This window comes from Arvicanthis niloticus, chromosome 3 (assembly GCF_011762505.2).
Source record: "Arvicanthis niloticus isolate mArvNil1 chromosome 3, mArvNil1.pat.X, whole genome shotgun sequence".
Taxonomy (NCBI): Eukaryota; Metazoa; Chordata; class Mammalia; order Rodentia; family Muridae; genus Arvicanthis; species Arvicanthis niloticus.
In genome coordinates this window covers 121,884,893-121,956,981 of record NC_047660.1, presented here as the reverse complement: position 1 = coordinate 121,956,981, position 72,089 = coordinate 121,884,893, and the positions used below count along the sequence as shown (strand labels likewise).

The 72,089-nt window shown below is 41.5% G+C and overlaps 1 long non-coding RNA gene across 1 annotated transcript; it reads left to right on the top strand.

The window, feature by feature from the left end:
- The first annotated feature begins 17,379 nt into the window (after positions 1 to 17,379).
- Positions 17,380 to 40,559, top strand: LOC143441820 (uncharacterized). The gene is made up of 3 exons (XR_013109516.1): positions 17,380 to 17,528; positions 28,319 to 28,375; positions 40,068 to 40,559. It is a non-coding gene; the product is annotated as an uncharacterized LOC143441820 (long non-coding RNA).
- Positions 40,560 to 72,089: the final 31,530 nt, after the last annotated feature.

The window sequence follows — 72,089 nt, the reverse complement described above, 5'->3', positions numbered from 1 at the left end:
GAGATGAGAGAGAGGGGAACATGGAGGCGGATGTTCATGTGTCTCCTGCAGTCAAAGGTAGTTGGTATATCTAGGTTGGGTATTGGGTTACACCTCTGATTGAGTGGGCATCTTGTTATTGATCATGACCAAATATATAAGCCTTTGGATAATCTAAGCATTTAGAGTCTCATTTGCACCAAGCCCGTGTGGTTGGCGGGATGGTCTGGGCAATGCCCAGCATTGTGGAGACAGCATGGAAGATTGGCAGAGCCATCTCCCACGCTGGTGTCTCATGGGTGGCAGGTTGGTGTTTCTGGCTGGCCATTTCTAGCTGTGGTGTGCACGTGGTCTCTGGCCATGGAACATGGTAGCTGAGCTAGGCAGAGCCGCCACAGCTTAGATAGTTGGCTTGACCCGTGGCTGTTTTTAAATAATTACTTCAACAGACATTGTCTCTGCCTTTTAAGTTGTTGAGAGCCCCCAGACCCATGGCTTGTGCTAATTATTCTGTAATAGTCAGTGTTAATTGTCAAGTTGACAGAATGCAGAGTCACATGGGAGTCAGGCCTCTGCCATGGCTGTGAGGGATTTTTAATTTTATCTATCTGTCTGTCTATCTGTCTGTCTACCATCTATCTATTCATTCATTCACTTATGTTATTCTTTATTTAATATATTATTCATATTATATTAACTATAATATTAATAAATGTTTAATATAATATGTATATATTAATATATAACATTAATTTATGCATATATAGTGTGTGTGTGTGTGTGTGTGTGTGTGTATGTGTGTGATGTGTCCATGTATGTGTGTGCCTGTAGATACCAGAAGAAGGCATCCTCTGGAACAGAACAATTGTGTGTCAACTGATGTGAGTGCTGGGACCCCAAACTCTAATTTTCTGCAAGAGCAGCAAATTCTCTTAAGCAGTGAGCCATCTTGCTAGCCCTGTGTGAGGAATTATTTTCATTGGCTTAATTGAGGTGGGAAGATCCAGTCTGAAAGTGTGTAAGCCCACTCTCTGGGCCTGGAGTCCTAGACTGAACTATCAAGGAAATGCAGATTGAAACTTATGTTAAGCTTCCTTCTCACTCCAGTCAGAATGATCATCATCAGGAATACAAATGACAGCAAATGCTGGTCTGGAGGTGTAGAAAGGGAATGCTTATGTTGGTGAAAGTGTGAACTGGCATAGTCTGGAAACCCATCTGGAGTATTCTCAAAAAAACTAGAGATGATCCAGCTATACTACTCTTCTGCATATACACAAAGGGCTCCATATCCTACTACAGGGGTATTCATATGTCCCTGTTCATTGATGCTCTGTTCACAATAGCTAGGACATGTAATCAAGGGTCACAGATGAATGGATAATGAAAATATGGTGCACATACACAATGGGATATTACTCAGCTGTAATGAAAAATTAAGCTTTCAGGTAAATGAATGGACCTGAAAAGTGTACACTGAATGAGGTCATTCAGGCCTCTAAAGAAAAACTTCACATGTTCTCTTTCATATATGGTTTCTATCTTATTATATTTTGCTTTGTAAATTTAGCCTAGAAACATGTGCAAGCTAGGAAATTAGTAATGGGCTGTTGGTGCTGAGTGGTGTGTTTGGGGAGGGGAAGGGGTAGACTATAGGAGACATGAAAGCAGAGGGGGGGATATAAGGGGCATAGCAGTGTTTAAGCAGGTAGTGGAGTGGCTGGATGGGTATGTGAGGGGCCAGGGCAAGGCCTAACCAAGTGTGCCCAAAGAAGCTACTGGGAACCTCAGATCTTGCAATCCAAATAGGGAAGAATTCTAAGGGAGAATCTGTTGATGTTGTTTTCTAAATGGTTATATCAACAAACTGCCTTTGAAACATTTGTGGTTATATCCATAGATTTATGCTGTTTCCATCCTTGGCCAGAGAACTTTATTGCAATGGGTAGTGGTGAATGCAGAGACACATTGCTATTCGAAGTGCAGAGAACAGGTAAGCACAAGTGTACAGTCGTAGATGGGAAATCTATACTAACCACACTCTCCCAAGGCTTGGGTACCACTGTAGCTGAGAGGATGGAAAGGAAGGAAGATCCAGAGGGTGGGACTACTAGGAAATGCTGTCCTTTCGATATGACTTGGCTTGCACATGTGAATGCCGGCAGTCGTGGCTACCTGTTAAAGTTTTCAGTGTAGAAGTTGACAGTCTGGGGGGCTGCTAGAAGAAGAACAGTGGTTTTCTTTAAGGTTGTGGCCTCTGGTGGCTTGACCATGCTTTAACAGATGACCCAGACTCATGAAAATATGGGCAGCACAGACTGGACTGGTTGGTTATTTATTTATTTATTTATTTATAAAAAAAACATGAATTTGGGAGGAGGTTGAGGATGGGAGGTGAATCAGGAAGGGGTTAGAGGTACTAATGGAGGATGAACATGATCAAATTACATTGTATATGTGTGTGAAATGTTCAAAAAATAACAAAAAAAATTTAAAATAAGAGGAGCTTATTAATTAAAATAAAGCTTATTAAAATAAAGCTCCTTTTCTCAAAGGAGCTGAGGACACTCATCACTCTGTTTCTCAATGTGAATGTGATGTGGCCAGCTCTGCTTCAAGCTCCTGCACCATGAATTCCCACTGTGGTGGATTACGCCTTAAATTTTGTGGCCTGCAACTGTTCTCCATTAAACTGTTGTTAGAGTATGTTATCAGAGCAACAGGGAAAGAAACAAAGATACATATGAATCTAAAGTGTTGTTTTCCTATGAAGTCTGACTATAGAGAGGACTAACTTAGAGAATAAGCCATGTGACTACTATGCCACGGTCACTGTCTCTTCCTTGTGAAACAGTTTCTGTAGACCAGGCAATTTCTGGTTCTTTGTGTCTGTGTATATGTGGGGAGCACAAGTTGGTGTCTGGTGTCTTCTATCTTTCTACATTGTTTTCTGAGACAGGGTTTCTCACTGAAGATACATTTTGCTGACTCAGACTGGCTGGCCTCGAGTCCAAGGGATCCTCCTATTTCCGCCCATTCAGTGCTGGTTGTAACTACAGGTATACTGGGATCACAGGCATACTAGGACTACAGGCACACTGGGACTATAGGTATACTGAGGCCACAGGGGTTAGGCACAGGTCTTCATGCTTGAGCAGCAAGCACTTTATTAACTAAGCCATCTCCACAGCTCTTCTGCAGTAATGTTTATGAGCGGAGCATAGGGGCACAGGCCTTTAATCCCAGCAGAGATAGAGGCAGAGGCAGGCAGATCTCTGCGAGTTCAAGGCCAGCCTGGTCTACAGAGTGAGTTCCAGGACAGCCAGAGGAACATAGGAAACTCTGTCCTAAAAAACAAACAAAAAATAAATATTTGTTCCTTACTAAGAAGTAACTTAAAAATGAAGGCACTAACTAGAGACAGTTCTGAAAACAAGGAGGCAGGGCCCAGCACCTTGGATAGGAAGGGGTCAGTATAACCAGGGCTGGAATGCCTTTAGGGCTGTTCCCACCTCTGGTGTCTGCTTCCTTCTAAAACCCCAGCCTGCTCTCATCTTCCCCTTTCTCAGTAGGATTCACCATGGTTGGTAGGTTCACAACTGTTGGAATCACATATTCTCTGGAGAATGATCAAAGAGGAATATGCATGTAATTCTCCCAGATTCAGCCTGAAGAATATCAGGAATTATTTTGAGCTGCTCAGCTTGGATGAGTGCCAGTGACCAGTGGGAAGAAAGCTTGCTGGAGGGAAAGCAGAGAATGAGCATGGTTTCTGGAGATGCCAGGTTGACTGGGCTGCCATCTTTTGCTTGCCCAACAAAAGTTTAGGAAATGCTCATTTTAAGAAAACAGATTTGGACTTGTAATTTTGTCTCACCCGCTGGCAAAGTTTTAAGAGTGCCACTTTATATTTTTCATATAATCTATACTATGAGCTTTTTGTATTCCAGATATTTTACACCAGATTCGAGTATTCATATTTTTTTTTGAGCCCAGACCTTTTAGGAATCTTAAAAGTCATGAAATTTCTTCCCAGGAAGAAAGCACATATACACTCTTTCCTCTTCATATGATTTATTATGGTTCAAAGCCCTGTGGATAAATACCCTTGAGTAAACTGATGCAGAAGATTCATTTAAAAAAAAGAAAAGTAGATGTTAGTGTGTAGTGAATTTGGACATGTTAACATGTCAAGAGATCTTCCGTTACTTGCTATAGGAACATGCTTTTCCCCTTTAACTATTCTATCACAACCACAGTTTGTCCTCCTTCCTCTCTTCCCAGCCTCCCCATTCTATCCATTCCTCTTCCATTTCCCTTCAGGAAAGGGCAACCAAATATGTCATATCAAATTGCAATAAGACTAGGCACTCCCCTTCATATTAAGGCTAGGTAGGTGATCCAGTAAGAGGAAAGGGGTCCCAAAAGCAGGCAAAAGAGTCAGAGACAGCCCCTGCTACTGTTATTAGGAGTCCCATAAGAAGACCAAGCTACACAACCATAGCACATATGCAGAGGGCTTAGGTCAGTCCTATTCAGGCTCCCTGATTGTCAGTTCAGTGTCTGTGAGTCCCTATGAGCTCTGGTTAGTTGATTCTGTGGGTTTTCTTGTTGTATCCCATCCCCTCTGGCTACTACAATCCTTCCTTCCTCTCTTCTGCAAAATTCCCCAACTCTACCCAATGTTTGGCTAGGAATACATTTTTTTTTTTGTTTTTTTTTGAAATGTTTATTTTTATCGGATATTTTATTTATTTACAATACAGATATCATCCCCTTTCCCCATTTCCCCATTTCCCCTCCCTAGAACCCCCTATCCTATACCCCTCTTCCTTTATGCTTTTACACTATCTTGATTACATGCATGTGTTAAGGTTAGTTCTAGGTTGAGGGTCTAGCAATACAATAGATGCGAATAGTTGAGGAACAAGCAATACAATAAACACAAATACTCAAAAAAAAAAAAAAAAAAAAGCAAGGCATTAAACCCAGTTACATGAACACTCCCATGATCTTGATTACTGTTTCTGAAGGCTTATCAGGATGATCAAAGTATCTGAGCCTACTTTCCTATCCTAGCCCATGGTCATTTACATGTCTGAAGCCTACTTCTTTGTTCTTGCCTAAAATTTAGATTCCTGTCTGAAATTACTTCTTTGTTCTGGCCTAATATTTAGATTCCTGCCTGAGATTGCTTTTTTGTTGTAGCCTATGATTTATTTTCCTACCTGAAATTACTTTTTTGTTCTAGTCTAATGCCAGATTCCTGCTTGAAGCCTACTTCCTTGTCCTTGGCCAATGTCAGCTTCTTGCCAAGCAGCCCCAAAGGCTCTTCACCTCTCCCCCTTTTTATTTCATTAACAAGACTGAGCTTGTCTTATGTCATTCTGACAAGAATGCCTACCTTACCCATCATGGAATATTCATTATCAAACGCAATGCACTTATGTCTTAGTTTGGTAAGGCTCTGGGCAGAATCTTACCCAGTCTTGGCTTGCCAGCCTATTAATTTAATAACTGTGTCTGGGGGTCCATTTTCAGTTTTGAGCCATGTACTTTGGCTGCCAACATGTTGATGTTGTTAAAGATAAGCTTTAACATGATGGGCAGAAATAAAAGTATTCCCAGGACAAGAAGGGCTAGCCTGATCAAGCTATATATGCCATTCCTGAGGTTTGTCCAAAATGGAAATGCTGAGCTCAAGCCATGGATAATTTTATCGGCATTATCTGCAGCATCAAAGGTCAACAGAGCAGCATTCTTTAAATTCATAATCTCACTATGCAAAGTTAACACACCCAGAGAGGTGTTAGGATTATGCCCAATATCCTACAGGTATCTTTAAACTTTTTCTAGTTATAATGACAATCGTTGTGAATTTCAAAAGCAACACTACTCCAATGATACTTGTCATGACACTTGGGATGGCTCCTAACTCTTGAACCCTGAACCTCCTTCAGATAATTTGAGTGGGTTATAGAGCATCATTTGCTGTTCCAGATACTCATATGAATCCTTTTGTATACTCAATACATTAGTAACATTTTTTTTTGCTAGATGGTTAACAAAAATACTTGTCTTAACTCCTTGTGTCAATGCTATTGCAGAAGCAGTGGTGCTAGCTATTAATAGAATTAAAGCTGTTATACCACCAATAATCAAGCCTGCTACCCTCTTGCTTCTGCTTAAATCCTAACTCACTTATTCCAGTACTTTCAAGCTTTTTTCAGAAAAGGTTTTCTAATACTCAGGGCAGTGAGACAAAAGCTGGTTGATAGACCCTCATAACAGACATGCCAGGTTTCAACACACTAACATAATTAGAAATTGTACAGTCAGTGCAACTTACAATAAATGCTGTAGAAGAGTCAAAACCAATTTTAGCTTGACAATTAAAAGAGTCTTAAAACATACACTAACTCTTGTTTGAAATCTAGATCCTGTCCCAACATTGTCTCTTGCAATCCTAAAATCATAGCAAGCTACAGCTAGCTTCCAAATATGTTTCTGACAAAGTCCAGATCTAGTCTTCCAAAAGTAGACTGTTGTTTCCCATATTGGATTGATTTCTAGACCAGTACATGATTGAGTCTTAATAGCTGGGCTATTAAGCTTAATAGTCTTAATTCTTTAAGAAGAATACAAAAGACATAATTTCTCTTTTCAATTCTCTATCCCACAAGGTCAAAAAACTTGAGGCAAAGTGGCTTGTCCCATCTGGGATATAGTCAAGTAAAGGTGGGTCAAAAACCATACGTCCAATACAGCTCCCCAGTCATCCTTGTCAGGGCACTCAGCAAGCTCACAGGTCTGCATCATTCTTTGTCTCAGCAACAGTATGTCTCACCAATCTTTTTAAAATTCCAAGGGCCTCTTCTACAATACCTTGTCCTTGAGGATTATATGAAATCCCTATAATAAGTTGTTGACAAAAAGTCTTGATTGATTAACTATAATTGCCAGACCCATTATCTGTTTTTTTTTTAAATTGGATATTTTATTTATTTACCTTTCAATGTTATCTCCTCTCCCCATCCTCCCAAAACCCCTTATCCCATTCCCCCTCCTCCTATTTCTATGAGGGTGTGCTCCCACCATCCTCCCATCCCCACCTCTCTGCTCTCGAATTCCCCAACACTAGGGAATCCAAACTTTCAGAGACAAAGGCCCTCCACTTCCACTGATGTCTGACAAGGCCACCCTCAACTACCTATACAGGTGGAGCTATGAATCCCTCCCTTTGTGTTCTCAGGCTGGAGGTTTTAGAATGGCTATTCCAGCTTGTTTCTTAGGACCATTTGCTTGAAAAATTGTTTTCCAGCCTTTTACTCTAAGGTAGTGTCTGTCTTTGTCACTGAGGTGGGTTTCCTGTATGCAGCAAAATGCTGGGTCCTGTTTATGTATCCAGTCCATTAGCCTATGTCTTTTTATTGGGGGAATTGAGTCCGTTGACATTAAGAGATATTAAGGAACAGTGATTGTTGCTTCCTGTTATTTTTGTTATTAGCTGTGGCATTGTTTGTGTGGCTATCTTCTTTTGGACTTGTTGAAAGAGGGTTACTTTCTTGCTCTTTCTAGGGTATAATTTTCCACCTTGTATTGGAGCTTTCCCACTATTATTTTTTCGTAGTGCTGGGTTTATGGAAAGATATTGTGTAAATTTGATTTTGTCGTGGAATATTTTGGTTTCTCCATTTATGGTAATTGAGAGTTTTGCTGGGTATAGTAGCCTGGACTGGCATTTGTGGTCTCTTAAGGTCTGTATGACATTTGTCCAGCATCTTCTAGCTTTTATAGTATCTGGTGAGAAGTCTGGTGTAATTCTGATAGGTCTGCCTTTATATGTTGCTTGGCCTCTTTCTCTTACTGCATTTAATATTCTTTCTTTGTTTTGTGCATTTGGTGTTTTGATTATTATGTGACAGGAGGTATTTCTTTTCTGGTCTAGTCTATTTGGCGTTCTATAGGCTTCTTGTATGTTTATGGGCATCTTGTTCTTTAGATTAGGGAAGTTTTCTTCTATAATTTTGTTGAAGATATTTATTATCCCTTAAAGTTGGAAATCTTCACTCTCATCTATACCTATTATTCTTAGATTTGGTCTTCTCATTGTGTCCTGGATTTCCTGGATGTTTTGTGTTAAGAACCTTTTGCATTTTGCATTTTCTTTGATAGTTGTGTTAATATTTTCTATGGTATCTTCTGCACCTGAGATTCTCTCTTCTATCTCTTGTATTCTGTTGGTGATGCTTATGTCTATGACTCCTGATTTCTTTCCTAGGTTTTCTATCTCCAGGGTAGTCTCTCTTTTGATTTCTTGATTGTTTCTACTTCCATTTTTATGTCCTGGATGGTTTTGTTCAATTCCTTCACCTGTTTGGTTGTGTTCTCTTGTAATTCTTTAAGAAATTTTTGTGTTTCCTCTTTAAGGGCTTCTACCTGTTTACATGTGTTCTCCTCAAATTCTTTGAGAATCTGAATCTTGCTTTCCTGGTGATATGGGGGAATTCAGGACTTTCTAGCGTGGGAGAACTAGGTTCTGATGATGCCAAGTACCCTGGGTTGCTGATGCTTATGTTCTTGCATTTGCCTTTCGCCATCTGGATCTCCTTAGTGCTACCTACCCTGTCTCTGACTGGAGCCTGTCTTTCCTATTATCTTGGTTGTATCAGAACTGTGTGGGGTGGGTGTTGCTACTGGGGTTAGAGCTGAGGCCCCAAATCTGCTCAGTGCTCGGGCTCAGACTGGAAGGAACCAGTGCTTGTTGCCAGGAGTGAATTCCTGGGTTCCTGTGGGTCCCAGTTACTCCCTGTTTGGGGCTGTTGTTGCTGTCTCCTTACCTAAGATAGCTGCCATGTGTTAGATGAGCCTTGAAACTATGGCCCTGAGGGCTGGCCAATTGGAGTTAAGAGCAGCCCCAGTGAAAAACATACTAAGTAATAACTTGAGGTTATCAATAGGAAAGTAAATTCTAATAACATAGAGGATAGATATCTGCCCAGTTCTAGTGCTAATTAAGGCTTATTGTAAATATAAATGTTGTGTGTGTGTTTTAACCAGGAACTACATGGTCAAAGGTGGGCTAGAAACCCTAGATTTGGGAATTAAATATTTCAACAACAGTATAAGGCTAGTGAGATGGCTCAGTGGGTAAAAGTTCTTTCTATGAAAACCTAATGACCAAGGTTCTACCCTAAAACCCACAGTGTGGAAGGATGAAACTGACTCCTGAAAGTTGTTCTCTGACCTCCACATGCTTGCTTTGAGTCAAGCGACTTCTCTTATTTGCACAGGAAAAGCACATATCTCAGGAGCTTCCTTCTTAAATCCTATGATGAAATAATTGTTCTTGCCGTACTGTAAAACTGTAGTTGGAATCATAGTTAACTATGTGCCCCACACATCTCTTACACGTCACTTCAAATCTTTTCAGCTCTGCCCATCACTTTTCCTTGCCTTTGTTGAGGCAAACATGCAGTTTCAACCTGACAGGACTGCCTCTCAAGGCCCTTGAGTGTCTCTCATCTGCCATAGGGCTTCTGGGTAGACCTCTCACAAGCACACTTGAAGCTTGCATTGTTAGATTAGATTATGGCTCTCAGTCTCACTGCCTTCCTGTGGTACTCACTGTCAAGTAGTTTTATGCTTTGTGCCTCCTAGTAGATTAGATGGTCATTTTATCTCTTTCCTTGACTTTGGCTTTATAACTTGCTGTGTCCTGTGGAATTTGAGTGCATACAATGTAAAAAAGGGCCTTAAATGTGTTTCTGTGCTTTGAATCAGCCTAGTGTTTCCCTAGTCATCACGAGAAGCATGTGCCAGGCACATTTTAGTCCAAAGATAGGCATGTAGACTAGAAAGAAACCTAACCCCCTCACAGAGTCTGAAGCAGAGCATGGCCAGCTGACTCTTACGAAGATCCTTAAGTAAAAGAGTGTTGTGCGCACCTCTTCTGTGTCCCCTTCGCCCGCGAATAAGGACACGGAGGCAGTAATCGGGTATCACTACAGACGAGGCTTTAATTCTTGTAACAGCAAAAGCGGAAAAGACCCCAAGCCTGGGAAAGGCACTGCTATATATACCCTAGAGTGGCGTGTTCACTTCTGATTGGCTGTTCACTCATCACCCCATATTACGCCCCGGGATGGGCAGTGACTTTGGCGAGCCTTTTGCCTTTTGCACCTGCGCAGTCAGTTGTTTACAAGTGGGAGGACAGGATGTCCGCGCCATCTTGGCACTGCGGCTCCCAACAAAAGAGTGAGTGGTTTGTAAGTCTGCAAAACCTGATAGTTATCATATATTGTTTTCATCAACAGTTGGCTAACATGCATGTGTAGCCTGTAAATGTGAAGCCTTTGTGTCCTGTTTGAATGGAAGACAGTGGTTAACTTGTTCACTCTTTTCATTCCTACACTTCACACACATTCCATATGGTTCTGAGGCATTGAGCAACGCAGCATTTTCATCAGCGGCTGACTCAATAAGCCTTCCTTGAACTGGTTCTCCTCTTCCTAGTTTTCCATTTACAGACCACGGCTATTGGTCCTTGAACTCCACTTCCCAATAAAATATTCATATTGAAATCCTTGTGTCATACTTTGCTCTCTGGAACCCAAGTGAAGATATTCTACATTTACTTCTAATTTTTATTAACTACAGGTTTACATACGTTGTCCAGATACTGGAGGTCTCAACATGCTCACTGTCTCTGATCTGTCACACTTTTGCTAGCAACTGGACAGTAGTCAAATTAGCTCATTCTTTTTGGGTGTTTTTAGGGCAGTGTTTCCCAACCTTCCTAATGCTGTGTTCCTTTAATACAGTTCCTCAGATTGGGTGACCCCTCCCAACCATAAACTTATTTTCATTACTATTTCATAACTGTAATTTTGCTATTGTTATGAAATTTCATGTAAACATCTAACATGCAGGATATCTGATATGTGATCCTGTGAAAGGGTTATATGACCCCCCCACAGGGGGTCACAACCCACAGGTTGAGAACCACTTTTCTAGAGGGGAATGAAAGAAATGGTGTGCATATGCAGAAGGGGGAGGACCAAATGGGGAGCTGACTGAGCATGGAATTTTGCTTTCCCTTAATGTTTGTCTGATTCTATGGCTCCTCTGTTGGCATAAATACAGCTCTTGTTATAGCCCGGCTCTATCCAGCCTCTCCTTCCTTGAACAGCTGACAAGCATAACATCAAATATAGACTTTGGAGGCTTTCCCAAGGACTGACTGGGAAAACAGTGGAGGCTTAAAGTTGCTGGATGATCATTATCAAATATATGGGACTTAGTTGGGATAATAAGCAGTATCATATTTCCCACTACTTGACCTTAGGCATAGCATCTTAACTATGTTACCTCACCAAGATAACCCACATGCTGTCTATTTTCATTGCTTTTTAGATGAGGAAATTGAAGTTCAGGCAAGAAAAGTTGTTCAAGGCCATGTGGATGGGAAATGGCAAAGACAACTTAGTTTGTCCTGATTCAAAGTACATTCTCTTTTCAGGAATACACATTTCTCTTTATGAGTTAGATGTTGTTAGGGCTTCTACTGCTACAGTGAAACGTAATGACTAAAAAGGCAAGTTGGGGAGGAAAGGATTTATTTGGCTTATACTTCCACATTACTGTTCATCACAAAAGGAAATCAGAAAAGGAACTCAAATAGGGAAGGAACCTGGAGGCAGGAGCTGATGCAGAGCGGGGAGGTGTGCTGCTTGCTGGCTTGCTCCTCATGGCTTGCTCAGCCTGATTCCTTATAGAACCCAGGATCACCAGCCCAGGGATAACACTACCCACCATGAACTGGACCCCCCGCCCCCACACTGATCATTAAATAAGAAAATGCCTTACAGCTGGATCTCGTGGAAGCATTTTCTCAACTGAGGCTTCTTTCTCTCTGATGACTCTAGCTTGTGTCAGGTTGACATAAAACCAGCTAGTGCAGATGCTAGGCTGACCTGACAACCTAACTCAGACATTCTTAAGTCTTTGAGGTTTTGTAACAAGGCATGGAAGCAAAGGGAATGAATTAAGTGTATGAGATTTCCTCCCTACTTGTTTTTCTTTTCTTCATGTTTTTTTTTTTTTTTTTTTTTTTTTTTTTTGGGCCAAGGGGTCTAGAAACTGAAAAGAGCCATGCATGGTAACTGTTTTAGCAAACAAAGGAACACAGTGGTTTTCACATTCAAATCAAGCCCAAGGTTGTTTTTCTGACTCTAGACTGGCCTCTGTGGAAGGTAGTCATTTATAGATGGGGGAGCTTGTGCCTGGCAGCTATGGCTGGAGTGGAGCAGATGAGCCATGAAGTCTTGTGGGAGCATGGGGGGGGTCACACTGAGGAAGGTGTAGGTGATGTTTAGAGAGACAACCATTAAAGTTAAAGGTAGCCTCTGGGTGTTTGAGAAAGATTGTATGTGCTAAATATGATACAAAAAGGGGAAATAAGGGCAAAGGAGTCAGGTTTGGCCCAAGAACTTATGATCTGAGTCATAGAGATGAGAAAACATTTGACAGAAGGGAAGAGGGTGTGTGTGTGTGTGTGTGTGTGTGTGTGTGTTAGGAAGATATGAGTGCACAAACAGAAGATAGCAAATCTGCGAGTTTGAGGGAGTATTGGGAGATTTTTCATACCCTGAGTAAGAAAAGGATTGAAAGGTAGGCCTGGAATGTGCCAAGGGAAAAGCTGTGTTCCACTTTTCTACCTCACTATGCATACCAGTGACAGCTGAGTCCTGTATTACACAGACTGCCTACACTTAAAACTTTTGTGTAATTTGAAAACATGTTATGAGCAAACTGTATTTTTTAAAGATTCTGTAGTAGCAGGATGGGTGACACATGCCTGTGTTATGCCCAGGTCTCAGGGTCTCCAAGAGATCTCAAAGAATTGTCGTATCTGATGTAGAGAAACAAAGAGCCTTTAATTCAAACCCAGGTTTGGATCGCAAACTGCACGGAACAAAGTAGTTGCGATGCCGAGTCTAGGGAGCAAAGTTTCGATGCTGCGTCTTGGGGTTTAGGAAATTTATTCAAGCAAGTTTCCGGGCTTCAGGGTTACATGGTGGATAAGGAAAGCTATAATTTCACCTGTTTGGGCGGTAGACAGGGTCAGCGGGCAGGGTCGCACAATTGGGGAGGGTGTTCTTTTGGCTTTTATGGTGTTATCAGGGTTAAGTGTTTTTACAAACAAGTCACAGCTGCCTGGGAATGCTTACTTGGCTTGATTTCTCTCTAAGGATGTGTAGTTTTTGCTTTTCCCAAGGCCATAAGGCACCTATGTTGGGGAGTGTTTGGCTATCCATCGGAGAGGGTGCCAGCTTCGGCGGTATAGAGGTTGAAAGCTGCATCTGCTTATCTGTTCTCGGGCTGATATTCCCGGAAGGGGGACATTCATACTTAGGGAGTTGTTATTGGAATGAGGATTTGTGGGCCGTCTGCGCCAGCTATGTCCTTTTGGGAGAGTCAAGTAGCGGGAAGGAGCAGGGGGGCTTCTGTGTGCACGAGGGCGAGGGGGAAGTGCTGAAGCCAGCGCTAGTTACTCAGCTTCTTCACCTGTAAGGATTATCCTACCACTTGGGAAGTTGAGGCAGGGAATTTGTGAATTTAAACTTCCTCACCAAAAAGCAAACAAACAAGCAAACATATAAAAGATAAAAAATGTAAAAATTAATGTAAAATTAATAAAAAATGTAAAAATGTAAAAAAGATAAAAGATGTAAAATAACCTACAGTAAAGAGAATTGTGATTAAGACACTTCATGGCACCAATAGAGTTGACTGTTGAATTATTTTTTATGAAAATCTGACCTATAGTTTGGGAAGGTGATCTGTCCACACAGTGTAGTTCATATTTCTAGCGACTTGCTTGGATTCTTGAAAATAGTTTTGAAAGGACCAGGGTTGACACAGGACACTCCAAGACCAAGTTTTCAGCACAAAGGAAGTTTATTTGCCCCAGAGGAATAAAGGACCAAGAATAAGAGGTAGAGACAAGAGACAGAGGACCAAAGAGAAGGGAAAAGAAGGGAAAGGTATATTTGCTCCAAAAGGACAAAGGGCTGCCTCTGGATAGAGCAGGGACAGACATGGACACTAGGCAAGTGGCAGTTTATAAAAGGAAAAGGGGAAACCCCATGTTAGGATGAGTTGCTTTGTTTTGATTAGGCTTGCTAATTAGGTGAGCCAAAAGGGAGCTTTTGATTGCTGGACTCCAATGCTTTGATAGCTGGACCTTGGTGGTCAGCCTCAGGAGGAAGAAGTGGCCAAATAAGGGAATAAACCTTGGTGGCTAGCTTTAAGGATGTAATCTAATGTTTTTTAGCAAGGGAAGAGAGGTAAAAGGTAAAACCTGTCAGTGCCGTGTTTGCTGTGCTCAGGCCTGTGTTTGCCATAGTTAGACCTTCTAGAGCCCTTCAAGTTTCTTTCCCAGTTTCTATATACTGTACTCTATTATATTTGGCGGGATCAGTTGTGGACCTTTGCTCCAATGAAACATTTTTGGAGCATTTGTTATTCTGTTTGTTAACAGAAATCCAGTGTAGCCAAAATTACAGAATGCATATTAAGAGTTAAGTATCATGATTCAAGAATATAGAAACCAAAAGGGAATTATTGAATGCTTGGCCATAGGGAGTGGTAAAGTATTAATTAATAAATTAATAAAACCTGATAGTGGGTTCACTACCTGTTTCAATGGTTTATGTTCCCAAATGAAAGACACACACAGCCTTTAAATTTTGATATGCTTTAAACAGCTCAATAGCTGGGCCACTGCCTAGCCTCTACACAGCTAATGCACCTCCTGCCAATAATCCCAAATTATTACTTACTAAACTCTATATTTTATCTTGGCTGCCCTAGACCCAGTCCAATTAAAAAGGATCTTTTCTCTTAGATATAAATTGAACACAATTATAACAATTATGTAAATTGTGAGGTAAGTTATACATTTATAATGTCCAGTCCATCATATTTGTCAATTTAGATAAAGTATTTTATCATCTAGCCTAACCTAAAGAGTTTACAACTCTGTATTTGAATTATGTTTGATTTTAACTTGTAATATCATCTGAAAACTGTCTTTTTAAATGTAGAATATCTTCTTTAATGTTAAATAATTTAAGTTAAACTAGGAGGCTATAACTAGTCTTCAACCCCATTAGAGATCTGAAAAGGAATTAAGTATTATCTGAATATGTAGGAAGCATAAAGACAGCTTCCAAAACTTATATCATTTGTAGAAACAGTTAGTTGACTGCTCGGACAGTCCCCAGTATTTCTCATAATGTTGGAGCATCTGTCTTCAGCCTTTTGGCCCAGAAACATCTGACAGACCTTAAGTTATCTTAAGCAAGAATTGTGAAGAACTAGCTTACCCTGTCTTGACAGAGCTTCGTAATCGACTACTCTGCATCCATGTGTCCTTTTTGGACAATAATTGTCTGTAGAATGAAATTAGGATTTTTTTTCCCAGTGGCTAGCTTGCCACAATTGAAGCAACTCCAATTGGAGGTAATGATGTTCAATATCTTCTTTGAAGTGGGATGGGATATTGTATCTGAACTGTTAAACCTTGACTATTCTTAGCTACTTACTATTTGAATAATATTGAAAACATTTTATTGTAATTAAATCAGACTCTAATATTACCATGAGTTTGTTATCTGACCTTTAACTTGTATTATTTAATCATACTAAACTGTTTGTAATAGCAGCCATTAGAAGGACTGGGTCCTTGTATTCTTAAATGAGTTGCATAGGCACAATGCCTATCTAAGAGTAAGAATATTAATTTTAAATTTTGTATCAATATACAAAGATTTATACCAATGAAAACCTTAAACCTGTATCAACATATAATTTCTGTACTATTGTAAGAAAATAAAACTTCAGTCCTGCATCAAAATGTAAAGATTTTTACCAATTTTGTAAGATTATGGCTATAAAATGTTTTATTTAAAAGTAAGTTCAGTAACCCATCCCCATATATCTAATTGCTTATAATACTACTCTATCCTCCCTTTTTCCTTTCAACCCTCTTCATTTTACCTAAGGAAGAAAGGATAGAGAGGAGGAAAAGACAGATAAATTACCTGAGTCTAAACTCTCTGGTTAGTTTCCTCCCTATCCAAAAGTATGGCCATTTCCAAATTACTCCGTTAGCTTTACTCCAGGCTTCTTTATTTAGCGGGCATCTACCAGCAAAGAGAGTTCACTTGTTCATTTGCTGAAGATTCTTTTAAAAATTGCAAGTGAACATTGAATTGGCAAATATTGGCAAATATTTTTCCTTCATCTTTTAGGGCTAATCCCAAGACCTTTCTACCTCTAAATGCTGAATGCTGTTTTGATAGGTACAACAACGTATCACTTAGTTCACTGTGGCGAACACAGTTGAGTGGTGGAGCCATTCTACTGCTATTCTACTGGATCCAAGTGTTAGGTTCACAGTAAGGTCAGCATTTTCGTGGGCTATTCCTAGTCAATGACTAAGCAGGGTGAGATTACACTTGCAGGGCTATTTCCACAGTGAAAGACAAATCAAGAACTCAATGCTGACATGCTTAGTGTGCCATTTTTTATTGTCAAGTATGGATTGAAGTTTGCTTATAAATGGGACCATTAGGCTTTCACTGGAAATCTCAGTCTCCTAAAAATTTGATGTTGTTATTTTTTAAAACATGATTTACTGATGGCATAAGCCTTTCAAATATGGAAAATAAGTGAGAAAGACCCTAGCAATGGAATAATTGGTCATCAATAAAGAAATATTCTCATTGAAGTGAAGCTGACATTTTACAGCTTATGGAACAGTTAAAGAAAAATAATATTTGGCTTATTTCAAAATGTTTTGGTGGGATTTCAAAGTCTCTAAAAGGGAGATAACACAAAGTGAATGGGCTTTTTAAACATCTATCTGTTATCTATCTATCTATCTATCTATCTATCTATCTATCTATCGTAACTAATGGGTGTCTTTGTAAGTGTATATGCACGGAAATGTGTGCCTTCATGCTTTTCTGGAGATCAGAGGATAAGCAGTTCTCACCTTCTACTATGTAGCTTCTAGGGGTTGGTCATCAGGCTTTGGCAGTAAGCCACTTAACCCACTGGCTCATCAGCTGGGCTTTTCTTGAAATGAAATACAGACTCTTATAAATGACTGCAGTGAGAAAGAAATAAATAGAAACAGCGGAGCCGGGGGTGGGGGTGGGGGGAAGGAGTGGCTGATGAGCTGGAGGGTTTATATAGCCACATCCCATGATGGAAGACAAGAATCTGCTCCAATTATTACCAGATCAGATTTCAACACTCTTCCTCCTCATTCTCCTCCTCCTTCTCCTCCTCTTTCTCCTCCTCCTCCTCTTCCTCCTCCCCTTCCTTCTCCTCCTCTTCCTCCTCCCTCCCTCTCCCTCTCTCCCCCTTACTCCCTCCACCTCTGTCGTTTTGTCTTCGTTTTCCGAGTGGAGTGTGTTCAGCTGATGAGAGGAATCAGCAGGATTTTAGGTGTTAATGAAGAGAGTGAGTTTGAGGTAATTATTCCTGTCTCCCCATCTCTCTAATACCTGACCCTCTGACTGTGTTGGGTTGGCTGTTCCACCTGACAGTCTCTGGATTCTAGTAGTGGCTTCCTCTGCTTCAGTCAGGCCCTCTGAATAGTCCTTTTCTTGACTCTTATTCATATTGAAATACTGCATTGTCAGTTTTTATGTACTGTAAACATTGTCCACAGCTTTATTATTGGTCTCTTCCTTCAGTTACACAGCCATCTGTGTCAGCTGATGCCCTGCCTGATTCAGGATGGGTTCAGTTTTTTACTCTCTTCAGGTGCTTTTACCATCTCTGTGTGTTTCCATAATTCTGCTCACACTGCACTGGTAGTCCTGTTAAAATCCATTCATGCTTTTCTTCAGGAGTAAGGAGTGGATTCTGGGTCCTCCCATGACCCTGACATACTAAGTTAGGATGTGGTGAGATACGCCCTGCTCAGCTACAGAACGGTTAAAAGAGCTGAAGTCAGATGCTTCACTGTATGAAAACAACACAAAAGAAAACTAGAGATGAAGAAGTGGTTGACATCGAAGTTCCAAAAGACAGTTTAAAGAAAACTTATATCCATAAAAAATAGGCTCCTAGCTCAATTCCAGAGGGACCGTTAAATGATATATTATGATTGCTTAGTTCTGGAGAAATAATCTTCACAAAGATGCCAGGAGAGACTTCATTCAGAGAAAGCAGTAAATGTTTTTCACATTGTTTAAAGAGTAAGATACTTGTTGGACCATGACCTCTAGGGAATGTGAGAATACTTAGAAATATCATGGTGTTCTAATAGAGAATGAATGCCAGCTGAAATTTATGTACGTTTTTCGAGTGAAGATTTACAGTCTTATATTGGAGGGGGTGTTGCAAATTAATGGTGAGTGTCAGCTTGGAACCAAGTCTCTAGGGCATTCTCAATGGCTTTGGTTTTAGTCATGTTTAAAAACGTCTCCGAGACACTGGGATGCATGGGATGCATATTTAACATCTACAAATTTGATAAATTGTTGAAGAAAAGATAATGTTCTGAGTTATAAAATCATGATTTCAAATTACCTCAGTCACTTGGAATTTTTTACTTAAAAAGGAACCATGAAGTGCAGTAGATAAGGCGTGATGGTTGGAAGGGAGGGAACAAAGTGACATTATTCATAGATAACAAGATTACATATGGAGAAAGTCCAGAAGAATCTACAAACTATATTGCTATGTGAAGTTGTCAGGCTCTCTAGATAATTGGCATATGTGCAAAATTAGTCATATTTACATACTAGCAACAAATAGAGAATTAATAAGAGGTTCTTTGTAATAACATAAAAGCCATTACATATCTAGGAATAAATGTAATAAAATGCATGGATGCCTTCGTTCTAAACAGTATAAAGTATTATTGGGAAAATTAAACCACACCTAAGCAAGTAGAAGAAAGGAGCAGGATAATGGTTTGAAAGAGATTCAGAATTATAAAGATGTCAGTGATATAAAAATTTACATAGGGGTTCAACAGGATTCTTGTCAAGACACCTGGGATTATTTTATGGAAAGTGCCAACATAATTCTATAATACTTGTGGAAACACCAACAATCGGAAATTATAAAGGAGAGTCAAATTAACCAAAGGAACAGAAGCCACAGGTGCTTTTCACCTTCTTAATGATAAAGCAACCACTCAATTCAATATAGAAAGCCACTCAATCCAATGTAGAAAGAAAAGACTTCTCAATAAATGGTGGATAGTCTACAGGATATCCAAACAGAAAAACAAAAACAAATGACAAAGCATCTCTTGGCTCTTGGCTCATGCTCCCAAATCTAACCCTAGATGAGTTACCAATCTCAACTTGAAAAGTAAAACAGGAAGATTGTGATTGAATCTAAGGGCTGCCCCACCAGACAGAATTCATATCTGGTATAGTACAATGGTCAAAAGCTCATAGCAGGCTGGATGTGGCACATGCCTTTGATCCCAGCACTTGGGAGACAAAGGCAGGGGGAGCTCTGTGAACTAAAGGCCAGCTTGGTCTACATAATAAGTTAGTTCCAGGATAGCCAGGGCTTCACAGAGAGACCCTGACCAAAAACAAAAACAAATAAAGAAACCTCATGGCCTGGGAAATGATAGGCTCTCATGGGGAGCTTCCCACCACTGTTTTGTTTAATGGACGTGTTGTTGAACTGTCTTGTATGTATTTATGTTTATGTCCAAGGGTTAGTGTTACTCTCAACTGTGGCCAGAGAAGCTTCCCACTGTAGAAGTTAATGCAGAGACATATAACTGGTCAAAGCACTGAGAATAAGTGACAGCTACATGCTCAGCCCTAAGTGGGGCAACTACATCATACCACACTCCAAAACTCAGGAAACATGGTGGAAGAACGACCAGAAAGAGTGTAAGAGCTGGAAGATGGGAGGGCCGCTGTGAAGTGCTGACTTCTGGTCATGGCATGGCTGTTCCACTAACGAAGTCAGTGCCTAAGATTCCCCCAATAAAACAATATTCCAGCAGGCAGCACTAATTAGGCTCAGAGAGAAAAAAGGAAACAGAAAAGGCACGGGAATGCAAGTGGGCTGTGTTGCCAAGTGCGTGGGGGAGAGTGGGAGAGGATGCCAGGGGAGTATATGATCAATGTACATGCATACGAAACTGTCAAAGATTAAAACCTAAGACAAAGACTTTAAGAGAAAACATGGTAGGAGAATCTCTTGATTTGGAGTAGACAAAGATTGGTTGGAAGGGTCATAACATGAAAAAAATTAGTTGGACTATGTTAAAATTAATAAATTCTTTTGTTTATTTAAGAGACTCAGGCAGCAGTGGGAGTCTGACGCATGGCTTAGGAATGACAATGGCCTTGAAGTAGCTATCACAACAATGTGAGTGAATCCCAGAGTTATAGCTGGGCAAAAAAGAGCACATACTGTGATTCTGTTGATATAAAATCACAGGAATTAGGTTGTGCTGCTAGAAGGCAGACATGTCAGTTACTTTTCTCACAGCTGGGGCTAAAGCAACTTAAAGAAGGAAGGTTTAGTTTGGCTCACAGTTTGAGGGTACGGTTTATCACGGTGGGAAAAGCACGAGAGCTGGGATGAGAGGAAGCGCTCAGGCAGCAGAGGGAGAGCCGAATTCCGGTGCTCAGCATGCTGTCATCTTTGCCTCCCATTCAGGACCCCGTGACATGGGATGGTGTCTCTAGAAATACACTCATAGACGAGACACATGCAGAGGTATGTATTTTCACCGTGATTCTAAATCCTGTCAGGTTGAAAATCAAGATTAAGTAACACACCAGGGTAATTTTTATCCTTGGGCAAACTATTGGCTAATTGGGGGGTGGGGGTAACAAAGTTTTCAGGGCTCTGGGTCACACTCTTCTTTTGGTTGGTTATAAATGTGGATTTAGTGTGTGAAAAATCTGTTGAGTTATGAATTGGACTTTGCAGTTTCCCGAAGGTATGTTAACTCATCAATGAAAACTTTTGACAATAAGAACAAAATATGTAGTTTTGACCTGAAGTACAAAGGAGTGGATTATACAGAGAGCAGCTGGGGAGTCTGTGTCACATGTCTAAGCATAAGGCGTCTTAGGAAGCACTTCTAAAAAATGGTAGTGGGGAGAAGAAAAGACAGAAGAAGAAAGCATTTGCAGTATTTTAGCCTATTTTCTACTATAACAGAACATCTGAAATAGAATACTTTAAAAAACAGGTTTATTTAGTTCTCAGTTTTTGAGGGTCAAATACCAAGATTGGGGGGCCTTCTCTATTGACTTGTGGTGAAAGCCCCTATATCACACAGTGGCAGAAGCACATGGAAAACAGAGATCCTATCGCAGGAAGCCAGGGTGTGACTTAGGGGTCAGGCTGCTCTTGTAACAACTCACAGGAACTACTGGAATCCTACCAGAATTCTGTAATCTTTTCTGAAGTCAATGTCCCTCTACCCCACCCCATGACCCAGTTACTGCAGCCCTACCCCTAGGAATGCCTTCTAAGAATCCCCTAACACACAGACCTTCGGGGGACCCACTCCAATCGTATTCAAGCCACACTATCTAATTTTGTTCTAGTAGCATCAGGGCACATTTGGAAATGTGTGCTCAGTTCTAGACATCATGTTGTAAGAGCGGCCACTGACAAATTGGCATATGCATAGACAAGGCAACCACAAAGCCACATCAATGAGGTCATCATAAGTCCGGAGTCTTCCTCATTTAGAATAACCAACGTTGACTTCTCACTCAGCTCACGGTCTAGTAAGTGTGACAGGTAGAGTTCTAGATGGCCCTTCATGGGTTGGAACATCTTCCTTTATTTAGCTTCTACCCCTGCCAGGCTCTTCTTGGAGCTCATCCACTGAATCTTCTACACTAACAGACCAGTGAAAGGGAGCAGAGAAGACATCATGGGATACTATTGTGGGATACATAGAGAGCCGTAGATACCCTTTACCCGCCCTTTGTTTTCCAAAAGATCTCATGTAACCCTAACCTAGCGCTCCTGTGTAAAGCCTACAGCATTCCTGTATGCTCAAGTAGAGGGATGGGAGAGCAGCTGGGTGGTTCAGCCTCAAATAACAATGGGTTGAAATGGGAAATATCAGAAGGAGCGAGACACAATCAAACAGAGTAAGTCATCGCTCACTTCGGACATTCGAAAAAGGGCGCATGATTACTTCCTTAAACATGTAAGCGCCACTCTGTGGAAGAAGGCTTCGACTTATTTTGGGTAGCTTCACTGGGCAGAGCTAAGAGAACAGCTGATACCATTTTGAGACAAATTTCAGTCTCCTTAGGGTAGAAAAGAGTTTGCTGTCGGTAGAGTTTGTTCATCTCACAGATGGTAAATTTGTGAGCACCGGTGAAATAGAAAATGCTCACTACGCGCTAAATTCTCAAACCCTTTTAATCTAACTTTTTACTACTCATGCTTCGCTGCAGAGGAAACTAAGTCTTAGAGAGGTCATGCAACTTGCCCGATGACACACAATTAAAAGGCAGAGACGGTGTGAATTCTGAGTTTTCTGTCAGCGCACACAAAGCCTCTGCCCTTAAACCGGCTGCCATGTTGCTTTCAGGGCCTTCTGTGTCAGGCAGTGCGGAAGAAGGTTCAGTGCGGATGTTGAGCTGGACTGAGATGCAAGCTGTTTTGTGGCAGGACGGTGTAAAGAAACTTCTGGGAATGTGAGGAAGTCCTACAAAGCAACTAGTGGGAAGCAAAGGATGGAAACAGCTCAGTCCTAAAATCTGCCCTGCAAGTATGGCTGCCGTCACATGAACATGGCCAAAGCACATAATACACTTGAATGTGATGTCTTTAGGAACTTTACCCCAAAGCTTTTAGGGGAACAAAATGACCTATGGTGCTATTTCATGTGCATGAGGCTTGGCTTCTGCACTGCCTTGTTGAGTCACTGCCAGGACCATTGATTGCAACGTGTTGGTTGGGTGCTCAACGTCTCCCCCTGCAGGGCGTGGCCGTGTGAAGCCTCTCCCTGAGCTGCCTGTAGTAAACCTATCACACAGTTGCAGAGAAGCAGGCTCTGAGAGAAGCCATAGTAATTTTGTCAGGTAACCATGGAGACACTGTGTTGCCCTTGAAATCATAGCCTATGAGACTGGATGCTGAAAACGCTGGAAGCCCATCATAATTCCCCGCCTGGTTCACATTTGTAAAACTAGATGAACAAGCCAAATACCATGGCATCCGTCCGAGAATCTAGATTGATGAAGAGACTCAACTAGACAGAATATAGTACTAGCGTCTGAAAGCAGGCATGTTTTTCTCCTGATTCAAGTAACCATTCGGGAACTGCTTCATGCCAAGAATCAAACTCAGCTTGATTATAGCCTGCCTAAGGTGGTTCAGGGGTCACCAGACCACAGCAGCACAATATGTTATTTAAATGTAAAACAAAACGGAGTTCACCTAAAAAAGAGGAGAGAGAGTAAATATGCTTAGACCACAGACTTGAACAGATTGCCACATGCTGGCCAGAAAATAGCTTTCTGATTTGTGGTTGTTGGAGCCGTGAGAAATGGGGATGCAGTTTTTATTTTCTGACAACACAAGGCAAATGAACCCACCAGCAGAGAGATTTCCTCCCGAAAGTAAATGAAACTGGAAATGAATGACATGGGTTGTATAAAACATAGACATTTATGCAGGAAACAGAATCTTAACAGGTATAAAAGATACTGAAATGAGGCCTCACATGGCTCTTGGATCAGCCATCCATAAAGGCAGAAGGAACAATTTTAACAAGTAAAACAGTGAAGTTATTTGTGTGACAGACTCGGATGACAGGGTGCAAAATTCCTTTCCAAGGGCCCAAGTTAACAGTGGGACAGAACTGTGCAAAAGCTATTCCAAAATCCTCAGGTTTCAGAGATCTACCTTGGCTATTCTCTAGAAAGGTAGGCTCCTAGGCTTCTCTGGATTCAATAGGACTTAAAATATGTCAATCTGGACATATGCATTTAGTTATCTCCCCAACAATATTTGAGAGGGAGGTGGCTGCAGGTGTGACTGTGAGAAACATAAGTGGGTTGACATAAGCGGACTCTGGGCAAGTGATGGACCAAGAGTTGTTCACCACATAGGATGCCAGCTGGCAGGGTCCTGTGGGCTACATGGGGCTGCAGCCCATCTGGAAGGGGAAGTATAGTGAGAGTCAGAAACTGTGGTAGATGTCCTGTATATATCAACTCATTTGATATATACAACAGGAGCAACAGGAGGGATTTGTCTTTTCAGCATTTTCAGTTAGGTGCCTATTTAAAGCATCTGCCACGGCAGTGGTTCTCAGCATTCCTAACGCCGAGACTCTAATACAGTTTCTCATGCTGTGGTGACCCTCAACAACAAAATTGTTTTCATTGCTACTTCATAACCATAATTTGGCTACTGTTATGAATCATAATGTAAATATTTTTGGAGATAGAGGCTTGCCAAAGGGGTCGCTACCCACAGATTGAGAAATACTGGCTTAGAGCAAAAATGTCTCCCATTCCAGCAGCCAAATTACGTGAGCGCCATGTTATGCCCAGAGTCCCAAGAATGTTAAATGCATCCTTAAATGGTTTCTTTTTTTTCTTTTCTTTTTTCTTTTTCTTTTCTTTTTTTTCTTTTCTTTTCTTTTTTTTTGTTTTTTTTTTTTTTTTTTTTTTTTTTTTTTTTGGCTCACAGTTATGAAACACAAAGTTTTAAGCCCATGTCCCCACGAAAAGAGCTCATGCTTTGAAGTTCTTTCTACATCTGAGAAATCTAAACACACCAATGGCCATCATAAACTGACCCTGTTGTCCTGGGGAGGGCACATGGGTGACAAGCAAGGAAGTGTGGGGCAAGATCAGAGACCTCCTTCTGTTTCTCTCATTGCCCTCACCACAGGCTGCATCTAGTTTTCCAAACAGAAATAAAGCAAACAAGCAGAAACCCACCTGGCTCATTGGGTCAAAGGGCAGTTGACTTTGGGGATAACCATTGTACTTCCCTGTTGGGAGAGGAGGGAATGGGGAAAATCCATGACTGTACCTGAATCTAATTCATGGACACATCCAAATAAGGGTCATAAGCATGAGGCTCATGAAGGCCCATGTACGAGACTTCCAAGTCATGGGTCTTGTTTATTTATCTTTAAAGCTTTTACTATGGTACAGGATATATATTTTGGGACAATTTAATAGAAAGTAGTAAAAAGATCTATTCTTCTGGATTCAGACCAACAAAAGGCTGGAAAATAGCAAACAACATACAAGACTTCCTTCCCACCAATTTGGAAAGTTAAAAATCTTATCAGACATTTGTTTTGTCTTCACAACAAGAAACAATTGGACCATTTCCCCTCCTTCGTTCTGCGGCTGATTAAACAGCTGCTTTAAGTCAACACTCTTATTTTGATTATTTGTTGGTTAACATTTGGCCAGGATAATACTATCAGTTCTAAGTGCTAAGAAGAAGTTCAAATCAGCTAAAATATTTTGGTTGTGTTTTACTCAGGAACCTTTCCTCTGCTTGTTTTTTAATCCCCTAAAAGCAAGCAGCCAAATCATAGCTCATCCATTTTGGCAGAATAAAACAATTAATGGCTTAAAACACTTGGCACACATAAGACTTCAGAGACCTCACTCCAACATCAGTGTAGGACATTGTTTATGTACTTTCTATAGGATGCATACGTAGCTTCATCCTGTGGAAGAATTTCCTTCATTTGGAATCCCCCGAGGCCTCTGGCAGATTTCCCTCTTCCTTTAGGTCTGTTTGTGTTTAAGAAATGATGCCAGGGAGAAAGATAACCATCTTTCCACTGCTTTGTGGCCACATGCATTCTCCTGTGACTCTGGTTTGCTCTTCCTAAATGATGCAGTGGGTTTAAGCACATCTTTAGAACTTCGCAGTGAGTGGTCAGGAGTCTTAAAATGGCATCAAGAGAGGCTGAGTCACCAGTGAGGAAAGAGCAGCTGGAAGCTGGCTATTGCGTCATCTGGCTTTCCTCCCTTGAACAAAGAGAATTATTTTGTAGTGTATCTGCAGATGCTCAGATTCCAAGTGACTTAACGCATTTGTCACGATGGAGTGTTTCAATCTGTCCTGAGACAGAGTGGAGAGAAGAATAGATAAATATTAAAGATAAATTATCAATTTGGATCTACTCCAAGGATTATTTTTCCTGGGAGGTTTCCATTTTATGTAACAACACAGGTTCAGCCTCTGTGTCATAAGGAAAGATCTGGTACTACAAAACTGACCATGCTGTGAGATTTTACGTTTGTGTTGAATACTATGGTATGCGTGTTGAAACTGATATTCTTAAGGGTTATGAATTTTATTTTTTTAGAAAGAAAGCATTAATATGGATTTTTAAAATAGAAGCAACTATTGTCATTTATTTATGACTATTAGATTAAAACTTCCTTCAAAAAGCTGGCTTTATACAGGGTAACTAGTACAGATGACAAACATATGGGTGTTGTCATGTTTAATCTAAAAATAATGCAAGTATACATTGCTGAGTATTTTATGACCATGGATGAGTTGCTCAAGAAATAACTCTAAGATTTAATAGCAGGAGAGTGGAGGGTCTCCATGAGCTTGCCAGAGCATGGATATATATCCTGGCCTTTCCATCCACTTAGTGGGAAAGTACCTTAAGGGATAGAAAAACATGCTGAGTGTCTAAGTGCACCAAGGAACTGAGAAAAGTGGAGAAGGTTATCCAGACTGAAATCTTATTTTGATGCAGAATCTTGGGGGAATTTCTTTGTGTGTCTCTCATTCTTTGCTCTACAGACCAAAATAAGTGTGAGTACCAGGAAGGGCTGGTTCAGATGTTTACTTTTACTTACCGTTTCTTGGAAGTCAAGACCAACATCATTCCTTCCATGAGATTATTAACATATCACCCCGCCTGCCCTGACTTTTCTTTAGCTTCATTTCCTACTAGAGCAACTCCCTGAAAACACACACATTGCATTAGAGTTGGTGATTCAATCAATCAATCAGGATTCATTTATTAACTGCTCATAAAACGTCTGTGTTAGTACAAAGGTCTCTTGTGATCCTTTTCAGTATAGAGCCTGGACTTTACACTCTTCCACAGGGTTCTGCTCCAGCTGGTTCCCATGTGGAGAATGAGAAATCCTACCTGGAATATCCTCCTCCATCCTTCAATCACAGCTCAAAATTCAGTTCTTCCGAAAATTCTTTAGTTTTTTTTTTTTTTTTTTTTTTTCTTTTTCCAAAAAAACACCTTAGGGTTTCCATTGTTGTGATAAACCACTATGACCAAAGCAGCTTGGAGAAGAAAAAGTTTATTTCATCTTACAGCTTGTAGTCCATCATCCAAGGAAGTCAGGGTAGGAACTCAAGGCGGGAACCTGAGGTAGGAGCTGATAGGCCATGAAGGAATGCCTCGTACTGGCTTGCTTTTTATAGCTTACTCAGACTGCTTTCTTTTAGCACCCAGGACCATTGGTCCAGGATTACAGGATTACAGCCCATGATGAGCTGGACCCTCTTGCTTCAATAGTCAATCCAGAGACTGCAGCACAGGCTTTCCTAAGGGCCAGTCTGGTGTGGGTATTTCCTCAGTTGAGGTTCTTTCTTCCTAAATCCCTGACTCTAGCTTGTATCAAGTTAACATAAAACTGGCCAGAACAATTGACCCTTTGTCAACTTTACACACAAGCACATTACTATAAAACAATAACTTTCCATTCTTGCTGTCCCCAATGTTATGCTAATGTCTCCAGGAAGGAAAGAACTCAGAAACAGCTGCATTCAAACCAAAGCAAAACCAAAGTCCAACAATGTGAGACCAGAAGACACAGTCTTCTGGGCGTCAATGGGCTTGCCACAGCACATGCACTGTGTCTGGCTGGCTCTACTCCATAGCTGCTGCTCTCATAGGCACGTAGATGAGAGTTTCAAGTCAGTTTATCTTACAAAAAAATCAGTGGGTATGGGAGAGGGTGGGGGGGGGAAATAAGAACAAAATGTAATGACACATATCTATAAAAATACCATGATGTGCTGGCTAGTTTTATGCCAGTTTGACACAGGCTAGAGTCCTTTGGGAAAGGCAATCTCAGTTGAGAACCCATTGGTAAGCGCATGTTGCATTTTCTTGATTGATTGATATGGGAAAGCCCAGCTCACTGTGGGCAGTGCTGTTTTGAGTTAGTGATATTAGGTGCTATAAGAGAGCAGGCCTAGGAAGCCATAAAAAGCAAGCCAGCAAGTAGCTCTCTTTCATCTCTGTACCAATTCCTACCTCCAGGTTCCTGCCTTGAGTTCCTGCCCTGACTTCTGTGGACGGTGGACTACAAGCTGTAAGGTGAAATAAACCATTTCTTTCTCAAGTTGCTTTAGCTCATGTCCTGCCTGATAATTGACTTTGGGCCAATGTGTAAGGATATTCAAAGCCAATCACTTTGGATTTTACCTGTTACCCTTTAAGAAGGGCTGATAATAAGTAGCTGTATTGTGTAAGTACAATGTGTTTATAAGGCTACTTCTTATAAAAAACATTTTAATACTTGAATTAGTCCCAATGCAAAAGTTTATATAGGCAAAATTAATTTTGGAAGGAGAAAGCAGTGGCTAAGTTTCTGATGGCTTCATTTAAGCTGAGAAAACATTGTTAATGTTTCCAGTGCATCAAAGAAGTTTTGCACAAATATTGTGTCCTGAACAGTGGGAAAGTTTAGCTCATATCTTTGGAAAATGTAGATATTTTGTGTTGGTCATTGCCTTTGGTGTTATAAGGAGCCAGAGAAACCCACATAAGATCTTTGTCTAAATACACAGTCACCCCTATTCTTTAACCATGTGCTGTAAGAAAACACACCAGTCAGTCAAGGGGAAGCTTCTAGGTGTCCTAATAAAACAATGTGGGTTTGACTCTTAAGAGAACCAGATTTCTCTAGGAAGGAAAAACACACCTCAAATTCATTGATTCAGTCTTGATTAACATGAAGGTGAGATCAGAAAATTACAACCGTGAAATAATAAGAAACTGGTGAGAGACTGGTGATTTGGTTCAGCAGGGATACATCCTTGCTGCACAAGTTTAAAGGTCTGAGTTCAGTCCCCGAGACCCCCACAAGAAAGCTGTAAGAGTTAGCGTGATCTCATCTCTTCTGCAGAGAGATGGGAGGAAGAGACAGGACTGTGACATCGAGGGCCCACTACCCTGAAGTATGCAGCAAGGCAGAAACAGAAAGACAGGTGCAACCTCAACAAGGTAGAAGGAGAGAATCTACCCCCTGAATGTAGTCCTGAGAGAGAGGAAAAAGACGGTTGAAGTGATCTTGCAACTTGGGTGTTGGTGTTGAAAGGGTACATTAGTGGACTGTCCAACAAGAGAGGCTGGAGTAGGACTCCATAGACACTTCATAGGCAGCTGATTTTAATCAACTACAACAAAATCGTATTGTGCTAATATTAGCCCACGCCTTCTTCCACAATAGCTGGCTGTTATCTGGTACAGACAGAACAGTTAGAATACAAGCAGCGAGGGATGCCTGTGTTACTAAATGGTAGCCAGCAGGATGTGAACAGAGGTCACTTGTAAACTTTGGAAAGTAACTTCAAAAGGAGAGAACACACATTGGGTCTTCCTGTTTCCCTTCCTCAGATGGCACAATAGTTGTCACTCATAGTCAGTTAAATAGAGAGACCGCCTATAATTGTTTTCAGTGCCCAAATCTGTTATATTTGTGTTATTTTCCTTTTTATTGATAAAAGCATTTTCTCCCCTCACATAATGTACCCCATTATGGTTTCCTTCTCTCTACTCCTCCCGGTTCATTCCCACCTCATCTCCTGTCCAGATCCATCCTGTTTCTGTCTCTCATTAGAAAATGAATAGGCTTCTAAGACATAATAATAAAATATAATAAGGTAAGATAAGATAAAACAAAAGCTAACTCACCAGAATAGGACAAAACAAACCATCGAATGGAATAGAGCCCAAGAAAAGACACAAGAAACAGATGCAGAGACAGAGACCCACTGATTCACACACTCAGGAATTCAATAAAAACACTAAAGTGGAAGCTATAACAGTCACAAAATACCTGCAGTGTAGAAAGATACAAGGAAAAATATGAATAATATAAAATAAAAAGTAAGATTAAGAAAAAGGAAAGGCCCTACATGGCATTGTGAGACAGGCAACTACTGCTAGGCACGCAGCCCACCCTTAAAAGTAGTTTGTTTCCTCAGTGAGACTCCCTTGAAGAAAACTAAATTTTCATTTGCAAGTGGTTATCAATTGGAAATAGCTTCTGGGTTAAGGATGGAGGCATGTGTGTACTTCTGTCAGCTCTAGGACCCATCTGGTACAGATCCATGCAGGCCCTGTGCATGCTGCCTCAGTCTCTGTGAGTCCATAAAATAAAATATAATAAGGTAAGATACAATAAAACAAAATCTCTTGATTTAAAGGGCCTTGTTTTCTTGGTATCCTTCATCCCCTCTGGCTTGTACACTCTTTCTTCCTCCTCTTATTCTACAGAGAGCCCTGAGTCCTCAGGGGAAAGATTTGATGGGAGACATCCCATTTAGAGCTGAGTGTTTCTGGGTCTCTAGTGTCTTGCTGTGAGTCTCTGTATTTGTTCTCATCTGCAGTAGGAGGAAGCTTCTCTGATGATGGTTGAGCAAGACACTGATCTATGAGTATAGCAGAATGTCATTAGGAACTGTTTTAGTGCTACTTTTCTTATTAAGTAGTATTTGATTTTATCCTAGGTCCCTGGGCTATCTAGCAGGATACTGTTTTCTCTTCCATTCTGCTAGTCAGTATCTTTTTTATTGGGTAGTTGAGACCATTGATGTAGAAAGATATCAAGAACAGTGTTTGTTAATTTGTGTTATTTTTTTCTCATGGTGTATGTATGTCTTCTGTTTTGATTTGCTTATCTGGGATTATTTCTTGCATTAACCTTGGTGTGTGATTAACTTCTTTAGGTTGATGTTTTCCTTCTAGCACCTTCTCTAGGGCTGGATTTATAGAACAACTGCTTAAATTTGGTTTTATTATAAAATATCTTATTTTCTCCATCTATTGTGATGGAAAGTTTTGCTGGGTATAGTAGTCTGGGTTGGCATCTGTGGTCCCTTAAAAGTCTATAGAACATCTTTACAGGCCCTTCTGACTTTAAGAGTCTTCATTGAGATGTCAGGTGTTAGGTCTGTCTTTATATGTAACTTGGTCTTTTCCCCTTGTAGCTTTTAATATCTTTCTTTGTTCTGTACATTTAGTGTTCTGATTTTATGTGTTGAGGGGAATTTCTGGTCTAGTTTATTTGGTGTTCTCTATGTTTCTTCTGGCTTGATAGGCATCTCCTTCTTTAGGTTAGGAAAATTTTCTTCTATTATTTTGTTGAAAATATTTTTTGTGCTTTTAACCTGTATTTATTATCAATTTTCTAATCTTATTGTTCTTAGATTTGGCCTTTTCATAGTGTCCCAGATTTCCTGGATGTTTTGTGCCACACAAAACATTTTAGATTTAACATTTTCTTTGACTGAAGTATCCATTTACTCTATTGTGCCATCACTGTCTTAGACTCTCTCTTCCATCTCTTGTATTCTGTTGGTGAGGCCTCCTTCTAAGGTTCTGGTTCAAGTTCCTAAATTTTTCATTTACAGATTTCCCTCAGTTCAGGTTTTCTTTATTGATTCTATTTCTACTTTCAGGACTGAATGGTTTTATTCATTTCCTTTCACTTTTTGTTTGTGTTTTTATAGGTTTCTTTAAGGGATTTATTCCCTTTAAGGGGTTTTAAAAACAGGACCTCTGTTATATTCATTAAGGCTATTTTAAGGCCCTTTTATTGTGTTTGAGCTATGCTGCATTTCTCAGCGTCTACTGTAATAGAGTTGCTGGGTTCTAGCAGAGGTATATTGGCTTAGCTGTTACTGATTTGTTTTTATGGTGGTGTCTAGGCATCTGGGTTGGAGAAGATTTTAATTCTAGGTGCCGATATCTGATCTTGTCTTGGTTGGATGGGCATTTTTTCCCCTTGGTTTCTGTTGTCTTCTCAAGGTCTTAGGAGGTTGTGGTGGCTGTGTGTTGCCTGGTAGGGATTTCTTTTGGGATACTGATAGGTATTGTCACTGGGTTCCAGATAAAATGTGTTTCTAGTTATTAGAAACTGGCACTTAGGAATGGGGGTGGGTTGGGGGTACTGAGGGGGTCCACAGGAGGGAGGAAAGCAGGGTATTCTATCCCAGAAATGGGGGCAAAGAGTGAAGAGAGGCCACAACAGGTTGTCTACTACAGAGATGGGATGAGAGTTGGGGATTGGATATAGAGGAAAGGAAAGAGTGAAGAGCTGAAGCTTGCCTACCTGCTTTCTGGACTACTTGTTTCTCAGGCAGGCTTGGCTGGTGGATTCCCAGGGAATGTCTACTGGTGTTGGGGCAGGGACAATGGGATGAGCTGGGGAAAGGAAAGTTGGAGGAGAAAGTTTTGTGGTCCATTGGAGGTGGGGGCAGAGAGGAAGGAGAGGCCACAGCAGGTGGTCTGTTAGGGAACTGGAGATGAATGGGGGATTAGCTTGGAAAGAGAGGAAAGAGGTGAAGATCTGCAGTTATCTTACCCACTTTTCTGGCTAAAGTGTGAGTGAGGTATTTTAATAGTCTAGTTGATAGCTAGACTTTGAAACAGCAATTAGAAATAGAATTGATGATCTATTGAATATATTCCTAGATTTTGACAAGAAAGCTGAGTAGTTAAGCAAAGGAGAATGTTTACTTCTGTTCTCTCTGGTGAAAACAGCATGTGTTTAGCTCAGCCAGAAGTGAGACTATACATTCATAACGATTCAAAGCATAGTTGAAATCAGACGAGTATTCTATTTCCAGAGCAACAACTCTACCGCATGGCCTTAGTTCACAGTTGTCAGTGTCAGCTAATTGTTAATAAATTGAAAACAACAATAATTCTTAATGACAGAATTGTGAGGTTCATATGAAATAATTTGCATTAAGCACCTGCCCGAGATCAGAGTAAATGACAAGCCTTATAAAAAGATAGGTCACAGTGTAGCTCTAGAGCCGAAGAATAAAAATGAACAAAGATAAATAAGGACAGATACTCCAAGGGTAGGCAGTCTTGGTCACCAATGGGGCTACAGTGTTCCTGCAAGTGCTCTGGAGTGCTTCTTCCTTGAGGGGTAAGTGGTAAAAGTCAGAGGCGTATAAAACAGTTAGTATACGTGTGAGCAAACACTGTGAGTCAATATGGCCAGTGTTCAAAGATCACGCCCACTTTCCCAGAAGCAAAACTGAAGCTTAAGATTTCTGTCATGAGTCAGAAACCTTCAAAGCTTTTTCATGATGTCGGCAAAGGCAAAGGTTGGTTATTTTGCTCTTCAATTTCTTTATTGAGCCAAAGCCATACAGATTAAAGGTAGCAAAAACTTTTAAGCAGAAAATTAGATGTTCAATGCCTCTGGTAGGCATGTAATTAGTTATCTTAATTAAACACATTTTGTATATACTTATCAAATTAACTATCTTCAGAAGCACTAGCTATTTTTGCTTTGTACTGAGGTGGTAATGGAGGACAAAATACTTCCTGACAAAGTAATAATCTGAGTCTCACTTCTCCACACTTTTGGTGCTAGAATATCTGAGGCATGTATGGTTTTCTTATCCCTAGTGGATAGGGGAAGAAAACAGAAGTGACTTAGAAGTAAATGAAATTTGTGTAGACCAAATAAAAATTTTGCCAATACAATATGATATAATATGATATGATAACTCCTAATAACATCTACTGGGTCACTTTACTGACTTTTAGCCTGGTGTGTGTGTGTGTGTGTGTGTGTGTGCTCCAATGGACACATCTACAACCCAAGTCCCACATCTAAATGGGATAGGAAGTTTTTAAGACCCAGACTATGTGTAAGTCTGATGTGAGAGTATGTCTCCTAGAAATGACAGGGAAGCCACACCCAAGATTCCTCTACAATATGGCTGCCTAAACAAGACTTGAATAAGTATGCCAACAAAGATGCCAATATGGAAAGGGAAAATCTTACAGAGTTCTGTTACTAGACAAAGAAATACAAGCAACTAATAACTGCTGAGTGGGGGGAGAGGGAGAAGGAAAGAGAGAGGAAAAGGGAAGAAAGAGAGAGAGAGAGAGAGAGAGAGAGAATGAACCTCTCCCAGGAATGAACCCCCTAGCTGCATATCTAATACTGAGTGGTCAGCTTTGAAACCATATACACACAAGCAACGCTAAACGGACTCAGCTGGTTGTATTATACATTATGCACGTATCTGGAACAATAATCATCAAAGAAAAAGAGGCCATCAATTAGAGAGGGAGTGAGAGGAGACATAGGAGGGGTTGAAGAGAAGGGACATGGGAGGGACTGGAGCGAGGAAATGGAATTAGGGGAATGATGTAAATATATTTTAATTGAAATAAAAGTGTTTATTGAAAATATGACATACAAACTAGTTCTCTGAAAAAAGCTGATAAAATAGACAAACCCTTTGTGAGTTTGATAAGAAGAGAGGACTTTGGGCAAAGGTATATAATATTTAGAATGGAAACGAAAACATAGCCACAGAAATGGAGGAGATTAGAAGAATTTCAGCATAGTACCACATATAAGCCAATACTAATAAATTTAAAAACAGTTTTCAGCAAAGTTGGATTTCTCAAATTAGCCTAAATTACTTGAAAATTTTGATTAGACTAATTACTGAGAGTTAGGGGAAGAATCAATATACTTGCTAAAGCTATAATTCCAATACCAGTGGACCCTAGTCTCCAGGGTAGGAGCCTGAAGGTTTCTGTGCTTATCAAGAGTCCTAGTTGCTTCTCATCTGTAAAGCCATAGGGATGCTGCTGCCGTTGTCAAGAATGGTGATCACAAACCTGTCACTTCAGAAAAGGCTTTAGGACCTGGTAGATACTTTATAGCTAAACTCTCGTTTAACTCTTACTTTCTCTCTATAGAACTATCTCAGACTACAGAAAATGAGAATCATTGCTATGATGTCAGCACAATATTAACAGTGAACTTGATAGAGTACAAAGCAAAACCAAATCCTTGTAGACAAAACTTACCGCTGATTATGGGTAGACTTATTTAAGATATCACTTAGAACTCAGCAACACACACAGCAACATATGATCTCATAGACTTTATTCCATGTTTGCAAGGTTAATTTAAATATGAGAGTCTATCAACACTAATAATTAATCAAAAATATAAAAGAATGTTAATAAATATTAAAAAGGAATTTGACAACACTGAACCCTCAAAAATTTTAAGCACAAAAGCTATATAGTAAGATTATTTAAACGTGATAAAGCCTGCTTTCTGAAAGTGAATAGCAAGGAAAACTACAAGTTGTAGTCTGTTGAGATTTCCACTGAAAATAAGAGAATTCACAGCACACTGGTACCTAAACTTGCTTAATACTACCTGAGTATGAGCAAATTGAACAACACAAGAAAATTAGTTATCAATAGCACAAGAAGAGACACTTTCTACATAGCTCAGCAAGTACTTAAAAGCAGTTGAGAAGAAACAAAGAAAATCTATAGAACATGTATCTAGGAATAACAGCAGCAGCACAGAAACTCGGATAATAACTACAAAAGTTTTTGACCCACACAAAATGAGGTCTGAAAATAAATTAATCTTTTGTACAAAGCCAAGTTCCCTCCAATAATGTGCAAATATGGTGCAACTCCACAAAGCTTTGAACTAGGTGAAACGCTTCCACACAGAAGACAGGATTCTTTGAAACTAGTTCAGAAGTAAATGAAAAGCAGTAACTATTATTACTGAGCTGCATTCTAAGTACTTGGTGTACATTATCTTACTGTCCATGTGAAGTGTGTGTGTTAGTTTCTGTGGATCCTGCATGCTAGTGTGTACATGTGGAAGTTAGAGGACAACCTTGGGTGTTGGTCCTTGTCTTTAACCTTGTTCAAGACAAGGTCTTTAGATTCTCCTGTCTCTACCACCCACCTAGCCAAAGGAGCTCCAGGACTGGCTCTTGTGTTACTGTATGCAGCTTTGTGCATGTTCTGGAGTTCTGAACTTGAGTCTTTGTGTGCATGTGGCAAACACTTTACCCACAGAGCCATCTCCCCAGGTCCCTTGTATGTTTTTGAACTGTGTAATTTTGCTTGTTGTCATATAAGCATGGGGAAACTGGTGATCTGTTTCTTTGGAAGGCAGATCTTGGAGTTGGAAGAGAGTGTAGCGAAATGGACTGTCTTTGTCATGTGTAAGTGAATGTAAAATAAACAAATGCTTAGTGAGGAAATAAATGTATGGTTCGCAACCAAACTCCTTAAAGTTAAGATTATATTAATAGTCAGAGGCCATGGGGGTGGGCAAGTAGCTTCTGACTCTAAAGTTTGCACATCTTTACATCCTGAAGAAACAACTCTATGTTTTGAAAATATTTTGCACTAGATGTTATCAAATAAATGTACTTAACTATTTTTTAAGTGTCAGGCACACAGTTCATTTCTAACATAATCATGCAGCAAGTGTCTTGGGGAGAGAGCAGTCATAAAGTTATGGTTTTTTTCTTTTTAAAGGTTACTTGTAATTCTATCTACTTGGGGGACTGAAGCAGAAGGATGGAGAAGCTGAGGCCATCTGGAGTAAGCCAGTGAGACCTCACATTTCAAAGCTGGGGTGGGAGGAGACTACAGGGGACTCAAATCCTTTTCAAGACCAAAAGATAAGAGCAACAGAATCATAGATGTGGTAATGCCCCCAACGGACCAATGTGTTGAGGAAACACAGCAAGGAAATACTGTGCCTCTAGGCATTCACTAAGGCTGTTTCTCAAAAGAAATATCATGTGTATCTATGAAGAGATATTTCTATAATTTTTGGTTTCATCAAACGTTCTAGGGTCATATTATTTTCGTAATGAAGAAACATGGAAACAATAAGTTTGAAACTCAAGTTTATTTCAAGTTCAAAGAACTTATAAATAGTAGAAGATAGGGGCAGACAGACATAATAGCTATAGCTGGGTCAAAGATCTCTTCATTAAGAAGAATACTCTACAGACAAGAAAATTATGAGTGTTCTAAAATTATGAGTGTTCTAAAATTATGAGTGGTTTAGATCCACACTCAGGAAAATACTGGTTTGGTCTGTAGTAATAATGAGAGGGTAAACTCACTTAATTATTGTTATGGTGAAAGTAAAATCACTAATTATTAGGTCAAGTCTAGAACAGCCCAACCTACCCTTCATTTAATTTGTTAATTTCATTATAAATCCATTAATGTTCATAATTCTTATCTCACTCATGAAGATATTCATATATGCATTAGGCCAGACAAAGCATCATCTCTGTAGGGCTGATTCTTAGTCTGTATAATGAGGACAGCAGTGAGCATTACTTACCTTACATACAAGATACATCTGAGGTAACATACAATGGGAGTAAAGTTCTAGGCACCAGGAAAATAATTAAAAACTAGAGCCTGCTTGTGACATAGGACCCAGCTCAGAGGTGACTGCTCTCAGCAAATGATGAGAATGAATTGGCACTGTAGCCTGTTCACTGCCAATTATAAATCATAGCTCAGAGAGAGGTGTTTTTATCTGAGAAAGATCTTCCACTTGTGATTATTTTTTTAATTTTTTTGAGAGCCTTAGTTGGTCTCTGAGTCAAGGTGGCCCATTGTACATTCATTAGCTCTGTCATGAGATAGAGCAGACTTTTGTGTAGCCGTAGCCATAAAGGTTTGTTTGTTTGTTGTTGTTGCTTTTTGCTAGTTGCTGAGCCAACCCTTACCTATATGTGAGGTGGTAAGATCAACTCGATAGAAACTGTGAGATGAGACCTTTTCCCTGAGCTCCTAGTGGTGATGACTGTGACTCCCAGTGGCTAACGAATCTTATGGCTGCTCGGAATAGCAACGAGATTCTCCAAACAGAAGGATGCTGCAAATGAGATTTTCTATAAAAAGTACATCTGGGAATTTTTGGTCTGCACATGTGTTTCGTGTAAATCTAAATTCAATTAAGACAAACACCACAGACTTCTGGAGTCTGATAAAGGAGGGAGGCTCAGACCATCAGGTGGCAATTCATTAGCAAGAGAATCTCAGCTTGAAAGAGCTGTGGAAAAGGCTCTGTGGGCAAATGTATGCAAAGTAGCCAGCTTGGTTGGTACTCTGTAATGGTGACTTGATGCTGTCCTTGGCATCCTAATCGTCCCCTAACCCTCCCTGTGGGTGCTCAAGGACTTGATGAAGGAAGAAGTTGGTTCCAGATTGAACTTGGTGCAAAGGAATCTAATTTTCCAGTTTAAAAAAGAATCTGTTTAATGATCATAGAAACGGTGTCATACAGAGGTAACATGTTTTGTTCCTACCCAGGTTCATCTGTTGACAGCTATTTTTTTCTGTCATAGAAGTCACAGTGTCTTAGCTCATTCTCTGTCTATGCTGGGATGCACAGATGTGACAGCTGTTCCTACTGAATGCATCCAGCATTGACTGAGATTCAACCAATATGGTGATTCAAAGCTCCACACTTGGATCCAGTTCACCAGGATTGATAACCACCTTAGTTTGAGTCTTCTTTGAAGAAGAGCCTGGGCCAAACATGTAGTTTGTGTGGGAGGTGGCCCTACAAAGCCATGAGGTTATTTGGGGGACTGAGGCAGGAAAAGAGGAAAAGCTGACTTAAGAGTGTACTTTGGGGATTTCCACATCAAGCAGCAGATGTTAGATGTTCCCAGGACCTCTGCAGGGCTCTCAGAACACTTTAAAACATCTTTCTGGAGGACAGACATCCTCTTTCACCGTTTGGGACGGCCTGGGCACTTTGCAGCTCTGAAGTCTCAGGCTTCTATGTGCCCCATGGTGAGGTAGTATTCAAAGAGGCCATGAAGGAAAAAAAAAAAAAACCAAATGAAGAGAAACTTCTAGAAATAAATATCTGTAAAGGGAACAAAATATTTCTCCCCAAATATAAAGGACTGTTGCCCAGAAGACAATCAAATTTAGGGGGCCATTCTGTCTTCTTGCTGTTTGCCTAATAGTACTATAGAGATTCTTAGACATTTTTACACACACACACACACACACACACACACACACACACACCTGGGATATTCATTAATTCAAGGTGCTTAAAGAAACCTCTGCCCAAATGTTAGCTGACTACAAAGTTAATCCAGTTCTGATTCTCATGTCTGCATAGGACAGTGAAACTTATCTAAAAATGTGGGAACAGAAGGGATCAGGTATGGAGAGGACAGAGGGACAGAGTACTGGGAGAGACCACTGGAATTGGGGGATGGGGTACATCTTTGGGATGAGCTAGTGGAATGGAAATTCCCAGGAATCAATGAGGGTGACCCTGGCTAAGATTCCTATCAGTGCTTGTAGACAGGATACATTTTGGATTGAATGTTTTGTGGGTAGGTTGGTGTCTCTATCACTTCACTGGTGTTTCTATATGGCTATAGGAGGTGGCCTCTTCAGGTTCCATATCCCCAATGCAGTGAGTCACAGCTAAGGTTACCCCTACTGATTCTTGGATGCCTCCCTTATCCCAGGTCTCTACCCACCCACGTCAGTTGTAGATTTCCATTCATTCTCATAGCCATGTAGCCATCCCCCATGTACCTCCCCATACCTGATCCTAAATTCACCATTTCCCACACCCTCCTAGTTCCCTCCTTCCATCTGCCTCTTATGACTAGTTTATTCCCCCTTCTAAGTGAGATTCAAGCTTCATCACTTGGGCCTTCCTTCTTGTTTAGCTTCTTTGGGTTTGTGGAGTGTGGCATGGTACCTGTATTTTATGGCTAATATCCATTTATAAGTGAATATATACCATACATGTCCTTTGGGGACTAGGTTACCACAAGTAATGTAGGCACAGGGGAGGGAGCAGAGACTGAGGGAATGTCCAACTAATATCCGGCCCAACTTGAGACCCTTCCCATGGGCAAGCACCAATGCTAACACTACTAAGGATACTCTGTTATGCTTGCAGACAGGACCATGTTGTCTTCTGAGAAGCCCCACCCAGTAGCTGACCCAGACAGATACAGATACCTACAGCCAAACAGTGTATGGAACTTGGGGACTCTTAGGGAAGAATTCGAGGATTGATTGCAGGCCCTGAAGCGGATAGGAATTCCATAAGAAGACCAACGAAGTCAACTAACCTGGACCCTTGATGCTCTCAGAATCTGAACCACTGACCAAAGACCAAACACAGCTGGACCTAGGTCTCCCCACTCATATGGAGCAGATGTGCAGCTTGACCTTCATGTGGGTCCTGAACAACTGGAGCAGGGGCTATCTCAAAAGCTGTTGCCTGTATGTGGGATGTGTTCTTCTAGCTGGGCTGCTTTGTCTGGCCTCAGTGGGAGAGGAAGCACATAGCCTTTTAGAGACTTGAAGTGCCAGGGTGAGGGGATACCCAGGAGGAGCCCCCACTGCTCAGAGGAGAAGAGAAAAGATGGGGGAGGGATTATGGGAGGGGGTGACAAGAAAATGGGCAGTGAGTGGGGTCTAAAGTAAATAAGTAAACAAAAAAATTAAATTAGAAAAAGATTCCTAGCAGTGGGAGATGTGGAGCTTGAACTGTCCATCTCCTGTAACCAGGAAAGACTTCTAATGAAAGGATTAGGACACCAACCCAGCCACAGAACCTTAGAACCACAATTTGTCCTGCTTAAAAGATGTACAGGGTTAAAGATGGAACAAAAATTGAGGAAATGTTCAACCACAGCTGGATCCAGCTTGAGACCCATGCCATGAGAGGGAGCCCGCCACTGACACTGTTAGTGAGACTCTGCTATAAGTGCAGACAAGAACCTAGTATAACTATCATCAGAGAGGCTTCACCCAGCAACTGATAGAAACAGATGCAGAGACACACAGTCAAACACTAGGCTGAGCTTGGGGAATCCTGAGAAAGAAGGAGAGGAAGGATTGTAGGATCCAGAAGGGTCAAAGACATCACAAGAAAACCAACAGAATCAACTAACCTGGATCTGTAGGAGCTCACAGAATTCGAATCCCCAACCAGAGACCATGCATGGGACTGACCTCTTGGTCTTCAAGTGGGATTCCTAACAGCATGACTAGGTCCTGTCTCTGACTCTGTTGCCTGCCTCATTTGGGACCCTTAGCCAGACTAACCAAAGGGCGCAGAGACAGTACTCAAATTAATAAAATCAGAACTGAAAAGGGAGACATAACAACAGAAACTGAGGAAATTTAAAAAATCATCAGATCCTACTACAAAGGTCTTTACTCAACAAAATTGGAAAATCTGGATGAAATGGACAATTTTCTAGACAGATACTAAGTATCAAAATTAAAACAGGAGCAGATAAACCATCTAAACAGTCCTATAACCTCTAAAGAAATAGAAGCAGTCATTAAAAGACTCCCCACCAAAAAAAGTCTGGGGCCAGATGGTTTTAGTGCAGAATTCTATCAGACCTTCCAGGAAGACCTAATACCAATTCTTTTCAAACTATTCCACAAAATAGAAACAGAAGGAACAATACCCAATTCATTCTATGAAGCTACAATTACACTCATACCTAAATCTCACAAAGACCCAACAAAGAAAGAGAACTACAGACCAATCTCTCTTATGAATATTGATGCAAAAATACTCAATAAAATTCTCGCAAACCGAATCCAAGAACACATCAAAACAATCATCCATCATGATCAAGTAGGCTTTATCCCAGGAATGCAGGGATGGTTCAGTATTCGAAAATCCATCAATGTAATCCACTACATAAATAAACTCAAAGAAAAAAACCACATGATCATCTCACTAGATGCTGAGAAAGCATTTGACAAAATTCAACATTTCTTCGTGTTAAAAGTCTTGGAAAAATCAGGAATTCAAGGCCCATACCTAAACATAGTAAAAGCAATATACAGCAAGCCAGTAGCCAACATCAAACTAAATGGAGAGAAACTGGAAGCAATAGCACTAAGATCAGGGACTAGACAAGGCTGCCCACTCTCACCCTACCTATTCAATATAGTATTGGAAGTCCTAGCTAGAGCGATTAGACAACAAAAGGAAGTCAAAGGGATACAAATAGGAAAGGAAGAAGTCAAAATTTCACTATTTGTAGATGATATGATAGTATACTTGAGTGACCCTAAAATTTCCACCAGAGAACTCCTAAGCCTGATAAACAACTTCAGCTAAGTGGCTGGATATAAAATCAACTCAAACAAATCAGTAGCCTTCCTCTATTCAAAGGATAAACAGGCTGAGAAAGAAATTAGGGAAATGACACCCTTCACAATAGTTACAAACAATATAAAATACCTTGGAGTGAATCTAACCAAGCAAGTAAAAGATCTGTATGACAAGAACTTCAAGTCTCTGAAGAAAGAAATCAAAGAAGATCTCAGAAGATGGAAAGATCTCCCATGCTCCTGGATCAGCAGGATTAATTTAGTAAAAATGGCCATCTTGCCAAAAGCAATCTATAGATTCAATGCAATCCCCATCAAAATTCCAAATCAATTCTTCATAGAGATAGAAAGAGCAATTTGCAAATTCATTTGGAATAATAAAAAACCCAGGATAGGGAGAACTATTCTCAATAATAAAAGAACTTCTCGGGGAATCACCATTTCTGACCTCAAACTGTATTACAGGGCAATAGTAATAAAAACTGCATGGTATTGGTACAGTGACAGGCAGGAAGATCAATGGAATAGAATTGAAGATCCAGAAATGAACCCACACACCTATGATCACTTGATCTTTGACAAAAGAGCTAAAACCATCCAGTGGAAAAAGGACAGCATTTTCAGCAAATGGTGCTGGTTCAACTGGAGGTCAACATGTAGAAGGATGCAAATCAATCCAATCTTATCTCCTTGTACAAAGCTCAAGTCCAAGTGGATAAAGGACCTTCACATAAAACCAGATACACTGGAACTAATAGAAGAGAAGGTGGGAAAGACCCTTGAATACCTAGGCACAGGGGAAATTTTCCTGAACAGAACACCAATGGCTTATGCTCTAAGATCAAGAATTGACAAATGGGACCTCATCAAATTGCAAAGCTTCTGTAAGGCAAAGGACATTGTCAATAAGACAAAACGGCAACCAACAGATTGGGAAAAGATCTTTACCAAGCCTACATCCGATAGAGGGCTAATATCCAAGATATACAAAGAACTCAAGAAATTATACTCCAGACAACCAAATAACCCTATTAAAAAATGGGGTACAGAGCTATACAAAGAATTCTCAACAGAGGAAACTCGAATGGCTGAGAAGCACCTTAAGAAAAATGGGACAGAAACTGAAGGAGGGGCCATCTGGAGACCATTCCACCTGGGTATCCATCCCATGTACAGTCACCTAAGCTAGACACTGATGTGGATGTCAGGAAGTGCATGCTGACAAGAAAATGATATAGCTGTCTTTTTAGAGGGCTGCCAGAAACTGACACATCCAGAGGACGATGCTCACAGCTAACCACTTATATGATCAAGGGTTTCCCAATGGAGAAGTTAGAGAGAAGACTGAAGGAGCAGAAAGGGTTTGTGACCCCAATGAGAAGAGCAACAATACCAATCAACCAGAGCTCCCCAGGGTCTAAACCACCAGCCTGGGAGCACATAGGGAGGGACCCATGACTCCAGCTGTGTTGGGAGCCGACTTTTAGCAGAAAGTGGCTAGAAAGCAGCTATCCACATGCTAGCCACGCCTCCAAGGTTTACGTCATATCCATGCACCTACAAGCGGCGTGGCAAAAGTATATAAATACCCCAGATTTCCCTTCAATAAAAGAGACTTGATCAGACCCTCTGTCTTGTCTCCATTCCTTGCATCTCTTCCCCTTATCCTCTCTCTCTCTCTCTCTCTCTCTCTCTCTCTCTCTCTCTCTCTCTCTCTCTCTCTCGACCCTGACCGGAAGACCGGAGTGGCAGTTTGGAGCTGGGCAGTGGTGGCATATGCCTTTAATCCCAGCCTTTGAAAGGCCAAGCCAGGCAGAGTGGAGCAGGCCCCAACATAGTAACTATTCAGGCATTATTAAGTCTTTTGTCTCAAGCCAGGTAAAACGGAGCCAGTTGCAACACTTTTGGCGCTCAAGGAGAAGCCGAGGGAACTAGAGACCCAGTGAGGGACGTTAGGAGAATGTTAGGACATTAGGAACGAGAGACCCAGTTAGGACGTTAGAAGGATCTTCGGATTGCCTCAGGAATCTGCCGTGTCGAGAAAGGTATAATGAAAATGGGGCAAGAAATAAGTCAACTTGAACTTAACTCTCTGTTTTTGTTTTGTTGTTTGCTGCTCACATGTGTTAATTGTCTGCTTTTATTTCGCTGTTTGAATGCTGTCTTTCAGGTTCAAAATAAAAAGAAACGTATATATCCGAAATTAGAATCCAAAAAACAACCAAAGGTTGATAACAATTTGTCAGAGCCAGATTGTACCAACCTAGAGGAAGAGGCAGTTAAATATTATGACTCTGAAAGGCCCTCTCCCAGTGCACCTCCACTTCCAGAGGCTCCCATTGTGGAGACAGTGGTTGTAGATCCCAGAAAGGAATTACAGGATAAAATTTCTATTCTTAAACAACTAATAGAGTTGGAAAAAGAGTATCAGGACTTAATTAATCAGCTACAAAAATTAAGGACAGGGAAGAGGTCTCGAGAGGCCAACTGCGAAAATCCCTCAGATTTTCACGTTCTTCAACCCGGAGTCCAAAGGCAGTCCCTATCCTCTAGCTTTAGTTCAGCTACAGATCAGCCAGAGGAGGGAGATGCTGAGGCTTTTCCTGTATCAGAGACCAGAGATGCTCAAGGGGTTGCTTGGAGACATCACACAGGGTTTAATTTTCAAATTATTAAAGAATTAAAAAATGTCGTATCTCAATATGGTGCCACCGCTCCCTTTACTCTTGCAATTTTAGAGTGTGTAGCAAAGGAGTAGCTGACTCCTAGTGATTGGAATATGTTAGTGAGAGCAGTTCTTAGTGGTGGAGACTATCTTATTTGGAAATCAGAGTATCATGAGAATTGTAAAGAGATAGCTAGTAGAAACATTCAGGCAGGCAATGGTTGGTCCTTTGATGCCTTAGTAGGAGAAGGGCAATTTGCTTCTAGTGATAACCAGATGCAATATGACCCAGGTTTATATGCTCAGATTCAAAATGCAGCCATGAAGGCTTGGCATAAACTGCCAGTAAAGGGAGACCCTGGTGCATCTTTAACAACAGTCAGGCAAGGGCCTGATGAGCGATTTTCTGACTTTGTTCATCGATTAATGACAACAGCAGGGAGGATTTTTGGTAATGCAGAGGCAGGTGTAAACTATGTGAAACAACTTGCATATGGAAATGCCAATTCTGCCTGCCAAGCGGCCATCAGACCCTACAGGAAAAAGACAGATCTTACAGTGTATATCAGACTCTGTTCTGACATAGGTCCCTCCTACCAACAGGGCTTAGCTATGGCAGCTGCCATGCAAGGACAATCAGTAAGAGAATTTTTGGCAAGAAGAGATAAAAAGGCATGTTTTAAATGTGGCAAGCTAGACACTTTGCAAGAGACTGAAAGGCAGAAAATGAGTTAACCCAGAGACAGACCAGCAAACAGCCTGGGCTCTGCCCACATTGCAAACGTGGAAGGCATTGGGCTAGTGAATGTAGGTCCAAAAGAGATGCACAAGGAAACACCTTTTCCCATAATCAGGGAAACGAGAACAGGGGCCATCTCCAGGCCCCAAACCAACGCAAGCCAAAACAGGCTTATGGAGCAGTCAGTGTCCTACCAGCAAACACCAATCCCTTTCTGAACTTAGTCAAGCAGCACCAGGAAGTGCAGGACTCTATCTCAGTTCTGCCACCCACACAGTATTAACCCCAGAAATGGGACCTCAGGCCTTACCCACTGGAGTGTTTGGACCGCTCTATTCAAATATGTTTGGTCTGATAGTGGGAAGAAGCAGTGCTACTATGCAGGGACTACAAATTTTTTCTGGAGTTATAGACAATGATTATCAAGGTGAGATTAAGGTAATGGCCCAGGCAATTCAGAATATAGTCACTATTCCTACAGGAAGGAGGATGGCTCAACTATTGTTACTTCCATTGTTCCCTACTAATCACAAATATAAGAATCCTAAAAGAGGAGATCAAGGCTTTGGTTCCTCTGATGCATACTGGGTACAGCCTATAGTTAAACAAAAACCTATGATGACAATTTGGCTTGATGGAAAGGCATTTCAAACTCCCGGCCCGGAACACTGGTTCCTTCCGGTCTGGGCCTGAGCACTGAGCAGATCTTGGGTGGCAGCTCTGCCCCCCAACCTTCAAGAACCCAGAGGAAGCGGGGATCCCAGGCGCTCTAACTCGGGCAGTATCTTAGAATACACAGCCTTGGTGTATCTACTCATCAAGCATACTGAGCAGACCTGCCCAAACCTCCGATGTCCTGGAATTCCATCTGGATTCAGTGAAGACACAGCATCAGAGGATTATCAACTTACTCTTCCCCCCACCCCTCTTCTAATATCTCAACGCCCGTAATCAGCCTGAAGAAGTTACAGAAGAGTTAGCACCCCTATTCCCTGGGCTTGGGGACTAATGTGGTTAATACTGGTCTGTCTTTCTAGGGAAAAGTAGTGGTTTTGTTGGAACAGGGAGTGTTGGGGGCCGACTTTTAGCAGAAAGCGGCTATCAGCTTTGCAGCCATCTTGAGCCATATACCCTGACATGAGATTTAAATTACAATAGCCTACAACAGCTGAGAACACTCCGATAATCTTGGTTTAGATACCTTGAGATTAAAGGTGTGTGAGATTAAAGAAAGGTGTGTGAGATTAAAGGTGTTTAATTTAAGAGTATGATTTAGAAGTATAGAGATCAGAGTTAGAGACAAGACTTAAGGGCATGATTAAAGGTGTAACTTAGAGGCGTGGCTTAGAAGTAAGACATATAAAATGCAGAGGCAGACAGTAGGATTCAGACATTAGGGAGACACAGCAGAGAGAAGACATTAGGGAGACACAGCAGAGAGAAGACATTAGGGAGACACAGCAGAGAGAAGACATTAGGGAGACGATAGAAGACAGAACCAGAGATCAGAGAATATATAGACGGAGATCAGAGACTATAGAGGGATCATCAGAGACGAATCTCAGACATTAGGTAAAATCTGGCCTCACCCTCGCTCTTGCTGAACCCCCGACCTAAAGACCGGAGCGGCAGCTTGGGCCGGGATACAGTGGCCGCCCAAACGTGGGTCGGCCCGGGCCTCAACATTTTGCTCAGGCCGAGACATTTTTTGGCCACCCCAACGTGGGACTAGTGCGGTCCTCAACATTATTTTGGTGCCCAACGTGGGGCTAGTGTGGACCCCAACATTATTATTTTGGCTGCCCCAACGTGGGGCTAGTTCGGTTCACAACATTATTTTGGCGCCTGAACAGGGACCTGAAGAACGAGAGACCCAGTGAAGGACCTTACTGGAAGAAGGATCTGTTGATTGTCGCAGGAATCTGCCTCGTTGAGAAAGGTAAGGAAATGGGACAAGAGATTAGTCAACCTGAATCCAACTCTCTGTTTTGGTTTGCTTCAAGAAAGGTAATGAAAATGGGACAAGAAATTAGTCAGCCTGAATTCAACTCTCTGTTTTGGTTTTGTTATTTGCTGCTCACATGTGTTAATTTTCTGCTTTTGTTCTTGAATGCTGTCTTTTTTGTTCAAAATAAAAGGAAGCGTAAGTTAGAATCCAAAATACAACCAAAGGTTGTTGACAATTTGTCAGAGCCAGATTGTGCTGACCAAGAGAAAGAGGAGGTCAAATTTTATGATGCTGAAATGCCCCCTCCCTATGTGTCTCCACCTCCAAGTGTTCCCCCAATGGAGATGGTGGTTAGAGATCCCATTAGGGAGTTACAGGAAAAAATATCTGTTCTTAAACAACAAATAGAGTTAGAAAAAGAGTATCAGGACTTAATTAATCAGCTACAAAAATTAAAGACAGGAAAGATGTCTCAAGAGGTAAACTGTGAAAATCCCCTGGCTCCTTGCATTCCTCAACCAGGAATCCAAAGGCAGTCCCTATCACCTAGCTTAAGATTAGCCACAGATCAGCCAGAGGAGGGAAAGGCTGAGGCTTTCCCTGTATCCGAGACTAGAGACAATCAAGGAGTTGCTTGGAGACATCACACAGGTTTTAATTTTCAAATTATTAAGGAATTAAAAAAATGCAGTATCTCAATACGGTGCCACTGCTCCTTTTACTCTTGCAATTTTAGAATCTGCCGCAGAGGAGTGGCTAACTCCTAGTGATTGGAATACGTTAGCAAGAGCAGTTCTTACTGGTGGAGACTATTTAATTTGGAAATCAGAGTATCATGAGAATTGCAAAGAAACAGCTAGGAGAAATATTCAGGCAGGTAATGGTTGGTCCTTTGATGCCTTAGTAGGAGAAGGGCAATTTGCTTCTAGTGATAACCAGATGCAATATGACCCAGGTTAATTTGCTAAAATTCAAAATGCAGCCATGAAGGCTTGGCATAAACTGCCAGTAAAGGGAGACCCTGGTGCATCTTTAACAACAGTCAGGCAAGGGCCTGATGAGCGATTTTCTGACTTTGTTCATCGATTAATGACAACAGCAGGAAGGATTTTTGGTAATGCAGAGGCAGGTGTAGACTATGTGAAACAACTTGCATATGAAAATGCTAATTCTGCCTGCCAAGCGGCCATTAGACCTTATAGGAAAAAGACAGACCTTACGGGGTACATCAGACTTTGTTCTGACATAGGTCCCTCTTACCAACAGGGCTTAGCTATGGCGGCTGCTATGCAAGGAAAATCAGTAAGAGATTTTTTAGCAAGTAAAGACAGAAAGTCATGTTTTAAATGTGGTAAGCCTGGACACTTTGCAAGAGATTGCAAAGTAGAAAAAGAGTTAAGCCAGAGACAGCCCAGAAAACAGCCTGGGCTCTGCCCAATTTGCAAACGAGGAAGGCATTGGGCTAGTGATTGTAGGTCTAAACAAGACGCACAAGGTAATACCCTTTCCCATAATCAGGGAAATGGGAACAGGGGCCAGCTCCAGGCCCCAAACCAACGCAAGCCAAAACAGGCTTATGGAGCAGTCAGTGTCCTACCAGCGAACACCAATCCCTTTCTGAACTTAGTAGAGCAACACCAGGAAGCGCAGGACTAGACCTCAGTTCTGCCACCCACACAGTATTAATATTAACCCTAGAAATGGGATCTCAGGCCTTCCCATTAATCTCTGTGGCAGAGATCTGTTATCCCAGTTGGGATTGATTATGTGCAGCCCCAATGAAGTAATCATGGCTCAAATGATAGAGTCTGGATTTTCCCCCAGGGAAAGGATTAGGAAAAAGTGAAGAAGAGATTATCTAATTTAGATCAGGCCAGGCGGTGGTGTCACACGCCTTTAATCCCAGCACTTGGGAGGCAGAGGCTGGCAGATTTCTGGGTTCGGGGCCAGCCTGGTCTACAGAGTGAGTTCCAGGTTAACCAGGGCTACCAGGTCCTCTCTCTGAAGGAAATACCAAGGCAGAACTAGCTACTTTATCAGATCAGCAATCTAATTTGGATCAGGCCATAAAGGCTCGTGAGTTACATCACCTTAATTCTAAAACTTTAAAAAGGTACGTTTAGACACATACAGTGGTTTCATTTATGCAACATTACAAACTGGAGAAGCAAGCAAGCATATGATTGCTCATATGCTTGCTACAATCGCTGTATTGGGTGTGCCTAAACAGATAAAAACTGACAATGGCCCAGGTTATACAAGCTCCAGTTTCCACCAATTTTGTGAAAGATTGGGAATACTACATAAAACAGGTATTCCATATAATCCACAGGGCCAAGGTATAGTAGAAAGGGCACATCAAACCATTAAATGTCAATTTGAAAAAATTAAAAAGGGGGAATGGTACCCTACCAAGGGATCCCCCAGAAATATCCTTCATCATGCACTCTTCATTTTAAATTTTTTAAATTTGGATTCTGAAGGAAAATCTGCTGCAGATAGATTCTGGCATCCTGATACCAAAAAGAATTTTGCAACAGTCCTCTGGAAAGACCCATTAACTGGAACCTGGAATGGGCCAGATCCAGTGCTTATCTGGGGAAGAGGTTCTGTTTGCATATATTCCCACACTGCAGATGCTGCACGTTGACTGCCAGAGAGACTGATTAAACAAATAGACAAAAATAACAAATCCAGGGAGGAGAAACCCCCCTGAGAAGCATATTTTTTCTTCACAGGAAACATAAAGATGCTTCACAATTGCCTTCAAACTGGAACAGATCAACCAGTAAACCTGACTTGGGAAGTTATCAGTGCTGAAGAAGACATCACCACCCATATCTCCAGGGTGGCTCTATTGGACTCTTGATTCCCTGACTTATGATTTAGTGAGGTACATTGTTTAAACCCACTACTACAGTTGTTATAGCTGTTTTGGGGGTTTATGCTGTTCAACAGACTGATGGCTTTTGTATGGCAACAGATAGATGCTATTCAAATGAAACCCATACAGGTCCATTATTACAGGCTGGAAGTAGGGGACTCTGAAACCTCTGTCATCAAGACTGATGAGGATTAACCCCTAACTTACGCGCTAAGCCGGATAGTCAATGACGTGTAAGAGAACATATTGCGACCTTTGCCCCTAAAAAAAGGGAGGTCTCACCATCCTAAGACAGGAGCTCAGCCAATGGCTGTTGAGTATACAAGGACGGGAAAGAGAGGCTGGGGTCCTTTGTTCCAACCTAGGACAGGCACGGTTTCCGTAAGTTTTACCAGCCTTCCCTTTTGAAAAAATAATTAAAAAGGGGGACCTGTTGGGAGCCGACTTTTAGCAGAAAACGGCTAGAAAGCAGCTATCCACATGCTAGCCACGCCTCCAAGGCTTACATCATATCCACACGCCTACAAGGGGCGTGGCAAAAGTGTATTAATACTCCAGATTTCCCTTCAATAAAAGAGACTTGATCAGAACCTCTGTCTTGTCTCCATTCCTTGCATCTCTTCCCCTTATCCTCTCTCTCTCTCTCTCTCTCTCTCTCTCTCTCTCTCTCTCTCTCTCTCGACCCTGACCTGAAGACCAAAGCGGCAGTTTGAAGCCAGGCAGTGGTGGCATATGCCTTTGATCCCAGCCTTTGAATGGCCAAGCCAGGCAGAGTGGAGCAGGCCCCAACATAGTAACTATTCAGGCATTGTTAAGTCTTTTGTCTCAAGCCAGGTAGAGCGGAGCTGGTTGCAACACAGCTGTATATGTAGTGGAGGATGAGCTTTTCGGGCATAGGTGGCAGAGGAGATTCTTGGTCCCATGAAAGATGAACACAGAGGAGGGGGGGATCTTAGGGTGGGGAGGGGGAGTGGGGGCAGGGGATAGGTGGGGGCACAGCCTCATAGAAGCATGAGGAGGTGGGATAGGATAGGAGGTTTCTGGGTGGTGGGGGGAAGTGGGGTAAATATAATACCCAATTAAAAAAAAAATACCAATCGAAGTAAATAAAAAAAAAACAACAAAAAAAAAAGGAAAGACAGACAGACAGACAGACAGACACACACACACACACACAGCCTTCTATTTTAATATGCTTAAACAGCACAATGGTAGGGCCACTCTTGAATTTCCACTAATAGCTAATGCTTCCACTCTGAGACTCCGGAATTATTACTTACTAAAATTATTCAATCTTTGCTACCCAGACTCAGTCTCTGTCTTCTGCAGCTGGTACTCTGTCTTCCATGGCTCTTAAAACCTGGCGTGGTGATTCTAAAGCCTTTCTCTGGTTCCCTTGCCTGGAAAATCTAAATTCCAGCCTCTGTCTCCCTGTCCAGCCATTGGCAAATTTATCAATTAGAATCAGCTGGGGCAGAGACCTTAGCAACTCACACACGGGATTCTCGTGCAATTTGGGAACCCATAATGCAAGCTTTAAACAAAATCTACAACATTGTCCTCCAACCCAAGAAAGTCTAAAGGAAATTGCCAGTGAATGAATGAGGTGCGGTTTATAGTTTACCTGGAACCCCTCATCATTATTTAAAAAATAAAACCTTAAATTTTACATTAAAATTCTAAACTCTATCAAAAATCCTTGGAAAGTGTTTTGTTTCTTTGTAACATATCTGAAAACAGACAGCAACCTGTGTGCTCAGGGCGTGGTTGAGTCTGTGCTTTGGGGATCATCTTCTTTGATAAATTCTGAGCCGTAGCAAACCTAATACTGAATTTAGAAGCTATTAAAATACTAACCCTGGCTCTCTCTGCTTCTCTAAATTTTCCTGACGCCTTTAAAGTATGATTTGGTGTGGGCTCAGACACCTTCATTGCCAAATAACATTCAAGCAATTGCCCTGTGGGCTGTGTCCCAGCTGGAGAAACACACACTTTAGAAAACTCAGCAGCTCACTAGTTTTTGATGAAACTGTTAGAACCATGGCAAATGACTTGAGGTCATATGAGATACCGAGGGGAAATTTCAGTGCAGACCTCATCACCTGTGTATTGTGTTCTTCTTATTTTTCTTTTCCCCTTGATATTGGGCTGAACAGCTCAGATGCTCCAAGGGAAACAGGGAACTATGACTCAGAACCATACTTTGCACTCTCCTGCTTGTGGCTCTGGTGACCTGAATGTGCTGCTCTGTCTCATAAAAAGCATCTTGTTCAGAGAGCAGAATGTGGGTGGTGCCCACAGCCACTGCAGGAGCCAGTGGGCAGGGATGGAATTGAGATTACTTTGAGGTCTCAGGAAGTGGAAACCTAAGGACTCATGAACTAGTTGTTTCTTCTTCGGCCAGTGCTACACAATAGTCAGCACTCAAATAGTTTTCAACACATGGATCACTGACTTAAGGGTTGAATCTTCTGAGGGCATCTGCCATCGTGAAACTACTCTGTTGATGAAATTGCAGTTCACACAGGGATCCAAGGATGAGGAGGGGCATGGACACTGAAAAATCTGGTCAGAGCAGGAGGGAGGTGGGATCCAGAACCTGAAGAGCCTCGGGTGTTCTTTTAAAAGGAATTTGGACACCATCTTGTTAACAACAGGACACATTGCAAGATTTCCAACTCAGGTACATCGGGGACAGAATTGCTATTTTAAAGGAACACTCGGGTTTGTAGCAATGAGAAGTGAGAAGAATAGGCAGGATCAGAGACCAGTTAGAGATGATGGTTGAGCTAATAGTGCCCATGGCTAATAGTGCCATCCTGGCTTGAGGAATACTATTTTAAAGAATTGTCTCTGAGCAGGGCCTCAGGAGGCTCTGTAGTCAGCACTGTTTGCCTGCTGCCAGCTTACTTACTAGAAGACATGCCTACGATCAGATTTGGGTTTCAAATTTCAGAAAGACAAATTTGGATGATGGGTTATGAATTTTACAAGAAAAACTGACAAGGGGAAGAAAGAAAAAACAGGTGAGGGAGAGAAATAAAGAATAGAGAATACGTGACTGAAATAAAAGAATCAAGAGATCATTGCACAAGCCTTTAATCCCAGCACCAGGGAGGCAGAAGCAGATGGACCTCATTTGAGTTAGAGCCAGCCTGGTCTACAAAGTGAGCTCGAGGGCAGCCAGGACTACATAGAGAAACCCTGTCTTGAATCTTCCACCCACTCCCCAAAAGGATCATTTGCAATCTTGTTTTTGTAAGAACTTGTTTTGTAAGAACTGCTGTAAGAATAGTGCCAGAATTTTCAAGCTGTGTAACTTCTTCAGTGATTATATTTATCTTGAAATGCATCGTAAAGAGCTTAGATATTAAATAAACAAATCATCTCCATGCTTATATATCATGCCAAAGAGGTAAAGGGTTATTGGACCTCAGGAAGCAAGCTGGTCAGCAATCTTGTTTGACCTTGTGTCTGGAACAGGAGCCAATCCTAACTTTACATCCCAGAGAACTTCAGATTTTCTGTGAAAAATATGCACACCCTGGGGGTGGTGGACGAGAGCAGAGCTGGAAGCCAGTTTACCCAATCCCTCCCTGTCTGGAGCACATGGGCAGATGTGAAAGTGGGAGTGATATTCACACCACACATTGGTTTCCTTGTGAACATGCTAATGCAAATTTGCAACCATGGCAACAAAACAGCACTATTAAAACACAAAGTCTCTATGTCATTGCACTTAACTTTCTCTCTCTCTCTCTCTCTCTCTCTCTCTCTCTCTCTCTCTCTCTCTCTCTCTCTCTCTCTCCCTCTCTCTCCCTGTGTGCCCAAAACCCAAACAAGACAAATGCAAACCCTCTGATTTCTTGCTAAGAAGTAAAGTTAGCATTTATTCTTGTTTATCCATTTCATTAGGAATATCTCATTAGCTGGGCAGTGGTGGCGCACGCACGCCTTTAATCCCAGCACTTGGGAGGCAGAGGCAGGCAGATTTCTGAGTTTGAGGTCAGCCTGGTCTATAGAGTGAGTTCCAGGATGGCCAGGGCTATATAGAGAAACCCTGTCTCGGAAAAAAAAAAAAAAGAAAAAGAAAAGAAAAGAAAAAAAGAAAGAAAGAAAAAAGAGAAAAAAGGAATATCTCATTAAAGGATTCCAATTCTATAACCCTTTGTAGTCCAAAGGAAATCATTTTAGAAAAGTAATCTGGGTTTGAAGAAGATGACAATCCAAACAAGAAATGAAGAGATGGCTTTAGAGGTTTCTTATTTTGGCACTGAATAAAGTCAGAGAGAATGGGGACAGAGTGTTAGAGCTGCCAGAAAAAAAAAAAAAAAAAAAAAAAAAAAAAAAAAAAAAAAGGGTAAGAAGAAAAAATTCCTGTGAAGATGTCGGGACTCTGTAGTTCAGGGCTGGGACTGAGGAGCGGGAGGGATCATAGAGGTACGAGGTCAGAGCCTGGGTTTTGGCATTTATTTTTACATTTTGTTATTTAATGGATTTTGTGCCATTCATTTTGATTTTTTAAAAAAATCTATTTAGTTTAATATATTTTCTGAGCTCTTTAAAATTGCTATCTGATATTTTAGTTTACCCAGCTAGCCTGCCTTGTTAAGGAGAAAGATATACAAAGAAGGAAAAGAAATATATAGAATACACTAGAAATTCTGATTACATTTTGAGTTCTACTTGAGAGGTGAAGAAATGTTCTCTAGGCTTACAGACCCCAGCACCACCCCTGTAGCCAGGGCCACGTGGAAGAGGACATTCTTAACCTCAGGGAAGCAGAACAACTTCCTGTTCTCTTCCTCTGAGGGCTTTGAGGAGTTCTTGGTGGTAGATAATTTGGTTATATACCTTAGTAAAAATTTCTTATTTCTTCTGTGCTTGAGTGAGTATTTGGGATTTGTGAGTTTATAACTTTCATCAAATGAAGAAAATATCTAAACTATTTCTTAAAATATTTCTTTACTCTCCCTGCCCCCATTTCCCCTCAAGATTTTTGTTTCTATGATGACATGTGTATTGGACCACTTGAAGATCTTAGGTAGTCTGTCTGTCTGTTTTTTCCCCCAATCCTGGTTTCATTAGAGGTGGGTTATGTTGCTGTGCTTTCAAGCTCACTAATTCTATTTTATTTAGTTATAACCTACTGTTTACCATAAATTTCCGGCACTTAATCAAAGGAAGTTCCAGTTGGGTCATTTTAAATATATTTCATTAGTATGTTTACTGTTCCCTTCACAGTCTTGAACATGTGGAATATAACAATAATAACTGTCCTTGTCTGCAATTCTAACATCTTCGCCATTTGGGGCTACTGTTTTGTTGTTATATATATTTTTTTCTGCTTCTTTATATATTTGGTAATCTTGGATTAGATAGCAGTTGGAAATTTTTCCTTGTTCATTGGTTATTTTTGTATTATCATAAATATTTTAGTATTGGTTCTAGTATGCAGAGTTCTGGAAACGTTGTGGTGCTTCTGGGCTGGATATTAAAGCTTTGTGAGTTAAATTTAGACCAGCATTTACTTTGGGATTAGTTTTTCCCTCTCACTACAGATTCTGTGTTCAGCGAGCTATGAGAACAGGAGGTTTTCCACTCTGGCAGATGGGGACATGAGCCACTTCCCACCTATGTCAGCAAGAAGCATCCCTCCTCTAACCCTACACTAGCCTCAAGTGAGTTTCCTCCTTCTGCATCCTACTCAGACACTGGCTGAAGACTTAACCAGACTCCTTCATACTTTCAGTTGTCTGTGCAGCCGGGTCCTCTTGAAGACCCCCAAACTCGGGAGACCCTTCCTCAAATCTCGGAAAATCACGACCACTCAAAAATCACAAGAAACCATACCTGGATGCAATCATCAGAGGTTTATTGGGGAAAGTTGGCTAGCCAAGGTCAAAACTGCTCGTCCACACAGGAACAGAATTTTGACAAAAGGCCAGCAAGCTGAGGGGTTTTTTTTTATAGCACGGGGTGGGGAAAGGAAGGAATTTTTGCGCGGTTACACATGATTGGTTGCATTTTCAAGTAGTTACACATGATTGGTTGTTTTACAAATTTTGAACATCAGCAGGCTGTAACACTGGGAAAACCTCAAAGGGTGGGGGGGAACCAAGAACAGTGGAACATTTCAGAGGAACCCACCCTAAATGATTTAGAGCCACGTGAAAATCACTCTGCACACTCATTCTTCTCAAAAATGTAGTTTTACCATGTCACTGTGCCCTACCCTGTCATTACCAACTATTTCAGGTTAACTATTTCTCACTTGCCATAGCCCCCCTGAGGCTAAAGGAATGTTAATCCAGCAAGTGTCCTCTGATTCAGGGATAATGCCCTCCACCCGGAATGTGTCCCAGGGCAATGAAAGCCTGAAATCTTACATCCAGTTCCGCTTTCTGGAACTTGCATTCTTTTGCTCAGGTTTAGGGTAAAGAAAAAGCCTATATATAGTTTATAAAATGGTCTTTATAATTTTTCACTCTACACTCTCCCATAGTCTGGCCTGAGAACTCTGTCTTGCTGTCCAGTAATTCCTGTTCCATCTCCTCAACTCAAGGAGACCACCTCTCTGTGTCTTAGAAGAAACATTTCAAGCAGAAGGCTGGGGCAAGTTAAAGAGCTCAGATCACTTGATTTCACTCTCTTAGTGTCAAACAACCATCATGTATCTTTTCCCACCCAACTTTGTATTGATTCTTTGTGAGCTTTACATCATGCACCCCAGTCCCACTCATCTCTTCATTCCCTCATATCTGCCCTCTCCCCTTGCAACCTTGCTTACCTGCCCCCAAATAAAATAAAAACCAACCAACCAACCAAACAAACAAACAAACAAAAAATCCCAAAACAAAACAAAGTATAGAAAACATCTCATCGTGGAAGCTGTAGTGTGTCACAGTGTGTCCCACAGTGTACCCCTCTGTCCACACATCTTCACTTGGCAATGTTCATTGCAGTAAGTCATTGGTCTGATTCCAGGGCTCTGGCTTCTGCTATACCATCAGCACTGGATCCTCACTGGGACTCCTCCCGGTTATCCTGTTGTCTTATGTCTTGGAGATCCTGCAGCTTTGGATCAGCAGGACCAAACCTTTCACATGCTCCACTATTCACAGATAATGTAGATTTGGGGATGGGCCAACTCAAAATCCTGAATCTGGGCCTGGGTGGTAGCTGAGTTGGTCAGCCCTCCAGTTCTCCAGCTCTGGGACCACCAGGGCTTGCTAACCAACATGTATCTTACTCATGTATTAACCAACATGTATCTTACTCATGTATTTTTATGTTTTCCAAGGAGAATCAGCTAGGTCTTTGTCATGCCTTCGCCTGAAGTGAAATTCTGCTGTGTTATGGCTTTTGGATGTGGTTGATGAATAATATTTTTGGCAAACAGTAAATTACATCTGGACAGACCAATTAAAGCCTTCTGAATATTTTAAAATGCCCTCATAAAATTTACATCATTTTCAAGTGTCAAAACATAATTCTCGTAATCTTACACTCACAGTTTTTACATAAATATGTGAGAAGCAAGTCAATGTTTTATTTCTCATTAATGAGGTAAGTGGAAGGACGCTAAAGTTAGTTATGAAGGTGAGACAGAAGAAGGCAAATGACCTATTAAAAGTAGGGATTGAGGTAGAAAGAGAGAGGAGGGGAAAGCTGGGAGAGAGAATGAATACTAGGATACATTTACTAATTTAAAAATAAAACTGACTAATGTTCCAGAGGGCAGTAAAGTTTTATAGTCCCTGGGCACATCTTCAATGAACAAAGATAATTTTTATCTTTTCATGCAAAAGGTATTTGGACCATATCACATTCATTTTCTGCAAGTTAACATCTAAACCTTTATGGATTTAAATATATCTGATTTTTAAACTAATGTCAGTAAGTAAAATAGTTATTTTCTCCCAGAATCAAACACAGATGCCCCTGTGTTTTGCTGAGGCAGTGATTAGCTGACACAACTCAACTTTCACTTTATTGTCAGGATTTGGAAAAGTTTTCTTAGCAGGGGGAGTCCTTCTGAGTCACTGAGATCTGCACTCACCTAGTTGGCTAATCTGTATCTGTATTTGCTCATTTAATGAAAAGGTTACTCTAAAGGTAGTGGTTTCTAGTGAAGACCCCCATACTCGGGAGACCCTTCCTCAAGTCTCAGGGAATCATGACCACCTAAAGATCACAAGAAACCATACCTGGATGCAATCAGCAGAGGTTTCTTAGGGAAGAAGCCTGGCAGCCAGCGGTCTCACCACACACTCCAGCAGGAGTGGGGTTCGACCCCAACATCCAGTCCCTGGAGCGTTTTAAAGAGAAAAACCACAAACCAGGGGAGTGGGGCGGGGGTGAGGGGTTGCCAAGGATACATAACATAAGAATAGCGAAACATTCCAGAGAAACCCACCCTGAATGGCTAGTGTCATGTGGAAATCACCCTGCATTCTTCTCAAAAATGTGGTTTTTATCATATCATTGTGTCCTATCCAGCCATTACCAACTATTTCAGATTAACTATCTTCCGGCTATAGCCCCACCTAGGTGGCAGCATCTTTATCTGTAGTCAGGAATGTGTCTTCCTGCCTTGGGCCTCTCCCACCCATAGGTGGGCCTGAAATCTTATTTTCAATTCCTCGTTCTGGAATCTGCACTTTTCTGCTCAGGTCTAAGGCGAAAAATCTACACATATTTCATAAAATGGCCTTTATAATGTTTCACTCTACACTAGTTGTAGCTATTTGTATGTTAGAATCACCTGGGGGTGCTTTTTAAAACTAGGAAAGCCAAGGCCACTTACCAAACCAACTAAATTAGACTCTTCAAGGGTGTAGCCTGGGCATCCTTAGCTCTTTAAAAAGGCCCATAGTTATTCTAATATTCAGTCAGGGCTGAAAGCCACTGGTCTAGACAGGATTGCTTGAGGCCTTTCAATAATAATGCCTTGTGACTCTCCAGCTTGGAACACAAGCAAACAAGCAAATCACTCTTGCAATGAAGAAAGTAGACGTAAATACAAGCTCTGCTGACTGCAAAGCATTCCCAGTGACTTGAAAATGATTCAGGGCTGCCAGCATTCATTCTGTGGTGTGGAAGCTGCGAGAAAGGCCAGGGGTGGGAGAGCTGAATGACTGGCCTTTGTGTTCCAATTATAGTCAGCTTGAGTTGTTAGAAAGAGATAGGAATGTCTGCTGTCAATTTCCTTTAGAGAAAGATAGATCAAAATTCATTTTGTGTTCCTGCCTCTAGCCTGCTGAGCTTGGCGCTGCCCCCAGAGTGAAAGGTCTTTCACGCGGTTATTATTGGAGATTGCATTTCTGATTCCAGACTGTACATTAATAAATTAAGGCCATGACTAGTAATATTCACCAAATGAAAATACTGCAACAAGTGTAAGCTTTTTAAATGGCCGCAGACAATGAAGCTTTTTCAAACCCCATTTCTCCATGCTTGTTATCGCTGAAAAGCATTTTTGTAGCCTTTATTAAAAACGGGGAAAGATCATTTTTGAAAGTATGGGCTTTTGAAGCTTCTCTTGTTAGAAGCATGTATATGAGGAACATGCAGAAAACAAAACTAGCTGAGCAAGGCAGGAATTAAGGAAAGTCAAGCCGATGTTTGAAACATTTTTTTTTGCATGTCTTTTTAATATAAGAGGTTTTAAAGTTGATGTTGATTCTTTTCTCAAATGGCTTTAGGTATCTTTCATAATTGTATGACTTTTTTGCTATGTTACCATAATAAGTAATATTAATAGAATCCAAATATTAAACCCTTGACCTGATTCTTGGTTATTACATCATATCATTAGATATTCTATTTAAATTCATCCATTTCTTCCTTAATGTTATTGATTGTTAGCATTCTGTCTAAACTCCACCCCCACAGTTACATGGCAACAGCCAGGTATGCTCCTCCCCACAGTTACCTGGCAACAGCCAGGTAGGACTGGCCCACTATAAAAGGGGTTGCTTGCCCCCTCCTCTCTCTCTTGCTCTCTCTGTCCCCTCACCTCTTTCCCCTTTCCTCACGGCACCAATGATGTGTTTATAAAGAAATAAAGAGACAAAGAGAATACGTTCTATGGGTGTGTGGTAAGGTATGGGGGAAGGGGTTGTCTCAGTGGGCCCATGTTGAGGTGAGGCATCTCTTCCCCCTGAGGGACCAGCCATATGACCATACAGTATAGAATAGAGTTTATTGAGGGCGTGGGGAAGGGAGTTAAGAGGGTAGTAGAGGCAGAGAAAGGCAGAGAGAGACAGAGAGAAAGAGTTGAGAAGTAGAGGCCAACCATGAGCATGTTGAGAGAGGGGGAAGGGACAAGGGGACAGAGAGATCAAGAGATCAAGAGAGACCAAGAGAAGAGAGAGGGAGGAGGGGGCAAGCAGCCCCTTTTATAGTGGGCCACGCCTACCCGGCTGTTGCCAGGTAACTGTGGGGATGGAGTTTAGACAGAATGCTAACATTGATGATAATAAGCTTCCCCCCAGCCCCCACCCTCATAATGAAGCATCTGTGTGAGTTGGGCAGGGACAAATGTTAACTCTACAGCCATTTGATTTAAGAGAAAACTGTCACTCTGTGATAGCAAGAAACAAAAGGCAAGCAAAAGGCAGCGGTACTACATAAAAATGGAGGTCCTGGTGTCTAGGGGTTCCCCTCCCACCTGTTCTGCTTTCCTTTAGAACACGTGCGTTTCCATTAAGAAAATATCCCAAACATTAATTCCTTCAGATAACTTCACAATATTTCACCTCACCTAAGAATAATGTCTTGAAGATGAAACTGTCTAGTTATGCTATCAATGCTATTTTGCATCCTAAATCCAAGGTTCCCCTTTTACGTCTTTGCTCAGTGGCCTTTCTTACAACTATTACTAAACGATCATAGGGCTTGAGGGGAAGTGTGGAGCGAAGTATGAGGAAGTGAGAATAGAGAAGATGGGTAGAGGCTGAGCCTCTTAGCAGAGCTCCAGCAATAAGTCGCCGAGGGTGGGTGAGGCTAGAATGGACCCTTGGCTTGAATTCCAGGTGGGAAACCTACAAGACTGTTGAGAACATAGTTCTGGAACTCTGGAGAGGAAATGGGTTGTGTCCACAGATTGTAGTGATTGGCCTGTCGGCGGTACTAAGGGGAGTCTTGGGAACGGATGACATCACACGGAGAGAGCGGAGAGCAGTAAGAAAGGCATCACGAAAGGACAACATGCCTGTGGACAGAGAAAAGGGAGACAGGAAACAGTTTAGGAAGAAGTCTGGAAGGGAAAAGAAAAAAAACAAGGGAAGATGAATCCATTCGCGACTTTAACCTTGTCCTGTGCCAGGCTTCCCCACCTCGATGACTAACCACCGACCAGCTGTGTCCTAAGCAAACAGCTGCCTCTGACAACTTTCTACCTCTGCAAGTCTTACCGATTCCTAAGGATACCTGAATTTGTTCTCTTCTCTTTCTCCTCCCATTGGAACTCTCTGACGGCCCTCTGACCTGTTAGTCTCTTCAGTGGTCCCCCTGCCTCTGATCCTGTCCCCCGACCCCTTACCTGCACCACTGCCACTGGGAGGAGAGCTCATAAAGCATGAAGACCTCTACCATTGCTATGCTTAACCCCTAATTTGCTCCTATGGCATAGCATACCGTTCCTGCCAGACTCTCAAGCCTCATCCTGAACCATGTCCTCTCCTATTCCCCAAACCCGGCTGGAGTGACCTTGCTATTTTTTTTAATATACCAAATTATTCCCATGGCACTTGTCTTTACTATTCCTCCATGTAAAGTGGTCTGCCCCAGACCTACACAAGACTGGCACTGTTTTTCAATGAGGCCTCACCTTAAGAGCTGCCTCCACAGAGGGGCTTTCCCTGGCCTCCCGGTCAAATTGGCAGACACTCAGTATACAAGTTGCTTGAGCCTTTGTTCATAAAGTAGCTCCCACTAGACAGCTTAAACAATAGACACTAAGTATCTCATGGTGGAGAGAAACCTGAGACCAAGGTTTGTTTGTCTCTGAGGCAAGAGACTGTTACAGGCTACCCCCAGGCTTGCACGATGGCAGGTGTCTCCCTTTATCCTGTCGGTTAGCTTTCCTCTATGGGTACCTCTATCCAAATTCCCTCCTTTATAAGGCTATGCCTCACTGGAGTAAGGCTCACTTTGATGCATTCATTTTAACTTGATTTAAAGGAGGCTTTGGACACTAGAACCTCAACAAATGGAAGAGGGGCACAGCTCAACCCACAAACACAGCCAAGTGCCATCATATTCCATGGCTGTACTGTCTTCACAGTGTTGTCCCTGTCTGAAATTATAATGCTTGCTTTTTATTATTCACCTCTGAAATTTCCATAGGGGGAAAAAAAAAGCCTTGTCTGTGGAGCGGAATCTGCCAATGTCCCTGACACATATCCCGTTACCATAGATACCAACGGCACCCCACTGGAAGCATCTGCAGTTTTCTGTAAGAGGTTTCCCCTAGCAGGCTTGCTGTTGCATGAGGCAGGTGGAGATGCTAGGAAAGGTCATGACAGATGGGACTTGGTAGAGTCTTGCCTCCTCACCCTGTTAGAGGCAGCTGAGGTGGTTTTCTGCCATCACCGAGCTGTTGTCACAGGACTAAGCCAAATTACCCATTAGTGTTCATGAGTGTACCTAAGTTGGCTTTCCTTCCTCCTGTCCATTCTTGACTTTCATACTTGTCTCCAGAGTTCACTTCTCCAGCCAACTCCTTACACTCTGTTCATGCCTTTGGGAAAACCCACCTAAGGTCATTATCACTATTTATCTGTACCCTTATCGGCCCCTAATACAAAATTAATGATAAATGCTCAGTATGTAATAATAGATGGATGAACAGAGGTCACAACTGACACTGTCAAGGGCTGCACAAAAGTATCTGATAGAAGATAATTTTTAAAAGATCAATGTGGCAATTACGAGGTCTAGATAGAAGGGGTGAAAGTCTAGTTTTGGGGATCGGAGTTGACTAATAAGCAACCAGGATCAGGAGAATCGGCCTTATTAGATAGCAGGGTAGAAGGATCCTTTGATTATTTTTAAATGAGAAATATTTGTGTATATTTGATGTTGACTTAATGGCAAAGGAAAGGATGAAGATAAAGGGCACAGTTTTTTTTTTTTTAAGATGTATTTATCTTATAATGTATATGAGTACACAGTTGCTGTCTTCAGACACACCAGAAGAGGGCATCAGATCCCATTACAGATGGTTGTGAGCCACCATGTGGTTCCTGGGAATTGAACTCAGGACCTCTGGAAGATCACTCAGTGCTCTTAACCACTGAGCCATCTCTCCAGCCCTATAGATCAGTCTTAAATAGCAAATTAGTGGATGGGTTAGAAATACAGATGGAGAAATTATCCAGGAGCAAGAGAGACCATTTGTTTTCTATTATAAGAAAGGAAGACAGAATGTAAGACCCAGTAGGAGGGAATATGACTATACATATACAACACTTATTAACAGAATATTTAGAATAGATATTTATGCATTTGGAAATATGATATGTATTCATTATTTATATAAAATTTAAATTAGATTTAAATATATACCTTTAATCTTATTAAAATTATATGATTACTATAATTAATTATATATGAATTTATATGTTAGTTATGTGTGTTATATTACATATAATTAAAATGATATAAATGATTACATTTAAATACATAATTTTAATATAAATACATAAATATATATAATATATATATATTGGAAATTACAAAATAACATACTTATTGAACATGTGCAATACTTTATAGGCTGTAGTCTATGAACTTTCACTCTTTAATTCAGTGTTCAAACTGCCATGTGAAGTAGGTATTGATTCTGTCTTTTTGTGTAGATGAGATTAAATCTATTGCTCAAAATTAGAATACAAATAAAAAGTGGTAGAGCTAGGATTCGAACCCAGAACCTGAGGTGTCTGGATCCAGAGGGATTCATGTTACACACAAAGAAAGACCTAAAGAGGAGTTCTGAATCTATGAGGGTAATAAACATTTGTGATATTCACAGGTTCATGCAGATATAGACATTGTCAGAAGCTCGTGCTTGCAGCCGCTCTGTTCTTAAGATGTGTGTGGATGGTGACTAGGAGGACAGAGATGGATAGGACACTGTCCTGGAGCTCAACAGTGACAACTTGGAGATGCTGTTCCATAAAGAGGGGGAAGAAGAGGGAAAGCAGAAGTGACTGGTTGGACACTTTGAGCTGCACTGAAAAGCTTGATGTTGCAAACACTGAATTTGGGGAGGCGCAACTGGAGGCTAAATGACTGTCTCTAGGCTGTTGGAGGTTTGCTATAGGAGAACAGAGGCTGCCGAGCTAATTCGGACAAGGAAAGGGTGTGTGGTTGGAACTACTTGCCTTTTCAGGTTCATCCTGAGAGCAGCATTTGGTGCACAGTTTTAGAGTCTAACAGGGTGACCTCAGAGAATCACTGATGAGAGGGGGAGGGGCCAGAGAGGATTCAGTGGTTAAGTGTTTGTTGCTCTTCCACAGAAGAATTTTAGGAGGAGAGATGCTAGTTATGGGGACTGATATGCCAGGGAATATATATATATATATATATATGCCACATTCGGATAAATAAAAATATAAACCAATGCGGGTACTACCTATCAAGATATTCAAAAGGATGCTTATTCAGTAAAGCTTCCCTGGTCTATCACTTCCCATAACCAGGGCCTTCTGCAAGAGCATCAAGTGAGTGAGAGCCATTTCTCCAGTCTTATTGTCTTCTTTATTGCTGTTGATTTTGGTTTTACCCTGAACAGAGTATTCTTTTATGCGTGGTATTGAGCACATTTCAGATCTCTGTAGGATTCATGTCTAGAATTGTTGGGCCAACAGGCATATGCATGTAAAATATCTACAGTGTTGAAGTCCCCCAAAGCCACGGTGCTTCCATAGACACTATGCCTCCAGTGACGCTGAAGAATGAAAGTGTTGAAACGGAGGAAGGAGGGTGGGGTAGTAAAATAGTGAGATTCTATCGCTGAGTGTAGAGTCCTGGGTGTGGACACACCAGGAAGTCATTGGCAGGGTGGAGTCGAGGTGAAGGTCAAGGAGGCAGAGGAAGTCAGCTGAGCTGTGGGGTGGAGGATTGATCATCCCAACAACAATAAGGCATCTGTCTGGTTATCTCCTCACTGTGCTAATTTAACTCCGACTTGGGTTAAGAAGCCCTGTGACTCTCCCTTGGACGTATCAGGGAGCAGGAGAGAATACTTCCACATCTCTCCCTTCTGGGAATAACAGACTCTTCACACTTGAGCTAGCTGATGAAGCTCATGGATCAACATGGTTGCCTCAGGGGACAGGAAATGGTGTCTCCATGTTTTAGAATTGCATCTGTGGCAGAGGCACAGGCAGGGAGGTTTTACTCAGCTCTTTAGCTCCAAATAAATATCAATTAGGCTGATGGTGAACTCATTCTAAGTCTTCTGTTTCCTATGTCTTTCTGACATTATACCCTACTTTGGTAGTGCATCCCTTTCGTAACAAAACCAGTAGCTACAATAAACACAGGGCCTGATTCGATGAGCTGATGAAGAGCTGTGTTCAGCAGTAGGCATCTGGGATAAAATCAGACAGGAGTGTTTTCTCTCAAAGACTCCAAATGTAGCCATAAGCATTCCACAAAGGCCACAGCAGCTTCCCCAATTTCCTTAGTCCCTCAGCTTCTTTTCTTTCTGCCATCTGTTTTTCCGTACACCAGATAAATGTGTGTCTCTTATCCTCAACTTTCAAGGAACTCCCCCAGAATCCCTCCTCCTTCCCTAGAAATCAGGGAAGCTTATATCACTTTAGACAGCTTAAAGTCATGTAGCTACTGTTGCCTTCAGGGACTATGAGGGGGGAAAAAAAACCATTTTCCTCTTGGACATAATGTTACCCCCAATAAATCAAGGTTTGTTAGTAAAGAAAAAGAAGAAAATGGATATGGCTTAGGTAACTGAAAATCTCTAAGAAATGTCCTAGATACTTCGAGGTTTTTTTTTTTTTAACTAATTTTTTTATTGTGGTACACTATAACATAAATGTTATTTTGTGTGCAGTGTTCATTGGCATTAAATACATTTACAATGTAACTGTCACCACTACTATTTGCAGAACCTCTGTCCCAAATGGTACCTATTACACAACAGTGTTGAGTCTCCTTCCTCTCAGAGACTCCTCACTTCTATTTCTGCCTCTATGAATTTATCACCTTCTACCAGGACAACCTCGACATTTCCTGTCTCTATTTTACCTCCTCTAGTGTTTTCCAGTTCTACTCCTGTTGAAGCACACATCAAAACTTGATTCCTAGCAGGAATTTACATTCTGTCACATGGACAAAAAAAAAAAAATCAAAAAATCTTCATCAGTTGCTAGACACTTTGCTTCCAGTTTGGGGTTATTTGTGCATAGGCTGCTAGGAACATCACTGTCTACGTAAAGCTTCTGTTTTAATTTATTTGGGGGATGAGTGTATACTATGGACGGAGTTACTGGGTCATGTGGTAATTTTATTTTTAACTTCTTGAGTAGCTGCCAAGCACACTTTACATTTTATGTTTTATCTAGTGTTTACAGGCATGCTTTCATATAACACTGAAGCTCTGGTGTCCACTGCTGGTTTTGAAGGGACCCCATGGCCCTCTCGGTTGGGAAAGCTGCTCCCCATACTGTCTAGCAGATTCCCTTTGAAGATGCTGCGGTTATTATCATGGAACTACTCCCATTTTAAAACTGTGAAGCATGACCAGAGGCTAAGTCAGTGTCTTATCCCCGCCTTCTCTCGGTAGTGCGATCTGTGCTAATTAACTCCTAGCTCTTGGAACCTTCCTCGTGTGCTTATGGGTAACCTTGCCAGGTCTGTACTGGATTCTTTAGACCAGTCTGGACTTGTAAAGATCCACGGGAGGAGGTTTCAGGCAGGGGCTAAGGTTTGCCTTCAAACCAGCCTGTCACCATTTTGACCGGCAGAGAAGATGAAATTAGTTCTTTCTGTGTCGCCGCACAGCTCAAGGTGAAAGTTAGCATAGTTGCTGAGGACATAATATCTCAGGCCAGGTGGCTGGAGCACAAATCCCAGCACTCCATGTGACTTTTGTCGAAATTATTTAACTTCTCTGTGCCTTGGTTTTCTCACGTATAAATTGGGTTTAACAGGAACAATTTACTTCATAAGTTTGTTAAGTTCCTGCTAAGCTTGTCATAGTGCTCCTGCAATGACATCTGATCTGTGAATGTCCTGTAAGTGGAACAGAGTTGGTAGTGTTGACAACCCGATGATGCAAGTTCTTGACACTGCAGAAGTTAATAATGTGTCATAGCTGTAACTCTGAAGATCAGAGCCAAAGGGCAGGTGTGTGACGCATTATTATCTAGCATTTGTGAGGCCCTGAGTTTGAACTCCAGCAAAAAAACAGACACCAAACCCAAAGAAAACGAGTAGACTCAAAATAAATTTAGGACAGACGAAGGAGGCACGGATGGGTTAGACACAGTCAGGTGGGTTGAAAAGTCCCTGGATTTTACCTTTGGCCCAGTGTCACAAGGCTGAAACATACTAAACCCGTGTTGCCGTCTCCCTCACCTACAGATTGCAGACTTCTATCTAGTTCTTTCAAACATCTTGTACTGAGGCAAAGGTTAGGGTTGAACCAGGGCAAACAACTATATAGATCATGGTTTGGTGCTTATGGCTAAGTCTGAGCTGTAAAGCTGAGGGAGACAGTGGACAGCATGGAGAAGCTCAAGGACAAGGACATACACAAGGAAGGGGGCGGGGGTGGTTTGAGGAACACTTAGACCAGGTACTGGTACTGGAGATAGAGTGGGGCGAACTGCAGCCTTGTCTGAGGACTTGGGTGCACTCTCATCGACGACAGAAAGAGCTGCTTAATATGGTAAAATACAAGGTCTCTTCTGCGACCATACAGCTGTTAAGAAACAGAAACTGCAGTACCAGTCTGGTGGCTGTAGCAAAGATGGATGGTCCTGAAAATCCCATCCTGACACAGCAAATTTAGACATGGCTGATTCAGTGAGGGTGGGACCTAGACTTTGTGGAGCAGTCAGCGCCTGCCACCTATTGGCCAGTGTGCTTCATTGCAAGTGTAAGAATAGGCTGTGAGAGCCTATTGTCGATTTTTATTAGTCTCTCTCTCTCTCTCTCTCTCTCTCTCTCTCTCTCTCTCTCTCTCTCTCTCTCTCTCTCTCTCTCTCTCTCTCTCTCTCCTCTCTTTCTCTACTAAAGCTGTTTCTTACTGCTTTGTAGATGCAACACTTTTGTGAGTATCAGTAATCATACCTTTGGAACGAAATGGGAGGGGTGTGCACTGAGTGCACAGTGATGTCATTGCACGGGGGAGACACAGATCTTGGATCTCAGTTATTAATGTATTTTTAATAGTCAAGAAATTCTTCCCCTGACATTACATGACCCAGGCATCATTAAAAAGCCCAGAGAAGCTTGTATTTTTCCCACGGCTTACTGAAAAGGAGGGGAAAGGCTGGAGTGACTGACCACTGCTTTCTATTGTTCCGATGATATTCTTAGCATCAGCAAAGGAAGGAAAGGCACCGAATGAAGGGGAATTCAGGGAGGCTTTGAGGGGAATGAAGTGGATTTTAAAAGAAATTGAGAATCTTAAGGGGTGGAGAAGACCATCCACCTTGTATGCTCCATGTCTGCAGTCCAAGGGGGATTTATAGAAATATAAATGGACAGAGAATAAGTGAGAAAATGCCCAGCATTCTTAGCGACCAGGAAAATGCAAAATAAAATGACACTAACATGGAGATACATCTCTCTCCTGTCACCAAGGAAACAACAAATGCCTACATGAAGAGAGGGTGGCAGATAGGGGTTCTTCTCTTCCGATGATGAGACGGGAGGTTGGTGCAGTGACTGAGGGAATCAGTGTGGGGGTTCTCAGAGAAGCACAGCCAATTACCATATGCTTTAGCTACACCACTCCAGGCTACATAATGAGGAGTCTAAGTCAGCACACCACAGGGATACTTGCACATCCATGTTTATCTATATGTTATTCTCAATGATCAAGAAGCCAACTAAGATGTTCATTAATAGATGATAAAGACAGTGACATTTATGATATGTGATAAATAATATGATATATATATATATCATATTATATATCATATTTATCACCGTGAAGAATGTATTGCTTCATTTTCAGGAAGATGTATTGATTGCACATCATGCAAAGTGAAACGAGCCACTCAGAAGACAAAGGCCTCATCGTTTCTCTAATATGGCTAATATAGAATATACATTCATATATATGTATATATGACACATAAAAAGCAGGGGAGAACTTATTTGTGAGTGCAGAAAGGAAGCTGTCAGGGTTGGAGATAAGGGAAGGCAACAGAAGGGGAGACCATGAACAAAGTACAACGGCTTATCCATAAAAATATCTTAAGTCAACCTATTATTTTGTACATAAAAATGAGTGAAAGAGAGGTTCATTCAGAAAGGCCACTGAGGGCTGGAGTCACAGCTTATCTATTAAAGGTTAAGGCTATAACCAAATCTTCAAAATGGCCACATGTTTGGGATCATATTTGTGCTTCCCACGTCCAGTAAGAGACACTTGGAAAGCCACAGAGGTAGAGCAGTGGCACAGCGGACAGTCGGTCTGTCATTAAGCTGTCTTTGGAGAGTGACTAAAAGTGACTGAAAGCGTCTAACTATCAACCCATGCTGGGGATTATTTGCTGTAGAATATTATGGATAACCAGCACAGTAATAGGGGTGAGCTACTGGGCCCTGCTATTATCCCTGGGCAGGTGAAAGCTAGCATTCTTCATGAACTGTCTTTCTTCCAGCCCCGTAAGTGTTGAGCAGAAGGCTGCCTGCAGAGAGGCGTCTGCTGGAGCACAAGACCATAAATCCAGGAAGTGGAGGAGGGGACTTTGTCCATTCATAGAGAAAATCTATTTCCCAGACTGGAGAGGAAGACTGGAAAAATTAATTAGGTCCATAGTCCTTGGGAATTGTTTTTAAAACTGAGAATGAGGGATGGAAAAGATATTCCAAGAAGCCAGTTGGGCTGCAGTTTAGGGCAAGTTGGAAAGACAGATTCAGGCAAGTTGGGTGTTAGGACTGGAACAGAATCTACAAATGGGACACGAAGAAAGGCCTGGCCTGGGACTCAGGGGATATGCTGTTCCAGGATTCCTCAGCTCAGGAGCTGAGTTGTCGAGGGCCATGTGGCTTTGCAGTTAGTGTCAAAATGGTCCTGGAAAACTGTTCACAGAGTTTTGCAGAATAGTGCCTTCACATATCCTTGTGAGTGCCCTGTCAGCGTTTTTTAGAGGTTCATGAGAGCAATGCTTCTGGCCGTCAGCAGGAAGCACCTGGTATTGCTGGGACAGAAATAGGAGCTGAAATTTATATGCCACATGCCGGCCTGGTCATTTGTTTGCTGAGTGGTCACATGGATTTTAGAGTGACCAAGGAAAGAGGAGGAGAGTAGATCTTCACAGCTGTACCGTGGTAATATGAGTTTCCTGGAGACTTAGGTCCTGGAGTAAGAAGGCTCCCGGATATCTCCTCGTGTGTGAGGAAACTCCCCTCAACAAGAGCTGCTGAGAGGGCAGGGCTAGAGGGATGGTGGCTCAGCCATGACGAGTCCTCAGCACACACATCAGGTGGTTCACAACCACCTCAACATCAGCTGTGGGGAAACTGAGGCCTGTTTAAAGCCCCTGTGGGCATCTGCACTCACACACGTGGACACAGTGGACACACACACACACACACACACACACACACACCTCTTTTTACTATTAAAAGCAAAAGCAAAAAAACTATTTTGCCTGGGTTTGGGGCATTTGATTGCATGATAGAGGACTTGCCCAGCTAATGTAAGGTTCTGGGTTTAGTTTCCACTGGGGAGAAGAGCAGCTGCTCAAGATGTGTAGTGGCCTGTGTTCTCATGCTAACTATGTTGGACCCAAACTTGTTTGCAGTGTCCCACATGTTGGCTAAAGGAAGCCTGCCCCCACCCCCAGATGGATCTGATTGGGAAATAAAGTTGCCAGTGACAAATGGCTGGGCAGGGAGACAGAGGCAGGACTTTTAGGATTCTCCTTAAAGAAAGGGAGGAGAGGGAGAGAAAGGGTCCACCATGAGAAGGACATAGGATGGACCAGGCTGAGAAGGAGCAGGAGGGTGAGATGGCCGAGTTGTAGGTGCAAGGGGAAAGTGGTCCCAAGAAGGTCTGCCCAGAAGGAAATAGGGCAGCAAAGATAAAATATAGATTTAGTAAGTATTAATCAGGAATATAGGAATATCAGAGGGGAGTGTGTTAGCCACATGGAGGCTCAGGAGTGGCCCAACCATTGAACTAGCTAAGCCATATTAAAAATAAGCTGGTGTGTGTGTGTGTGTGTGTGTGTGTGTGTGTGTGTGTGTGTCTGTGTGTGTGCTTCATTCTTGAATCCAGAGTTCTTGGGCGGGTGCAGAGGAGGCATGTGCACCCACTGGGAGCTTAGAGCCATTTAATAATTTACTGCTGCATAGACCTAGCTAAAAATCTTTGAATCT